Source organism: Petromyzon marinus, chromosome 50, assembly GCF_048934315.1.
Source record: "Petromyzon marinus isolate PM22_M1 ecotype Great Lakes invasive population chromosome 50, UKy_Petmar_22M1.pri1.0, whole genome shotgun sequence".
Classification (NCBI taxonomy): domain Eukaryota; kingdom Metazoa; phylum Chordata; class Hyperoartia; order Petromyzontiformes; family Petromyzontidae; genus Petromyzon; species Petromyzon marinus.
In genome coordinates this window covers 3,485,890-3,544,574 of record NC_133716.1, presented here as the reverse complement: position 1 = coordinate 3,544,574, position 58,685 = coordinate 3,485,890, and the positions used below count along the sequence as shown (strand labels likewise).

Here is a 58,685-nt window from a genome sequence, read left to right as displayed (position 1 = left end):
CGATGACATCACCCACCGATTGCAACGAGAGCAGCCCCACTCGAGCAGCAGCGACTGCTGCTAACCGCATCGACGATGACGCCGCCGGCGAGCGAGAGGGGTGGCGGCTCGAGGAGAAGGGGGTGGGGACGTTAATCGACGTTGCCACCACCTCCCAGCCAAGAACAACAGCCGCAGGGCGATATCGGAGGTTGCTCGCGAGTCGAACGAAAGCCGATGAGCACACGCCTCGTCAAGTCCGCGCGATCACTCTTTGCGAATTTCGCCAGGGTGTTTCTGCGAAGCTCGTGAACTTTACCAGTTCGCAAAAAAAAAAAACGATGGGTTTTTGGAAGGAGTTCTAAACTGCTGTGGAAGAAACGCATGGGTTTAAAAAAAAAATTGGTTGTTACAATATACATAACTTTTCCACGTTGCGAGATAGATATGACATTTTGGGTCGGCTGTAAACCATATGGTGGCAATTACGATTTAAAAATGAGTTTTATTCGATTCAAGGCCTGGAGCGTTGGCGCAGCAGTTAGCGCACTGCCCTACAAACCCAGCAACCCGAGTTCAATCCTTGACCGTAGCTCACAGTCGGTTGATATCCGAACCGTTCCTGGGCCCACCGCTAACCAACCGCCACTGACGAGCGTGGTGAAGAACGGTAAAACAGGGCCCCGACGATCCACAGCAACTTGGCGAGATTCGCACCCAATGTAGAGTACCCGCTGTGTGTGGGGGCCAAGTAGCTGTGACCACCTGTGCAGTGTGGTTCCGTATGTGTCAGTGCGTCTCCGTGTGTGTCTCGTCAGTGTGTGTGTTCACTCGCAAAATCGGTGGTGCAGCGAGTAGCGCACCACGCTACGAATCTGGCAGACGCCCGGGTTCGATTCCCATTCCTAGCGGCCACCAACAGCGGTGACGATTAATCTGAACCGGCCCTGGGCCTCCCCTAGGTCTGCTCAGCCTCAAGTGACTTTGGCTGTACCAGGTGCGGTGTGAAAAAAAAGCGTCCGAAGTTGGTTTGCTCGCCACCCATCCCCCTCGTGTGCCACGCCGGCCTTCATAGGGTGCCTGCCACTCGCTCACAGCACTTGCCCCAGTAGTCTGTGAAGGATACACGGGGGGGGGAGGAGGGGATCTTCGTCTCTCACTGACGAGATGAGTGCAATCTTGATTTGAAGCTTTCGTGACTGCAGGAATCCATACTCTTTGGTTCTTTCGGTAAAGTCACGTGGGTAGAAATAAAACAAGAGATCACGACGTTTCGATTGCAACACAAGTTATCGCATTAATGCAAACCGACACACCTGATGACGACCGTTTGTGTTATGGTCGAAACGTCGTGAGAATTGTTATTGTTTTATATATATTATTTTATTGTTTCCCTTCAACGTGACTTTACCGAAAGAGCTAAGAATATGAATTACTGCAGTCACGAAAGCTTTAAATCAAAATTTACAAGTTATCGCCTTAAGGTGAAAATCGCGATAGCAGCGCGATGTCTGCTGCCGACATCGTGATTTATTTGGTTTTATTTCTACTTACGTGACTTTACCGAGAGATGAGTGCTGCAGAGTAAATGTTTGCGGTGCGTGGAAAGCGTTCATACTAATCCACTGCTGGATGCCTTGCCATGGGGTCTGTTTGGATATACTTCAGCACGCTGGTCAGTGCGGGCTGGTGAAGTCAGAGGAAGCGGGACCGGTTCCACTGTGTCACTCGCCACTGATGCGATCGAACTCGGGCATCCAGAGGCACAGCGGTGTTCTGTTCTGCTCATCGTGTGTCGCCGAACCGCGAGCAAACCGGACGAGCAATCGCGCGGCCCGTCCACGGCGAAGGGTGCTTGGCACGCCGTGACCTTCACGCCGTGACCTTCACGCCGTGCTTATTTTAGCCCGACTCCGATCACTTTCGATCCCCTTCCCCTCTTTCATCTACGACCGCTCTTGCGCTCGGTGTACTCCCCGGGGAAATCCTCACAGCCGATGTTTCGCTGTCGGGGGAGATGTTGCTGCTGATGCTGCTCCTGCTGCTACTGTGCATTGCAATATTGCAGAGGGGCGGTAGTCGTAGCGGTTAGCGCGCTGCGCTACGAACCTGGCGAGCCGAGTTCGATTCCCGCTCGTGGCCAACACCGGTGACGATTATCTGAACCGGTCCTGGGCCTCCCGCGGGTCGACTCAGCACTCAAATGGGTACCTGGCGCGATGTGTGGATTCCAGAAACTAACGTCGAATAATTACCCCCTCCCCCCCCCCCGTGCACGCGTCATAGACAATTTATATTTTGCAATGAACGAGAAGAGTGCCAAGTGTGAGTTGGACACCCGCTCCGACGGTAGGAGCATGGTTCGCTCCCTATTCATTTTGAGAGTCCAAAGTCAACATCGGTGTGAAACCCTCGCCTCGCTACTGCCATTGAATTCCATTCTCCCGCCCCCCCCCCCCGTGCCAGACAAAGCACACACACAATCCGCCCCGCAAGCGTCGCCTGTGCCAGGCTAGGTGCACAAGCGTAACCCCGGCATCTTAAACCTCCGCCAGTCGCTCAAATTCGCGCGCGCGCGCGCAGCGAGACGGTGGCGGATCCAGGGGCCTAACGCCACCACCGCTAGCCATGAGCATGCGGCGCTTTGAGCCATTTGCCAAACACGGAATATCGGTACCAGCCAAGGTGGCAACTGCTACCTATTATTTTTGTAAAGCTGTCTATCTCCAGGTCACAAATTTCTATGATAGCAACAAAGCGGCACCTTGACAGATTTTCTACTGTGATTGTTCCACCTGAAGACGGAAGCTTGTGTTGCCTCCGAAACGGCGTGATTTAATTTTATTTTACCTACGTGACTTTACCGAATAAAACCAAAAAGCGGCGGTAGCTATTTGTTTACAAAACTGTTTTGTTTAAGGAGCGTATTGCGGTGTTTGTGTGTGTGGTAGACTCTCACTTATGGGGAAACGAATTACTTAAAGCATCGAGGCAATTTACAATCGCTTAGATCGCGCGTTCATATGAGACACGCCATGGTGGACACCCTTCCTACCCAAGGTGGACACTGCCCGTGGTGGAGACTGCGCGTGGTGGAGTAGCTTTTGTCACCCCAGGTGGTACCGGTAAAAAAAAACCCGCCTTGGCTCACGGCCTACATTCAACAGCCGCCCCCATTCACCTGCAAAAACAATCATCACGCACGCGCACACAAAGACAAAGATCACCCGTATAGCACTCATACGCTTTTGGGGCAAGTGCTGTTAGCGAGCACCTATGAAGGCCGGAACGGTACACGAGGGGGTGGGTGGCCAGCACCACTCCCGACCGCCTTTGTCTCCCTAGTGGCAATGTTTACACACCGCACCAGGTACTCATTTGAGGCTGAGTCGACCTAGGGGAGGCCCGGTACCGGTTCAGATAATCGTCACTGGTGTTGGCCGTGAGCAGGAATCGAACCCGGGTCGCCAGGTTCATAGCGCAGCGCGCTAACCGCTAAACTATCGCTCCTCACGCACACACACGTAGACACACACACGGGCACACATACATAGGCACACACGCGCACACACACGTATACACACACGCGCACACATACGTAGACACACACGGGCGCGCGCACTCGCCAATGAATAACAGACACAACAGTGATCGTTTATTTTATCCTGAATTTCAGCACGCTTTATGGGAAGTAAAGTTAAGCGGCACAATTTACTGCGTGTATATTTTCCGAATAAAAAACTATTCTTTATATTAATAGCGCTGTGAAATTCCGCGTGCAATTTTGGCGACATCTCTTGCCCCTTCAAGTTCGCGATTTCGTGAAAAAGGTCCCACTGGTCTCATATTCACCACGGGACGAGGAGGTGGAGAGAAAAAGTTCTGGCTCCGTGGGTGTCCCTGGAGTGTGGAGCGTGGAGTATGGTGCGTGGAGTATGGTGCGTGGAGTGTGGTGCGTGGAGTGTGGAGTAGGGAGTGTGGTGCGTGGAGTGTGGAGCGTGGAGTGTGGAGCATGGAGTGTGGAGCATGGAGTAGGGAGTGTGGTGCGTGGAGTGTGGATCGTGGAGTGTGGATCGTGGAGTGTGGAGCATGGAGTAGGGAGTGTGGTGCGTGGAGTGTGGAGCGTGGAGTGTGGAGCATGGAGTAGGGAGTGTGGTGCGTGAAGTGTGGAGCGTGGAGTGTGGATCGTGGAGTGTGGAGCATGGAGTAGGGAGTGTGGTGCGTGGAGTGTGGATGGTGGAGTCTGGAGCATAGAGTAGGGAGTGTGGTGCGTGGAGTGTGGATCGTGGAGTGTGGAGCATGGAGTAGGGAGTGTGGTGCGTGGAGTGTGGATCGTGGAGTGTGGAGCATGGAGTAGGGAGTGTGGTGCGTGGAGTGTGGATCGTGGAGTGTGGAGCATGGAGTAGGGAGTGTGGTGCGTGGAGTGTGGATCGTGGAGTGTGGAGCATGGAGTGTAGAATCGAGAGGGTCACCAAATAACTCGCAGATGCGACAATCACGCCCTCTGCTAAAGGCCTCCACCTACACACCGAGTACTCATTTGAGGCTGAGGTGACCTAGAGGAGGCCAATACGACCGGTTCAGATATACTCGTCACTGGTGTTAGCCGTGAGTGGGAATGGAACGCGGGTCACGGGGTTTGTAGCACAGCGCGCTAACCACTGCCCCACCACTCTCCACAAGAATATGTCTTCATATATACCTCGGATTAGCACAGGTGGTTACGTACGGCGCGAAAGAAGCAACATACAAAGACATGAACACACCAAGACACACAAAGACATGAACACACCAAGACACACAAAGACATGAACACACCAATACCTGGTTGGCCGGGAACCTGATGGCAGGGACTCATTTGAAACGGGGCTTGGAAATTATTTGGGCAGGACTGAGAGCCATGTCATCCACATTTGAAAAGTTACTTTGTTACAACACTTCGGGTTTTACTTTGTTATTGTGCGTATTTTATATTTTCATTCAATTTTTTTTCTCTCTATAATCGAGGAATACCGATTTCTTTTTGCATGGAATAAAAAAACCATTTGAACTTGCTCCTAGAAACCGTAAGAATGTGCACGCAAATATTGCCTCTGGATGGGCTTAAAGGGGGGGGGGGGGAAGCTTTCCCCGTCTCTCAGTGAACATTTCTGAGGGCTCCTCGGAGAGGAGGTGTCAGAATGTCGAGCTCTTTATATTGGGCCGCAGAGTAACAATGAATACACGCGCATATATATCTGGTTTATCTGGTAAACATCAATACAATATCATGTTTGGGGGTGTCAATGGTAAGGGGTGTGTGTGTGTGTGTACTGACCGGCCTTCATGAGGACTACTCACCAACACCACTTTTGCCCCAACAGTCTGTTTCGGCTATTCGGGGAGGTATTTGTCTTTGCACAGCCCTCTACTGCTGGATGAGGGCCCTCTGCCATCTGTGGGAGTCGTTTGACCGTACTGTACCACGCTTCCGTGGCCCCTGGACTGTGGAACCCTCCACCGAAGGTTGTGTGAGGGAGTCCAGCTCTGTCGGGATCTTCAAATCCTTCCGCCCAAAGACTTCCTCCACCTTTTCCAGAAGGCTTTCTCCTATTGTAACTCAGAGCCATTTCTTACCCAACCCTCTCCACCTCCCCCCCCAAATCGCCATTCATGTAAAGCGCCTTGAGAGTTTACGGGAGTACTTTTTGTTTTTTTCGGTAAAGTCACGTAGAAAGAAAATAAATTAAATAATAGAATACGACGTTTCGATTGCGACACAAGCGACCGTCATCAGGTAGAACTAAATTTGAGAGACAAAACACAGACACGGAGACACATAGACAGACACACAAGCAGAGAGAGACAACACAGAGACACACAGAGACCCAATGCCTCTGTGATTCGAGGCCTTACATAGAGAGAGAGGGAGGGCAGAGAGAGAGAGAGGTGGGTCTGCTGGGGCAGCTGCTGGAGCAGAGGAATTCGCAGGTCAATGAAAGACCCAACAAGACTGGTACATTTTAGAGAGAGTGGTGTGGGTTTATGGGAGGCGCTGTAGTTATTATTCATGTTATTGATGTCCCTGGAAGATGTCCCGATTCCCCAGCAGAGGAGCAACCGGCTTGCTAACGGCAAAACAAATTCCGTGCCCCCCCCCTCTCCACCCCCCCTCCCCTCCCCGCCCCGTTTGTGGCTGCTCCGACTCTCAACACGAGGAGCCACGTGGGACAATGCCAAACGTCACCGGGCACCTCCTGGAACAAAAAAATATATATTTAAAAAAATATATCAATATTTTTAAAAAATATTTTTGGGGATTACTGAGGCTTTCCTTGTGCAGGGCAGGTGCTTCCATAAGAAGAAGGAGAATAATTATAATAATAATTAGAATAATTGATGAGACGTGTGATCGGTCAGAAGTGACTTGTGTATTTATTTGTTCAAAGGCCAGCGGCGAAAGCCCCCCGCCCCGCCCCCCGCCCCGCCCCCCGCCCATTAAAAAAAAAACCCATGCTCATTTAAACAAAAACAAAAATATTTTTAAAACCAAAATCTCAGAAGGGGAAAAGAATTATCTGTAATTAAGCGCTGAGTTTAACCATGATTTTCCCCGACAAGTGCCGAGGAAGGAATGCCAGGAAAGTTTTTTTGTTGATAATCTAAATATGAAAAATGTGTTCTTTCCCTCCATAATCTGTACCTTGACGCCCTGGAGCAGAAAGCTTCGCGAAACTATGCACTTAGCAGGGGCCCGGCCACCCTCCCCTGCCCGCCGCCATTCTCGCGAGTATATAATCTGCGCGTCCTTATCTTCCAGAGGGTGCTCACGGTATGCGGCTTATCGGCGACTCTCACGGACTTACACGCACACTCGGCAGAGTTTGGCCTCCTTTCATTACGGAGCGATGCCCGCCGGCTCAAGACCTCACTCCGAGCGTTTACGTCCAGGAAACGGGCTTGGGCAGGTTGAGGGTTATGGCCATAATGGTAAGGGTCATGGCCATGATGGTAAGGGTCATGGCCATAAGGGTAAGGGTCATGGCCATAATGGTAAGGGTCATGGCCATAATGGTAAGGGTCATGGCCATAATGGTAAGGGTCATGGCCATAATGGTAAAGGTCATGGCCACAATGGTAAGGGTCATGGCCATAATGGTAAGGGTCATGGCCATAAGGGTTAGGGTCATGGCCATAATGGTAAGGGTCATGGCCATAATAGTAAGAGTCATGGCCATAATGGTAAGGGTCATGGCCATAATGGTAAGGGTCATGGCCATAATGGTAAGGGTCATGGCCACAATGGTAAGGGTCATGGCCATAATGGTAAGGGTCATGTCCATAATGGTAAGGGTCATGGCCATAATGGTAAGGGTCATGGCCAAGATGGTAAGAGTCATGGCCAGGATGGTAAGGGTTATGGCCATGATGGTAAGGATCATGGCCATAATGGTAAGGGTCATGGCCATAATGGTAAGGGTCATGGCCAGGATGGTAAGAGTCATGGCCACAAATGGTAAGGGTCATGGCCATGAGGGTTAGGGTCATGGCCATAATGGTAAGAGTCATGGCCATAATGGTAAGGGTCATGGCCATAATGGTAAGGGTCATGGCCAGGATGGTAAGAGTCATGGCCACAAATGGTAAGGGTCATGGCCATAATGGTAAGGGTCATGGCCATAATGGTAAGAGTCATGGCCAGGATGGTAAGGGTTATGGCCATGATGGTAAGGGTCATGGCCATAATGGTAAGGGTCATGGCCAGGATGGTAAGAGTCATGGCCACAAATGGTAAGGGTCATGGCCACAATGGTAAGGGTCATGGCCAGGATGGTAAGGGTTATGGCCATGATGGTAAGGGTCATGGCCATAATGGTAAGGGTCATAGCCATAATGGTAAGGGTCATGGCCAGAATGGTAAGGGTCATGGCCATGATGGTAAGGGTCATGGCCATAAGGGTTAGGGTCATGGCCATAAGGATTAGGATCATGGCCATAATGGTAAGGGTCATGGCCATGATGTAAGGGTCATGGCCATAATGGTTGGGGTCATGGCCAGGATGGTAAGGGTCATGGCCATAAGGGTTAGGGTCATGGCCAGGATGGTAAGGGTCATGGCCACAATGGTACGAGTCATGGTCATAATGGTAAGGGTCATGGCCATAATGGTAAGGGTCATGGCCATAATGGTAAGGGTCATGGCCACAATGGTAAGGGTCATGGCCAGGATGGTAAGGGTCATGGCCATAATGGTAAGGGTCATGGCCACAATGGTAAGGGTCATGGCCATAATGGTAAGAGTCATGGCCATAATGGTAAGGGTTATGGCCATGATGATAAGGGTCATGGCCATGATGGTAATGGTTATGGCCATAAGGGTTAGGTTCAGAAGGGATGGTGGTCCGTGGTGGAGAATAATGACGGAGCAGCAGCAGCCAAACTCTGATTACACCCGGCCGAGAGGACGCACATCGAGGAGATGGAACGATGAGAATGTTCGAGAACGGCCCACAGAAGTAGATATTACAGAGCTACCTTTGAGGTCCCTTCAAGTGCCCTGGTTCACACAGCAGGGTTTGAATTTTGTATAGTACAGAACCACATTTTAATGTGGAGAGGGCTTTGCGTGCAGTAATTGATGACTGGGCTGAGACCATCAACTCACTACAATTGAGAACTCGGCTTAATCACAACTCAGTCTACGTGAGTCTATGGGTCTCTGCGAGTCTATGGGTCGCGATGTAAGTAATTGGTGACCGGGCTGAGACCATCAACTCACTGAACTTGAGAACCCTATTTTATCCACAGACAACGGCTGAAACCCGGGTTCGAATCCATGACCTCGGCGCCTGTGACATCTGAGGCACCCAGGCCTCCTCGACACTTTTGAATTGTGCAACTTTTCCTGAACACTGCCCATCCAGCGTGAGCCGTCTCTCGAGTTCCAGACGCCCCGACTGCGCTTAGAGAGGTGTTGGGGGGGGGGGGGGCGTGGAGGTGGGGGTGCAGTCTCTCCCCTCGTCGCTTCTTCTCAAAACACACATCTCACGCCGTCTTTATTTTTCCACTCGTTCCATTTAAAGGTTTTTTTTTCTTCCCCTTCCCACTTTTGTCAAAATCCCTGCCGAAATAAAAGCCACCCGAGCTGTCGTCAGCGAGCGAAACTAATAATAAATCGAATGTTCTAAATTAATAATCATCACGCAAATCAAATTCCAGCATGCAGTCGGTTGAAATGGCTCAAGTGTAGTGTTGCGTGATTAATGCCGCGCTCGAACGAGTAATTAGATGATTTAATAAATACCACGGGGTGAAAGCTGAGAATGTCGGACTGTTTTCTTTTAATAAAAAAATATTTCTTAATTTGGTGTAACGCAGGTTCAGAAGGGCACGTCTGTGGGAGGCACGCGAGGTGAAAGCCTGCGTATGGCAGCTTACTCAGCCAGGATCGGAGGATCACTCGTCGATGGGAGCTGTAGTGAGTGACCTAATGGCATTGAGTTGGACAGTGAGCTGTGTTTTCGCAGGTACTGGTCTACCCATAAACACACATTATGGGATAATAAACTAAACTATATATTTTGATTTTACCAGGTAAGGCCCACTGAGCTATTTGGCTCTCTTTCAGAAGCGACCTGGCCACTTCACTCAACGAAGTGGCTTATCATCACGTGTACATTTATTGCATTGCAGCCAAATACTCTAAACGCATGCTGATTCTAAATGTAGAGAGGGAAAATCGAAGTACTGTATCCGGAGAAAAATCCACGCGACCACCGGGGGAGAGAGAGAGAGAGACACGCAAACTCCAAATATATACCAGGCGTCAGGGTCAGGATCGAACCCATGTCCTCCTGCATACCAGGCGAGGGAGATAGCGTCTCAACACCGCGAGATGCTAATCCACTCGCTCGCTCACCAGCGGCCTTTCACCTCCTTGTCACTCTTCTATAGCTAGCTACAGGCTGGTGATCCGGTTGGTGACCCGGTTGGTGACCCGGTTGGTGATCCGGTTGATGACCCGGTTGGTGAACTGGTTGGTGATCCGGTTGGTGACCCGGTTGGTGACCCGGTTGGTGATCCGGTTGGTGACCAGGTTGGTGACTCGGTTGGTGATCTGGTTGGTGATCCGGTTGGTGACCCGGTTGGTGACTCGGTTGGTGATCCGGTTGGTGACCCGGTTGGTGACCCGGTTGGTGACCCGGTTGGTTATCTGCTCGGGTTTCCTCTTCTGCCCTCGCTGAGTCGCACCCCGGGTATCCCCGTCACAGCTCGCGCGACGAAACGCGATGCATACCCAATGGGTACCCAGTGACTATATGGATGTCACATTTACACCGCGGAATATCATTTTATTTCAGTTTTTTTATGGGTCAAAAATCGGCGACAAATGTTCCCGTTTCTTTGAGTTTGAAACCTGATCTCAAGCGATGTATTGACACGATACAACGTATTGATACGCTCTGTAATCAATAAACATACCGTGATAACGAGATGTTTTTTTACACCACGAAAAACTACGATTCACTTACCTACTGTATGTGGATTTGGTCAAGAATCTGTGAAATCCATGATAGAGGCTTTTTGGGTTAGATAGCGTAAATTTATAAATGTGTCGTTAAAACCTGCCACCACCCGACACAGCCAACTAGTAAGGGTTGTCACGTAAACAGAACGTGCTAATTCGTGACTAGTACAGCACACCGGTGTGTTGGAGAGCCAAGCCACAACATTTACAATCTGAGTACGACGTTTCGCCAGTAATTACAACTAGCTTCATCAGGCGACAGCCATATTTGTGAAGTGCACAAATCTGTCTGTGTCAGGTGGTTGCGGGTTTAACTACAAATTTATATATTTACGCTATTTAACAATAAAAAACTCTATCATGGATGATATTGGTCGCGAAAGCCTACGTGTTAATCTGTGCAATGTTTCAACTTGGTTTTTTTCACGTACATTTATCGATTTTCTTAGGAAGCCTAAACGCCGTGGAGGAACTCACTTTTGATTAACGTCGACCGCGAAGCGGATGGCACGCACGTCATGCTGACAGTGACGCACCCGCAGCGATAACCAGCGCGGACGCTGGGCAAAAATTCGAACCGCGGAAAATCTGCAAGGATCCGAGGACGTCTGCTTAGCTCCGAAGCTCGCGTGATGATAGCGCGCGCGAGCCACCTGTCCCTAGGCGAAACATTTTAAAGAAAGTATCTTTACATTCCGCGCATGGCTACGTACGGTGCGAAAGAAGTTCAACATACATATATAGCTGATTATTATATATATTTTAAGACGCGGAGAGAGAGAGAGAGAGACTAGCTATGAATCGTGGTTGTGTCATAACACGCGGCCCTTAGTCGCCATCAATTTTCCGACATCAAATCGGCTGGCGTTCGTGAGTCTGTACTCGGGCACAGTGGAAAGTTGTAGAATCGCTGGGCCCTCGCTTTGCCAGAGTCTGTCGGTCAGAGTGGAACGTCGTTTATTCCGACGCCTTTCCGCACGTCCAATCGAGGCTCGTAAACATTGTACACATGTGTTCAATGCTGGATTTATTGCTTTAGCAACGGGCCAAATGCAGTCTTCTCCGACGAATTATTTTTAAAAGGAGGTTGGGAACAAAAAATAACAAGACTACTTGGCGAGTGTTACAGTAATTTTACACTTCATCATCATCATCAGCCATGCTCTATCCACCGCTGAATAAAAGCCATAAATAAAAAAAATCGTGTATACACGCGTCATTACGCCTTTGCTATGCTCGTGTCAAGTGACATCCTAGCACAACCCTGCAAACGAGATGTTCCACCCCGAGGGATTTTCAAGGTTTACAAAAAATGTGAAACAATTCTTTAAATAAAACGAGGAACTACGTCTTCCTGCTCTACCCGGGATGCGCGCTTCCCACTGATTATCTGCAGCGTCGGGAGATGCGGTTTGCGCTTTGGATGCCGTCAACATTTTAATCCGCTTTGAGGCTTTCGTGACTGCAGGAATCCATACTCTTTGGGTCTTTCGGTAAAGTCATGTGGGTATAAATAAAATAAAATCACGACGTTTCGATTGCAACACAAGCAATCATCATCAGGTGGGAAAACCACAGCAAGATTTTTTTGCTGTGGTTTTCCCACCTGATGATGATTGCTTGTGCTGCAATCGAAACGTCGTGATTTTTTAAAAATTGTATTTCTAACTACGCGTGACTTGACCGAAAGAACCAACGAGTATTTTAATCCGCTTTGAACATCTCACGGCAAATACAACAGAGCTGTAGCCTGCAGTTTCAGCAGCCTCTCATCCTCATCGGTCATGATTAATCCACTGCTGGATGGAAGTACCCCAAGCCGCCGCTGCCGCCATCTCTCACGGACCTGAGAGATGCCACGATCCGTTCAGCTCCTCCTGCGCACCGGCTGATTCCATTGCTCCATCTCCGCGGTGGGATGCACCCTCGCTGGCTCCCACTGCTGTGAGATTTCCAAATGTTGTGTATGTCTCGCGACGCGACGCCAATTGCGCGATCTGGATACAATTGGGGCAAAATGTAAACACATTAATATTAATACGATAATAATAATAATCAAAAACACACACAACGTGTATATGCTTAAAGAGACATTTGGGTTACCCCGGATTCTCCGGTTTGCTCCCATGTCGATATAAAACCCGCACAATGTAGCTGGTATCGGCCCAACGCATGCCAGTGCATGCAATAAACATCGTCTTCAAATTAACTCAATTGGCATTCACTCAGCAGCAGTAGCAGCAGCAACTTCGCCCCTTACTGCGGAACCAGAAAACCCACCAAACTTGGCAAGGGGACCCCCTTTGAAGAAGAAGAGTCTCGGGACTCAGCTGAGGATCTGGCTGGGTTAAACAACAGCATCGTGACGACGAAAGAGTGGACGAGGTTTGTTGGAATCCGCTCCTTCGCCGGGGGTTCCTCGAACGCGTGGCGTTCCGATGATGCGAGACGACGCCTCTCCTCGTCAGCTCCTCGGCCACGCGGAGTAGCGCTCCGCGTGTTTATTTGACATGGCCAGACTTACCTCCCCCCTCTCTCCCCGCCCCCCCCCCCCGGGACGCGGGTTATTCACCTCTCACGGGAATTTATTGCCAAGAAATTCCACTGGCGCGCCTGGAAAATAAAATGGAAGGAGGGATGGAAATCGTGGGGCGTTTGCGCGGTGCCCCGGGTCGCGGCGGCCCCGCAGGGAGCGATCCGTGGGCCGCTTGGGGCGCAGCGCCGAAGTCCGCAGTGAGAAGCCAGCGGCTCTTCTTCTTCATCAACCGGCACGCATACGCCGAGAAGACGTCCAGCACAGAGATGGAATGAATATGCGATGGAGGCGCACTCCAGTGCCGGTGCTGGGTGGATTGGGGCATCGCGAAGACCGTTGAGAGTTGGCCGGTGGGGGTTTTGGGGGGAGGACTTCATCCAGCGAAGGGCTGCTCATGGTTGACGACGATGACAACGACGATGATCACGACGATGATGACGACGATGATGATGACGATGATGACGACGACGACGATGATGATAATGACGATGATGACGACGATGATGATGACGATGATGGCGACGATGATAGCGATGATGCCGATGATGATAGCGTTGATGGAGACGATGAATATGAGGATGATAGCGATGATGCCGATGATGATGATGATGATGACGATGATGGCGATGACGATGTGCGGAGTAGAGCGTTTCGGAAGCTCGCTGTGGGATTTCGTGCCTTCCGGTGAGGAGCGGATGGCAGCGCCAGGCACCGCAGATGCCGCCCGCTTAACCAACGTTGTGGGCCCGGCGGCATCGCGTTCGCCGCTTGTTGTAGCAGGTCTTCACGGTTCGAATCCGGCAGGGTCGCCCTGGTTAATACCGCGGTGATGCGTATTAACGGTGAACATGCCACCGCGCGCCACGTGCTTCACTCCCAGCGGACGTCGAGGACCCCGTGACGAATAGGCCACCGCGTGCTGACGTCACGGTGCAAATGTAAAATAAAATAAAAGAACCCCCAGCTCAACTGGGATCGTACGTAGCGGCATGGCTGGCCACCGACAGACGTACGCATCTGTCTGTAACACATCACGGAGCCACGTGGCCCAAGTTTAACCAAAGATTGATTATGCAACTCCGCTCCCGACTGGCAGACGATGTCCGCCTCCCGCGGAGCACGCAGCGCCTTGGTGTTGCCGTCGGATGAAGAAGAACACCAACAGTAGCCCGCGCGGTCTGTAGGTCAAAGGGTCAGCTCCGAGTGCGCTGCGCACGCCGATCGCAGCCGCCGCGCGGGGCGCATTTGTGAATTTATTTTCCAGCGCTTCCCCATGGCGAGAGAACCCCCCCCTACTCCCCCAACAAGACAAAGATCCCCCGTATATCCTCAACAGACTGTTGGGGCAAGTGCTGTTAGCGAGTAGCAGCGCCTATGCGTGGACGGGCGGCGGGGTGGCCAGCACTTCGCCCGGCCGCATTTGTCTTCCCAGCGGCGATGTTTACGCCTCGCACCAGGTACTCATTTGATAGCTGAGTCGACTTACCGGAGGCCCATGGACCGGTTTAGGTAATTGTCACCGGCGTGGGCCGTGAGCTGGGATCGAACCCGGGTGGCTGGGTTCGTGTCGCAGCGCGCTCACCTCTTGCCGACAATCGCTCCCCACATTCACACGCGCGAGCGGCCGTTTTTTGTTAACATATGTGTTTACATTAAAAAATAATGTATATGTGTGTGTATGTGTGTAATGTGAGGGGCGGTCGTGTAGCGGTTAGCGCGCTGCGCTATGAACCTGGCGACTCTGGTTCATATTCCAGCTCACGGCCAACACCAGTGACGATTATCTGAACCGGTCGCGGGCCTCCCCTAGGTCGACTCAGCCTCAAATGAGTACCTGGTGCGATGTGTAAATAACGTCAGTAGGGAGACAAAGGCGGCCGGGCGTGGTGTTGGCTACCCACCCCCTCGTGTGCCGTGCCGGCCTTCATAGGTGCTCGCTAACAGCCCTTGCTCCTACAGTCTGTTAAGGCTAAATGGGGGATCTTTGTCTTCGTGTGTATGCGTGTGTGTATGTGTTCAGTGTATGTGTGTGTGTAATGTGTGTATGTACGTGTAATGTTTATTTGCGTAAGGCCCGCCCAGGGTCAGCCTTTGAAGAGTCGTTTTCCTCGCAGTCCTAGGTACACGGAGGTCAGCGAACCACAACAGCAACAACAAAAAACCCCTCTCGCGAGTACATCTCCTGCCCATATATCGTACCGGGTAACTGCTCGCACATGTGGCCCCGAGGGGACAGCGGAAAGTCTGACCGCAGACCCCAGTCAGTGTTCACTGCTGCAGGCAAAGGCGCAGCTCCAGCAAGTGCTCGCTGGAGCCACTGCTGGCGGAAGGGTGCCCACCGCTGTGAGAGCTCCTCTCTGGTGGCTACTTTGGACTTCTTCGAGTCGGGGGCCAGACGTCGTGGGGGATCTTGAGAGCCCACACAATGATATTGACAAATGTGTTTCTAAGTAGAATTGCTCTTGCGAGATTAAGGCGTGATTACGCGTCGTATTTTATTTCACGAAATCATTAGGAGAGTGCTGAAGGCACTCTCGCCCCCCTTCCCTCCCCTCCCCGTCCCCTCTCTCTCTCTCTCTCAATAATATTTGGCTCGAAATCGCGAAGGCTGCAGTAACGTCGCTTTAACAAAACGCAACCACGTGTGGCACACACCGCACCGTCTCGAGCGATGAGGCGAGAGCGCGGCTCTCGCTTCCACGTCGTGGCTCTACGATCACCGAGTCACCGATTCTCGTCGTGCCACGTGCCGAGTCAGCGTCACCGCTCTAACGAGTCGAAAGGAAGATGGCCTCGTCTCCGCTGAGCACTTCCTGAGCCAGTCGTAGGAAATTCCACATTCCTGTGGCGGTGGGTGGGCAGGGCAGAGTTTTGGGCAGGGGGGCGGGGTGCCCATCCGAAGTCGACCCAGGCGCGATCCCGGGGGCGACCCCAGGCACGACCCCGGGCGTCGTCCTCCGCGAGGTGGGACGCGTTCCGGAGTCTCAGCGGGCGGAAGGGAACTCGCCCGTAGGTCCTGGCAACTTGCAGACACGGAATCCAACCGCCTTCTCGAGTGTGTTGAGTTGAAGGTTCTCGCCCGATCACCAAAGACTCACACGCACACACACACACACACGCACAAATAAATATCCCCGACAATTTATTTGGGGGTCTGAATTACATTTTTTAAAATAAATTCCAGATTTGTGAATTCCAACCATCGGTTCGAGTCACGTGACGAGCATTACTCATGGTGGCAGGGCGTGCGGAGAAGTGCTGCCCCCCCCCCCACCCCCCCTATTGCGTGGACCGGAGATACCTTGAGAAGAGGCCTCAGAGGTAGCTCTGCGATATCTCCTTCCGCGGCGGCGCTCTTTCCAACACGACGTTCTCACGACCACCCCCTCCCACCCCATCACCCAGCGAGAGATCCGCACGGATTCTCCGTCTTGTGACGCCGATTGCGCAATCGTGGGGTGGGGGGAGTGGAGGCGGGGGGGGTGAAAGACAAAAGCACTGCCGTGCTGCGGGTGGAGGATGATTCAGACGTGAGCTCACCTCCTCCTCCTCCTCCTCCACCTCCTCCTCACCTCTCTCGCTCCGCTGACATCACCCTCCCATTCATCTTCCCCGTGCAGCCGAGCAAGACGCCGTTTAAAAACGCCCCCGGCACCTGCGGCGAGGCGAGGCGACCGCAGCTCCCGCCGTGCCGGGAGGGCCCACGACGACGTTCCGGGCAGGTGGCGTGAACACACGGGGGGGGGGGGGGGAGGGGGGTGCTTCCCCGCCTGTGCTCTCTTCACCACAGCCGAGCTCAACAACTACTCACCGTGGTCCATCTCAATTATCATCATCACCACCATCATCATCAACATCATCACTTACCATCATCATCATCAACATTATCACCACCATCATCATCACCACCATCATCATCATCAACATCATCACTTACCATCATCATCAACATCATCACTTACCATCATCATCAACATCATCACCACCATCATCATCACCACCATCATCATCATCAACATCATCACTTACCATCATCATCAACATCATCACTTACCATCATCATTAACATCACCACCATCATCATCATCACCACCATCATCATCAACATCATCACTTACCATCATCATCATCAACATCATCACTTACCATCATCATCACCTACCATCACCACCACCATCAACATCATCACCATCATCACCACCATCATCATCATCACCATAATCATCATCACCACCATCATCATGACCACCATCATCATCACCACCATCATCATCACCACCACCATCATCACCATCATCACCACCATCATCACTATCATCACCGCCATCACCACCACCATCATCATCATCATCACCATCATCACCACCATCATCACCACCATCATCATCATCACCATCATCACCATCATCACCACCATGATCATCACCATCATCACCACCATCACCACCATCATCATCACCACCATCATCACTATCATCGTCACCACCATCATCAACATCATCACTTACCATCATCATCACCTACCATCATCATCACCATCATCATCATCAACATCACCACCATCATCATCACCACCATCATCATCACCACCACCATTATCACCATCATCACCACCATCATCACTATCATCACCACCATCACCACCATCATCATCATCATCACCATAATCACCACCATGATCACCACCATGATCACCACCATCATCACCATCATCATCACCACCATCATCATCACAACCATCATCATCACCACCCTCATCATCATCACCACCACCATCATCATCACCATCATCACCACCATCATCATCGCCATCATCACCACCATCATCACCACTGCCACCGCCAGCCATGGGCAATCCACTGCTGGATGAAAGCTTCCCCGACCCGTCGCCTCCCGAACACGTTCCACTCCTTGGCTGCCGCTCCGTTATTACTCTTCACCGGTCGGCCGTTCTCAGACTTCGGTGGAAATGAGCGACAGCTGCTGCTGGCAGTGGTGCACTTGCAGAGACGGCAATACAATCCGAATGTTTCGTGAGACTGCAAGGAGCTATGAAACTCGTTTTGTCCAGCATAGACGGGTCAACAAAAACAAATATTATTAGGCGACGTTTCGTGGCAATGGCCCTTGACGGCAGAGAGATGGAAGGTATGTCTTCCTGTCGCTGCCGTGAAGAAGGGCCGTTTCCTGAAACGTCGCCTATTATATGTATATATATGTTTAGCGCGGCACATTTTAATATGGCTGTTAACCGCTGAAAAAAATTCGACTTATTAAAAAAAAGTCAGTGTTTAAAAAAAAAGAGGCCTCGCGTTTCATGTCCTGAAATTCAACCTTAAAGATGTTTTCTTTTTTCAATAATTTATCCCAGTCAACGGAAACTATTTCTGTAAAATTCCTGCGAATCAAATGTCAAAAAACTACGACTGGTGAATGTGGTTCAGAATTCGTTTAATTTGTATTTATTAACAACGCCTAAACAGCACGACTCCAATTACTTACTCCATTGCACTTTGCATCAATTTGCGTAACCGTACAGTATACAATCATTGACTTGATCTGGGACCTCTCACTTGCACTCTTACACATTGAGAGTGTCTCTGCTGCACCCCTAAAAGTGTTCAAATGTTTACGCTGACGGACAGCCCCGGGAATTGAGATGGCAAGCGAAATGGGAAACCACTTTTGAACAAAAGTGGAACAGCATTGCGGGACAGAGGGCCACGGCTACGTTGAGGTTACGCGAGACATTGGCTACAGCTGCGCGATTGATTTTATTATTAGTAGTAGTATTGTGAATGTCTATCCGTGCGCGAAAGTCTCACTGAGTCTCAAGACTTACATATATATATTTTTTCAGGAGGTTCTTGGCACATTTGTCGCAGTAGCGATTGGCAAAAGCTGCATCAGACCCTGGGCGTTCCAGGGTGCGAGATTTAAGAGGCGGCCGGATGGCTCGGAGCTCAGAGAGCTGAGCCAGCACCCCTGGAACCTGGCTTCGAATCCAGCCCTCAGCTGTAATTCAACTGCACATTTCAATCGCACGTGCTTTATATGTAACGCCCATCAGATAAAATGTCCTGAGGGGCTGACAGCGTGGCCCAGGTGATGTTTACCTTACGTTGGAAATGTAATCCGGTGCGAAGTAAGACGATGTCGCGATCAGATCTGCCCACGGAGAGACACCTGGGACCTCAGCTCGGACCACCTTCTGGCCTCCACCTTGTGACCTCCACCTTCTGACCTCCACCATCTGACCTTCACCATTTGACCTCCACCTTCTGACCTCCACCTTCTGACCTTCACAATCTGACCTCCACCTTCTGAACTCCACTTTTAACCTCCACCAATCTGACCTACACCATCTGATCTCTACCTTCTGATCTTCCACCATCTGACCTCCACCATTTGACCTCCACCTTCTGACATTCCACCATCTGACCTCCACCTTTTGACCTCCACCATTTGACCTCCACCATCTGACCTCCACCATCTCACTTCCACCTTCTGACCTCCACCTTCTGACCTACACCTTCCCGGGGCTACCGGCAGGGCGAGCCCCATCGCGCGCCACGCGCTAGGCCAGATTTGGGGGTCACGGAGAGAACGAGATGTAGGAGGGGGAGGAGGAGGGTGAGTTTGAGGGGTCGACTGAACTTGCTCCGCTATTTGGCGAACACCTCCGGCGAAATATCTGACCTTGGGTTTCGCGCACTTTGGGGGCCCTGTCGAAGTGCAGTACACGAACAAAGATTCCAAGCGCTTCATTTCTCACTAATTATTGTTTTTTTTGGTCGGTAGCAGACGGACGCGTGACTAGCAGTAGCCTCAGGCACGGGCGTAGCGTGCGAAAGGTATACTGGACGTGGCGTGCCGCGCCGCCAAACTCAGGCAGACGCGGCTTCAAATGAATGTCGGTTGGTTCACGAACTCTGAACGTTTGGGCAGAAGCGGAGAGAGGAATGCCTGCGGCGGGGACGCGGGGAGGGACAGCTGACGGCTCGGAAAGGCATGCGTGAGTGAGTGCCGTCTTCCGCGGCAGGGGACAGAGAGACGCGAGATCAGGCGGCAGCGTAAACGCTTAAACGTGTGGGAGGTAGCGGCGTAGCTGGAGGGGGAGGAGGGAGTAGCGGCGGAGGAGGTGGGGGTAGAGGAGGAGGTGGTGGAGGAGGAGGTGGAGGAGGTGGTGGAGGAGGAGGTGGAAGAGGTGGCGGAGGTGGTGGAGGAGGTGGAGGAGGCGGAGGAGGTGGTGGAGGAGGTGGTGGAGGTGGAGGAGGTGGTGGAGGAGGAGGTGGAGGTGGTGGAGGAGGAGGTGGAGGAGGAGGCGGAGGAGGTGGAGGAGGAGGCGGAGGAGGTGGGGGTAGAGGAGGTGGTGGAGGAGGTGGGGGTAGAGGAGGTGGTGGAGGAGGAGTTGGCGGAGGAGGTGGAGGAGGAGGCGGAGGAGGTGGTGGAGGAGGAGGCGGAGGAGTAGGCGGAGGAGGTGGAGGAGGTCGGTACGCTCGGCAAAGATCATTACCACATCGCCACCACGGGCGAAAACGCGGACAAATTCTCGGCAGTGTCAACACCTCGCTCGGATGTCCCTGTATATCGTGATGCTATGACGATATCATCGTCATTATCATCACCATCATCAGCCGTGATCAATCCACTGCTGGATGAAGCACTTCCCATGCTGCTGCCATCCCCCATGGTCCCACAATGCAACTCTAAACCTATCAGCTGCACACGAGCTGAATCCATCGCTCCATCTCCGCGCCGGACGTGTCCCCTAAGATGCGTTCCCTCCCCCAGTGGCTACCACTCGGTTTTCTTCCCCGTACAGACGAAACAGACGGAGTCGACATTTTACTTGCTGCTGCCCCGTCTTCTCCTGGCGAGACGGGTCTACTGTTCCCAATCGACGCCCACGGGAAGGGAGTTTCTCGCCTTCCCATCAGCGCGGTGATCCACCAACGCTCGATGCAGCCTCCGCAGCGCTGGGTGGTGACAGGCGGTGCGCCTCCACGTGAAATTTGATATCGCGATAATCGCCACTGCGTGAAATTTTATATCGTATCTTATCTTTAAAAAAAAAGAAGAAATAAATACATTCTTGATTTGAAGCTTTCGTGACTGCAGGAATCCATACTCTTTGGTTCTTTCGGAAAAGTCACGTAGGTAGAAAATAAAATAAATCACGACGTTTCGGGCGCAACACAAGCGTCCGCCATCAGGTGATGTTGATGACGGACGCTTGTGTTGGGCCCGAAACGTCGTGATTTATTTTATACCTACGTGACTTTACCGAAAGAACCAAAGAGTCTAAATGTATACATAATACACGCAACACGTCCGTCAATAATACCTTGCGGCCTTAAAACGAACAAAATAAAGTTGATAAGAGGCGACGTTTCGGGCAATGGCCCTTTTCCATTGCACCCGTGCAAAGAATGACATCGCGGCAGCCCTACGCTGTGCACTGCCGCGCATTTCTAAACGGATTCTCCAGAGGAGTCGTCACGCCCGCGAGGGTGAATTTTATTTAGTTTTTTTTCACATCCGTGTATATATATTGTTTTTACAAATGAGGTTACATCCGTTACCCGAGCTCACCCCGCGCGCGCCTATAAAACTCGCACTGTGCGCTGCTAGGCAAGGGATCAGAATCTTAATTTATCCTGGAGAAATCCGATGAGCTACGAAGCTCTTGTTCACGGATGTCCAGCAGGGACGGCAGGCGAGAGAGATGCTGAGCGAGGTGCTGGCCGAGAATTACGCCAAGGGACAGAAAGAGGAACACGTGGATTCAACCGCACACGCAGTCACATTGATCTTCGTCCGGCAGTGGATAGGCCGTGATGTCGACACCTGAGAATTGCATGGGGAGAAGCGTGCTGGGAGAGGCGGAAACAGCAACAGAAGTGAGCGGAGATCACGCGCAGAGTTTAGGGACTTTTGATGATGACGACTTAAAATTAAGCAGCAGGGCATGGGACGATGGCTAGCGGCAGCCGAAGGAGGGAACCCGTGGACTCGTGATGGGGAGCATTTCGTACATTCTCCAACAACAACAACGAAGACAACGAAGATCCCCCGTAAAGCCTGTTGGGCCAAGTGCTGTTAGCGAGCAGCGGCTATGAAGGCCGGCACGGCACACGAAGGGATGGATTGCCAGCACCACGCCCGGCCACCTTTGTCTCCCTAGACACTTCACCAGGTACTCAGCACCGGTTCAGAAAACCGTCGCCGGTGTTCGCCGCGAGCGGGAATCGAACTCGTGTGGCCTGGTTCGTGGCGCAGCCCATTAACCGCTACATCACCGCTCCCCACAACCGCACAAAGAAAAAATCAATCACGCACGCACACACACACACGACGACACGCACACACGACGGCACGTACACACACGCACACACACTCGCAAGCTCCACCACACTGAGAAGAACAAAGCGGTGGCCAGGATGACAACGTGCAGGAGGAAATGCACCGGCATTGAGGAGCAATTTTAATAAGGCAAAACGCTCAGCAGAGAGTGGGGTGATGGCTCTGAGCACTCGTCCCAGGCCGTGATTTCACTTCCTTTCTCAACCCTCCCTCTCTCCCCCCTCCCTTGCAGCGGGCGCCTTCAAGTGACCTCACTCCAAGCAGAGGCGCCTTCATTAGATGCGTCCATTAGGGATGTAATTCCCGGCAGATGTGTGCGCTTAATCTTACACAGCCCGTCTTCTCGCGCTCACTCTACACGCGTGCCGGATGAAGCGAGTGCGGGCCCTTATCATATGTTGTTATAAAGGGGCCCTAAATAAAACAAAAAAAACACGCAAATATTAAAACACAAATTTGGAACTTGCATAATAAAGTAATTGTATTTTTTCATTTGCCATACAGCCAGATAATACGACAAATCGCTAACCTTAAACACCCAGTCGTTCATAAACGTTGAAGGCAGTATAGTACTATAGTAATAGAGCAAGTGCAGAATTACTGAACCGGAATTGATAGCTTGAAAGCATTTAGCGCGGGGCCGTTGAAAGTGCGGGGCCTGTAGTTACATATTTAGTGGATTCGAATACTGTGCACACACAACTTCTTGGGAGGCAACACATACACTTTACCCTACATTGCGGGGATCACAAAACAAATCTCCAAAATCTTGAATAAACACAAGATCCAGGTCCGATTCAACACATTACATAACATCCGTGATCTGATTCCGTCTGTAAAATATGTGATTCCTGACATACAGTACCCTGGCGTCTACAAACTAAGTTGCCTCTGTGGTAGTAGTTACATTGGAGAAACCAAACGACATGTCTCGGACCGCATTCGTGAACACAAAGCAGACCTGAAACACGGTAGGATCAACACCTCGGCCGTGGCAGATCACTGTTATAATTCAGTAGGCTCACATGACATTGACTTCTCCAAGACAGAGGTTATTTGCAATCCATCTGGCTACCATGAGAGATTCGTTCATGAGGCTATCCACATATACAAACACAGAGACAATTTTAACCGAGAAGATGGATTCTGGCTTAGCAATCATTGGAAAGATTTGATAAACCATTTCGGGTCTTAATTGATTGATCACGCTTAAGGTGGCTTTCAGACCGCATCCATTATTTTTCGTCTCCCCCCTCCTCTTTTCTGAACATAGATGGACTCGTCCATCTGAACAAACTGTCAAATCTCTCTCCGTGGTGCTAACGTTAAAAATAACCGCCACTTTTTTCAAAATTTCTTGCTGTGGTTTTCACACCTGATGATGATTGCTTATGTTGCAGTCGAAACGTCGCGAGAATTTTATTGTTTTATATATTTTTATTTATTTTATTTTATTGTTTCCCTTCTACGTGACTTTACCGAAAGAAGCAAGAATATTAATCCCTGCAGTCACGAAAGCTTTAAATCAAAATGTAGCTACTTGTGCTACTAGGATCATCCGGCACTGGTGCGGGCACCTTTTGTCAAATCGACTGTTGGGTGACGGCCTCCGCAGCCGCGTCCATGTGGGCCGCGGGGGTCGTTTGACCATACTTCACCGCGCTGGTCGTTTGACCATACTTCACCGCGCTGGTCGGCCGGGGAGCGTAGACGTGGGAACATAGGAGTACGGTACAACGGCGGTGTTCGCCGCACTGCAGCCTGTGGGCCCACACGTGGGTTGAGAACGACGAGCGTGGGGGAGTGGGTTCATTGCTGCCGAAGATAAGGGACGCATTTGTGGAAATGACGCATTCCTCTAACAAGGATGAGTCCAGCCACAATCATAGATTTTAAACTAATTGGACCAGTCTCACTCGGCTTGTTTTACCGAACAAAGTGGGAAGATGACGATGACCACGATGATGACGATCACGATGATGATGATGATGACAACGATGATGACACGATGATGATGACAACGATCATGACACGATAATGATCACGATGATGATGATGACAACGATGATGACACGATGATGATGACAACGTTGATGACACGATGATGATCACGATGATAATGACAACGATGATGACACGATGATGATCACGATGATGGTGATGATGATGATGATGATAACGATGATGATGATGACACGATCATGATGATCACGATGATGATGACAACGATGATGACACAATGATGATGACAACGATGATGACACGATAATGATCACGATGATGATGATGACGAAAACGATGATGACACGATGATGATGACAACGATGATGACACGATGATCACGATATGATGATGATCATGATGATAATGACAACGATGATGACACGATGATGATGATGATGATGACAACGATGATGACACGATGATCATGATGATGATGACAACGATGATGACACGATAATGATCACGATGGTGATGATGACGAAAACGATGATTACACGATGATGATGATAATGATGACAACGATGATGACATGATGATGATCACGATATGATGATGATCATGATGATAATGACAACGATGATGATACGATGATGATGTTGATGATGATGACAACGATGATGATCACGATGATGATCACGATGATGATGATGACAACGATGATGATAACAACGATGATGACACGACGATGATGATGATAATAACAATGGCGATGATGACGATGAAGTGGCCGAGTCAACTCTCATCTCACGCCCTCAGCACTGCGGAGCCCCACAGCCCTGACCTAAAGTCCCAACCAAGCCACAGAGGTCGGGGCAGCGACGGCGTCTCGAGGGCAGCGTGGGGGGCGCGATGGGTGGGGGGGGGGGGGGGGTTACGGGCAGGTGCCGCGGGTCCCTGCCGGAGGCCTCGGTGCGTAACGGGAGAGGGCGACCCCAGCACCTCCCCCCCCGTGGTCCCTCGTGAAACGGGAGACGGCGTCGATTGACGCGGATGGGCAGAGCTGCGGAGTGAACGGGCGGGGCGCGTCCACGGATGATGGATGAGTTGATGCACGGGTGGATGGAAAGTTTGTATTGGTTTGACGGTGGGATGGATGGGTGATGGATGAGTGGGTGTGTCGGTGGGTGGGTGGATGGGCAGATGGGTGGTGGGTGTGGGAGATGAGTTGGTGGATGGGCAGGTGAGAGTATGCGGCGAGGGGGGGGGGATTTGGTAGATGGATAGCGGGTGAATTCATTAAGTAATTAATTAATATAATTAATTCATGCGTGGGTGGATATATGAACGAATCTGTGGTTGGATGCTTGAGTGGGTGAGCCTGTGGATGAATTAATGAGCGGGTGGGTGGGTTGACAGATGGATGCTTGAGTAGGTGGAGGAAAATATACGTTAGTGCATGGGTGGGTGCATAGATGAATGAATGGGTGGATGAATGAATAGATTAATGCCTGGTAGAATGTTGCATAGCTTGGCAGTGGTGCGAATGAATGTAAGGATGGCTCGACTCACAGTAGGATATAAAACCACCACGCAGTCGTCGATGTATATTTATACGCATATAATATAAAAGGCATTGCATGTGGCTATGCACAAGTTTGCAGATAGCCAGCAGCTTGGGCAAGATGCAGTCCAGATGGAGTTGTCTTGGCATCAGCATCTCTCTGGTGGAAAGATTTGGCAGCTGAAAGCGCCAAGGTCTGGCTCCGTCGTAAGTGGCTCTGCATGTGTCAAGACATACACACACACACATGTAAACACACACACATGTAAACACACACACACATGTAAACACACATGTAAACACACACACATGTAAACACACACACATGTAAACACACACACATGTAAACACACACACACACATGTAAACACACACACATGTAAACACACACACATGTAAACACACACACATGTAAACGCACACACATGTAAACACACACATGTAAACACACACACATGTAAACACACACACATGTAAACACACACACATGTAAACACACACACACATGTAAACACACACATGCACACGAGTAAATACACACACGAGTAAATGCAACAAAGACAAAGATCAACCGCATAGCCTTCGCAGACTGTTGGGGCAAGTGCTGTTAGCGAGTACCTATAAGGGCTGGCACGGCACACGAGGGGGTAGATGGCCAGCACCATGTTTAAATACACACACACACGTGTAAACAGACACACATGTGTAAACACACACACACCGGTGTTAATATAGGCGCGTGTGTTGATACATGTGTAACACACACACACGTGTCAATACACACACTCACACCAGTGTTAATACAGACACACAGATGTGTTGATACATACGTGTTAACACACACGCACACGTGTCAACACACACGCACACGTGTCAACACACACGCACACCAATGTTAATACAGACACACAGATGTGTTGATACACACGTGTTAACACACACGCACACGTGTTAACACACACGCACACGTGTCAACACACACGCACACGTGTGTTAACACACACACAAGTGTGCGTGTGCATTGACACTCGTGTACATATAGAGCCACAACCACAGCGATAGGTATACTGGATGCGGTGTGCCGGGTGCGTAAATGTGTTTCCCGTCGCTCGTAAAACAGGAGTAGGTGGCACGCGACCAGCAGTCACCGCAGCCACGGCGAGGCGAGGCATACTGGACGTGGTGTGCCGCTCGCCCGAGCCGAACGCTCGTGAAGTTCAACCCACCCCTCCCCCCCCCCGTGTCGCCACCACCCCACCCCCCCCCCACCCCCACCACCACCACCTCGGGTCACCTGGACGTCTGTGACGAAAGAGCTTGGCAGCTCATCGGATTCCTCCTGCGTGAATGAATATTCTCACTCTGGGCCACTCCGCTACTGGATGAGGCGCCTCTTCCCCGCGGCCGTGGCCTCGTGCCAGACGCGTGCGTCTGCAGAGGGCACCGGCCTCCTCCATGCGAGTCAAGTCACGCCAGTACGTCCATCCACGTGTGTGTGTCTAATAATAATAATAGCGCATTCATTTACAGTGAGGGAAAAAAGTATTTGATCCCCTGCTGATTATGTACGTTTGCCCACTGACAAAGAAATGATCAGTCTATATTTTTAATGGTAGGTATATTTGAACAGTAAGAGACAGAATAACAACAAAAAAATCCAGAAAAACGCATGTCAAAAATTGTATAAATTGATTTGCATTTTAATGAGGTAAATAAGTATTTGACCCCCTCTCAATCAGAAAGATTTCTGTCTCCCAGGTGTCTTTTATACAGGTAATGAGCTAAGATTAGGAGCACACTCTTAAAGGGAGTGCTCCTAATCTCAGCTTGTTACCTGTATAAAAGACACCTGTCCACAGAAGCAATCAATCAGATTCCAAACTCTCCACCGTGGCCAAGACCAAAGAGCTCTCCAAGGATGTCAGGGACAAGATTGTAGACCTACACAAGGCTGGAATGGGCTACAAGACCATTGCCAAGCAGCTTGGTGAGAAGGTGACAACAGTTGGTGCGATTATTCGCAAATGGAAGAAACACAAATGAACTGTCAATCTCCCTCGGCCTGGGGCTCCATGCAAGATCTCACCTCGTGGAGTTGCAATGATCATGAGAACGGTGAGGAATCAGCCCAGAACTACACGGGAGGATCTTGTCAATGATCTCAAGGCAGCTGGGACCATAGTCACCAAGAAAACAATTGGTAACACACTATGCCGTGAAGGACTGAAATCCTGCAGCGCCCGCAAGGTCCCCCTGCTCAAGAAAGCACATATTCATGCCCGTCTGAAGTTTGGCAATGAACATCTGAATGATTCAGAGGACAACTGGGTGAAAGTGTTGTGGTCAGATGAGACCACAATGGAGCTCTTTGGCATCAACTCAACTCGCCGTATTTTGAGGAGGAGGAATGCTGCCTATGACCTCAAGAACAACATCCCCACCGTCAAACATGGAGGTGGAAACATTATGCTTTGTGGGTGTTTTTCTGCTCAGGGGACAGGACAACTTCACCGCATCAAAGGGACGATGAACGGGACCATGTACCGTCAAGTCTTGGGTGAGAACCTCCTTACCTCAGCCAGGGCATTGAAAATGGGTCGTGGATGGGTATTCCAGCATGACAATGACCCAAAACACACGGCCAAGGCAACAAAGGAGTGGCTCAAGAAGAAGCACATTAAGGTCCTGGAGTGGCCTAGCCAGTCTCCAGACCTTAATCCCATAGAAAATCTGTGGAGGGAGCTGAAGGTTCGAGTTGCCAAACATCAGCATCGAAACCTTAATGACTTGGAGAAGATCTGCAAAGAGGAGTGGGACAAAATCCCTCCTGAGATGTGTGCAAACCTGGTGGCCAACTACAAGAAACGTCTGACCTCTGTGATTGCCAACAAGGGTTTTGCCACCAAGTACTAAGTCATGTTTTGCAGAGGGGTCAAATACTTATTTCCCTCATTAAAATGCAAATCAATTTATAACATTTTTGACATGCGTTTTTCTGGATTTTGTTGTTGTTATTCTGTCTCTCACTGTTCAAATAAACCTACCATTAAAATTATAGACTGATCATTTCTTTGTCAGTGGGCAAACGTACAAAATCAGCAGGGGATCAAATACGTTTTTCCCTCACTGTACTCATTACGATTGACTTATTTATCGAGGAAAGACAGGGGTTCCTGCCGCCTTAGATTTTCTTATAGTTGCCAACGTTATCACACAAACGAACGACGGAGTCGCGTTTGTTGTTCGCGTGGGGAGGACGAGACCGCAGCAACCCCCCAACCCCCAACGCGTGCCGGCACGCTCCGCGATGGGGCAACGCTCGATCCCCGTAATTTGTAGCAGACTGATGGCGATTGGTCCACTCGCTGTAGCGCCTTCTCCCGGGGAGCACAGGGCATGGCTCCTCCTCGACGCCTCCTCCCCCCCCCCCCCCCCCACACGGGAAGGGGAGTTTCGGAACATTCGTGCGGTGATTCACCAACCCTCCGCATCGCTGGATGATGGGCAGCCACGTGCAGTGTAATACCCACCACCACCACGTGTGTGTGGTGTGTATAGGGGGGGGGGGGGGGGGGGCAGTGCGTGGTGTTATGTGGCTTGTGAGTGCATTCACCGAAGTGTGAATGCATGGCTGTGTGGGTGGGTTCCAAGCAGGGCGAGGAGGAGGAGGAAGAGGAGGGAGACGTGAGGTTGTGAACCAGCAGGACGGCGTTGTAAGTTAGAGGAGGAGAGGCTGGTAGCGCGTGGGTGGGGGAGTTGAGTTTGAAGGCTGCTTGATGGTGGTGGAGGGAGGGATCTGAGGGAGAGAGATGGTGGGTGGGGGGAGCAGAAATGACCACTGCTTCGGATTAATGTTGAGTCGGAGGCGGCACCCGGCAGGAAGACATCACTCCCACACACGTGCTGGTTTACTCACCACCACCACCAGCAGCAGCAGCAGCAGCTCACCACCAGCTCACCACCAGCTCACCACCAGCTCACCTCTCCCCACAATCTGGCCGGTCGCGCCCGATCTCTTTCTGTGCCCGCGGCTGCTGCTTCCTGCTGCTTCCTGCTGCTTCCTGCTGCTTGCTGCTGCTCCCTGCTGCTCCCTGCTGCTTCCTGCTGCTTCCTGCTGCTGGCTGCTGCTCCCTGCTGCTCCCTGCTGCTTCCTGCTGCTTCCTGCTGCTGGCTGCTGCTCCCTGCTGCTCCCTGCTGCTTCCTGCTGCTCGCTGCTGCTTCCTGCTGCTTCCTGCTGCTTCCTGCTGCTCCCTGCTGCTCCCTGCTGCTCGCTGCTGCTTCCTGCTGCTTGCTGCTGCTGAGTCGCGCTCTGCAAATCGGTGACATCTCCACCCCTTTGGCAGACTACAAACAAACGCCTCCCACGTGCTGGCGGTGTCGTTGTTAAGCTCACTTTCTCTGTCCCTCTCCAACATTTATCTCGTCGTCGTTGTCGAAATTGAACATTTAACTTTGAGAATTTTTTTAAAAAAACCTCCCGAGGTTTTTAATTCTATTTTTTTCGTGTGTTGGGCCATCAATTAGCTTTTTTGTTAAACGGCGGATACAGCTCTGAATAACAATAATACTGGCAGCAGATCTCGGCTCGTACGAGAGAGAGCGAGAGAGAGAGATATATCTCTCTGTCTCTTATAGCACGCGCCAAAGACTGCACGCTGCTCAATACAAACGCGGACAGCATCACAAAGACAGCAGCAGCCTATGCGGAGGTTTCATCTTTCAGCCGCGGAGCGAGGATTAAAGCGGACAGGACATCTGATGCAGCCACTCCAGTGAGCAGCTCGAGACGCCGAGGTATCCGCATCCACGTTCCTTCCACACGTTCCACCATCGCTCGCCCGCTCGCTCGCTCTCTCCCCCTTCGTCAATGTCGTCTCACGCGATTTGAGCGGTGGCGCAGTGGTGAGCGCGCTGCGTTACGGACGCCGGCGACCCTTATGGAGTTTTAACTCCCGGCCACGGCTAGCATCAGTGGCGAGTCGTGTCTGATGCGGTTCGTTCCAGGTCGCCACTGTCGTTGAGCCTCACCGACCTGCGTGGTGAAGTATGGTCAAACGACCCCAATGGACCGAGTCACAAAGGGTTGTACTTTGCGATTTTTTTCGGTATTGTAAGATTATCTCGTTCGAGTTGGGCAATGTTCTGTAAAATCTAAAAAAAATGTATTTATAAGTCGGTTGCAATTGCGAGGGAAGCCAACGCGAGTCTCGAGACGCTCTGTGATGCACCGGCGATGTTTGGCCAATTACATTTAAAATTAACGTTAAAGACCCAGTGACATCATTATTCAGCCCTTTCTCGACCCACTGCTTGATGAACGCCTCCCCACGTCGTGTCAGTAACTGGAGTTGGTTGACCATAAATAATCCATGTATCGCCTGCAGAGAGGCAGTTAGTCGTGGGTCTCTATGCGGGTCTGTGGGTCTCTATGTGAGTCTATCGGTCTCTGTGTGAGGATGTTGGTCTCTGTGTGAGTCTGTGGGTCTCTGTGTAATTCTGTGGGGCTCTATGTCAGTCTGTGGATCTCTGTGTGGGTCTGTAGGTATCAGTGTAAGTCTATGGATGTCTGTGTGAATCTATGGGTATGTGTGCGTTTATGGGTCTCGATGTGAGTATGCAATGTGGATTCACATCTCACTGTGATTGCATCTCAAGACGCTGCACAGGAACAGTGGTCATGTTCGTTGCACGGAGAGAGAGAGAGAGGGAAATGGACGGGTAGTCACTCATAGAGTCATTCAGACATTACAGGAATTCTCCCAGACCACACAACCAATATCGTCCTCGTGTGAACGTGGCCACTGTTGACGAGCCACACGCAGTGGTGGCTACACGTAACAGATGGACGTCTTGTACTACACAATCAGTGGTGTTATTGTTAACGGTGCAAGGTCACGGAATAGCGAATGCACGGCGTAATTTAGCTGCGGATAGTTTCCGGCTTGCTGGTAGACTGGAGCGGATGGCTGGTTAACTCGTATTGGGCCACATGCCATGACGAATCCGATACTCGATGTGGTGTGCCGGGTGCGATTTTTTTGTTATTAATTGCTGCCCATGACCAGGGCCACGTGAACCGGACAGACGCTTAGCAGCCAGCTTGCAAACTGCACGATTGCAGTTATAGCCTCCGAGCGTTAATTCCTTTTATTGAACTGACAAGTTATGTGAACTTGGAAAACGAGGCGATGATGGGAGGAGGGGATACCAGAGTGGAGCAGTGCGAGCGAAGAAGCTGAGAAAGAGACCCTGTGTTGTGTGACCTGCGGTGTGGTGAGTGGGTGACTGAGTGGGTGAGTGAGTGTGTTGTGTGACCTGCGGTGTGGTGAGTGGGTGACTGAGTGGGTGAGTGAGTGTGTTGTGTGACCTGCGGTGTGGTGAGTGGGTGACTGAGTGGGTGAGTGAGTGTGTTGTGTGACCTGCGGTGTGGTGAGTGGGTGACTGAGTGGGTGAGTGAGTGTGTTGTGTGACCTGCGGTGTGGTGAGTGGGTGACTGAGTGGGTGAGTGAGTGTGTTGTGTGACCTGCGGTGTGGTGAGTGGGTGACGAAGTGGGTGAGTGAGTGTGTTGTGTGACCTGCGGTGTGGTGAGTGGGTGACTGAGTGGGTGAGTGAGTGTGTTGTGTGACCTGCGGTGTGGTGAGTGGGTGACGAAGTGGGTGAGTGAGTGTGTTGTGTGACCTGCGGTGTGGTGAGTGGGTGACTGAGTGGGTGAGTGAGTGTGTTGTGTGACCTGCGGTGTGGTGAGTGGGTGAGTGAGTGGGTTATTGTGACGTGCAGTGTGGTGAGTGTGTTATTGTGACGTGCAGTGTGGTGAGTGGGTGAGTGAGTGGGTTATTGTGACGTGCAGTGTGGTGAGTGAGTGTGTTATTGTGACGTGCAGTGGGGTGAGTGAGTGTGTTATTAGTATTTGTGACATGCAGGGTGGTGAGTCGTGGAGTGGGTGAGTGAGTGGGTGGGTGAGTGAATTTTGACCTGGAGGGTGGTGAGTGAGCGAGTGGGTGAGTGAGCGAGTGGGTGAGTGTGCTTACAACCAGCTCCGGCTTGACAGCAGAGGTCTCACTCCAAATCAGTCGGGCGGCATTATCTTTTCATCGGCTGCGCAATGCTGCGTGGAAGCTTCGGATCTTCTCATCCACAGTCATACCCTCCCTTCTCTACGCTTGTGAAACGTGGACCCCTCTCATGGAACGTCTGCGCCGGTTGGAAACATTCAGGCTGGCATGCCTCCGATCCATCCTGGGTTTATCCAGGCTGGATTGTGTTAGGAGTTCACAAATCCTTGAAAGATCTGGACACATTCCCATCAGTTAGTTCTTCCGGCAGGCAAGGCTGCGTTGGTTGTAGCCCGCATGCCCAGCTACCGCATTCCCAAGCAGCTTTTGCTTGGCTGCATAGATTGAGCTACATAAATGGGCACGACATAGGCTGGAGAAGAGATGAACTGATGCCGTATGGGGGGATGTGGAGCTGAGTGGACTTGCCAATGACTGGTACCAGCGGTGTCAGGATCTGCCTTTATGGAGGAGGCTCGTGAAGGACGCTGCTACTGGGCAATTGGAGGCAGTCGCCCTCCAGAAACAACGGAGCGCAGAGGAGCGACGCTCACAACAACGCTCGGAGCGCCGGGCGGATAAAATGCAGCAGGTTGGCACAGTAGTGGGTATAGCTGGTGCATCTTCCAGTCATCTCAGTCAGCCAACCCATGGCACCTGCAGGGTCGGTCCCGAGACCTCCTGTCAACGAGCCTTCGACGCTTCACGTAGTCTCAAAGTGCACTTGGCCTGGCACGGGCGCCGTGGTGACGTAACCATCACTTATTGACGAATGGCGGCTGCATTGGGACGAGTGAGTGAGTGAGTGAATGGGCGAGTGAGTGTTTTTTTTTTGTGTGACCTGCAGGGTGGTGGGTTGAACAAAGTGCGGTGGATGAGACGACTCATTGAGTGTCTGGTAGACTCGATGTGGGTTGGAGGAATCAACGAGCGGAGCTCACGGGGACAGCCACCGCATTGTAGCAGCGATATAAGAGCGATGAGCAAGCAACTGGGCCGCCGGCGAGCGAGGAAAGGTACTGACTCGAGCAGTAGCGAGGGAAGCAGCAGAAATGGAAAGCGCTTTCATCTTTTTAAAAAAAAATGAGAAGAAAACAACACGGACGGAACGTCCGACTTTCTGGACTTGTTCGAATTATATTCTGAGCTCCACCTTGCGACCAGCCCGAGCGGATACGGTCTGGGCCGAGCGGCCGTGAGACGCGGCTCCCGTGAGACGCGGCTCCCGTGAGACGCGGCTCCCGTGAGACGCGGCTCCCGTGAGACGCGGCTCCCGTGGGAAGCGGCTCCCGTGAGACGCGGCTCACGTGGGAAGCTGGCGGTGTAATCCGTCGACCTCCGCAAGAGCTCTGCCTGGCTCTGAGACGACCGCAGTTGCGGAACCGCCGGGCAAGCTGCACGAATCCAGCCCCCCCCCCCCGCTCCTCCATCCCCCTCCTGCTCTCCCCCCTCCTCCATCCTCCCCCCTCCTCTATCCTCCCCCCCCTCCTGTTCTCCCCCCTCCTCTATCCTCCCCCCCCCTCCTCCATCCTCCCCCCCTCCTGTTCTCCCCCCTCCTCTATCCTCCCCCACTCCTCCTGTTCTCCCCCCTCCTCTATCCTCCCCCCCCCCCTCCTCCATCCTCCCCCCCTCCTGTTCTCCCCCCTCCTCTATCCTCCCCCACTCCTCCTGTTCTCCCCCCTCCTCTATCCTCCCGCCCCTCCTCTATCCTCCCCCCCCTCCTCCATCCTCCCCCCCTCCTGTTCTCCCCCCTCCTCTATCCTCCCCCCTCCTGTTCTCCCCCCCTCCTCTATCCCCCCCCACTCCTCCTGTTCTCCCCCCTCCTCTAAGTCCCACGCCACGAAGCCTGTCCAGGTTTTGACTCAGATCGGAGGGCAGGGATGGACTTTGTGCCGAGACCTGGTGCCGCTATTGCCGTGTTGAACTGTGTCGCAGCAGTGCGCTGCTCAGCGTTGATGAAGCGAGGCTGACTGAGATCGATGGCTGTTTGTGAAGATAAGGACACCTGGTGCACGCGTGGGAAATTGGACACTGCGGTGTGCAAGTGCGGTCATGAACACTAAACCATGGAGCGTAGAACTTCGCTCCGCTACAAATATAACAGCGAAGGCAGTGGATGCGCGGGGTGTGGGTGCGTGTGTGAGTATGTGGGTGGGTGACTGGGTGTGTGGGTGCGTGTGTGAGTATGTGGGTGACTGGGTGTGTGGGTGCGTGTGTGAGTGGATAGGTGGGTGACTGGGTGAGTGCGTGTGTGAGTGGATAGGTGGGTGACTGGGTGGGTGCGTGTGTGAGTAGGTGGGTGACTGGGTGTGTGGGTGCGTGTGTGAGTAGGTGGGTGGGTGACTGGGTGGGTGGGTGCGTGTGTGAGTAGGTGGGTGGGTGACTGAGTCGGTGCGTGTGTGAGTAGGTGGGTGGATGGGTAACTGGGTGGGTGCGTGCGTGAGTGAATAGGTGAGTGACTGAGTGAGTGGCTGAGTGAATAAGCGAGTCGGTGTGTGGTGTGAGCGGGACCGGGGGTTCGTGGGCGAGTTGGTGTATCTGCAACCCGCCAACTCCCAGACGAAGCCACCCAATGGCAACCGCCGCACGTGACGGCGAATCTCCCGTCCACGTGGCTCTCCGCAGGCCGCGGGACATCGTCGCCGTGCGGGCGGTCAACTAAAGACGCGCATACCGTCAACCACCGCTGTGTGTCCCTGTCTCGTGAACCACGGGGAATCCGGACGATGGCGGAGCCGGCGCTGGTGCTCCTCGTGACACTGCTGCTGCTTCTCGCCGCTTCGCCCCGCGCCGAGACTCAAGGCGAGAGACGCAAACCGCGCGGCAGGTGAGGTTCACGCGCGCGTCCGTTCGAACGTCGTGCGGGTGCGAACTCTGGAGGAATGGGTGGGACCGAGTCTCGTTCCGCCAAACAGTGACCTGGCGCCGCGGTGGCTATGAGATGTTGACCACCTCGCCTGGTATACAGGAGGTCGTGGGTTCGATCCAGACCCTGACGCCTGCTGTATATTTGGGCTTTGCGTGTCTCTCTCTCATCAGCACGGTGGTTATGAGATGTTAACTACCTCGCCTGGTATACAGGAGGTCGTGGGTTCGATCCCGACCCTGACGCCTGTTGTATATTTGGGATTTGCGTGTCTCTCTCTCATCAGCCCGGTGGTTATGAGATGTTAACTACCTCGCCTGGTATACAGGAGGTCGTGAGTTCGATCCCGACCCTGACGCCTGCTGTATATTTGGAGTTAGCGGTGCCTCTCTCTCTCATCATCATCACGGTGGCTTTGAGATGTTAACTACCTCGCCTGGTATACAGGAGGTCGTGGGTTCGATCCCGACCCTGACGCCTGCTGAATATTTGGACTTTGCGTTTCTCTCTCCCCGTGTTCGCGAAGATTTTTCTCCGGATCCTCCGGTTTTTCTCTCCACATTTAGAATCAACAAAACGCGTTTAGGGTATTTGGCTGCGATACATTTCCACATGATAAGACATTTTGCTGGGCTATTATTTGTGGCCAGGTCGCTTCTGAAAATAGCTACGTTGTTTAGTGGGCCTTACCTGGTAGTTTAAGTGCTCATTTTAGACTGAGTCGACCTAGGAGAGGCCCAGGACCGTGTTTCAAAATAACTGGTCACTGATATTGGTAGTGGTCAGAAAGCAAACTCAGCTTGTCAAGTTTATAGCGCAGTGAGCTAAACGCGTCACCACCACTCCATCCACTTTAACTTAACAAAGATCCCCCATATAGCCTTGACAGACTGTTGAGGCGAGTGTTGTTAGCGAACAGTACGGCACGCGAGGGGGGGGGGGGGTGACCAGCACCACGCCCGGCCGCCTTTGATTATTACACAACGCACCGGGAGGGCCCAGAACCGGTTCAAAAATATTCGCCATCACCACCGCTATTGATCGTGAGCGTGAATCGGACTCGGATCGTGGCCGGGTTCGTAGCGCAGTGCAGCGCCAACCAGTGCGCCACCGCTCCCCCAGAACTTCACGCGCATAACTAAACTATAACAAGATCGTTTATAAAACTCACCCGCAGGGGACCCTATTTCTGCTATGCACATGTCACTTTATCATCTGCACAGCGATGTTACTTCGTCTTTAATATATTAACAAAATATATTTTAAAATATTGTTGCTGCTGTTCACATTGTTGGTGTTAATTTGCGCAAGCTGAGAGAGAGAGAGACAAAGAATCTCACTGCCATGCAGCGCATGTGTGCATGGGTATGTGATTAATAAAGCTGACTTGACTTGTTGACACGCACACCCGACACACCCGACAAGCGGCACTCTCGCCAACAGGTCGGCGCGTGCGGTCGACATCCCCGTGATGTTGGCTGCTGCTGCTGCTGGCGGTGGCGGTGAGGCCGTGGGCCGCTGCTCCTACACCTTCGTGGTGCCGTCCAGCGCCCCGCCGGGGCCCGTGTGCGTGCACGAGAGCGGCACCTCCTCATCATCCTCATCCTCCTCGTCGGTGAGCGCGCAGAGATTCAAATCCCAAACGGCAACGCACAGCCGCGCCTCGCGCTCCATTCGTTCGAGAAGCGATCCTCCTGCCCTGGACTCGCGCCTTCCCTCTTCCCTCCGTCTCCTCTCGTCGTCGCCGTTTCTCGTTTGTTATCGGCTGCTGGAGGAGCCTTGGCACAGCTGACGGGCGGCGCTACCGACCGCGCGAGGGGCCCGCGTGACCCGCGTGACCCGCGTGGCCCGCGTGGCCCGCGTGGCCCACGTGGCCCGCGTGGCCATGACGCGGTCGGCGTTGACCAAAGTGGCTCCGGCGGCGGGGACGAAACGACGCGATTTTTTTTCCCGCGGTGCGACTGCTTCGTTCGCGATTCCAACTCGCGCCACCCGAGACTCGTCACGCCAAGCGCGACCCCGTTTCCGCGACGGCTTGCGGACGCATCGCTAAACGTTGACAAAAAACAATCTACGCACGATTCGCTGAATTGTTGCTTTTTTGTTGCTGGCTTTAACGTCTCCCCAAAACGCCCCACGACGGTAACCCTCGACCGCCGCGTGCGCCCGGGCAGCCGCCGTCATCGCCGCCCGGGAATTGGAGCGCCGGCGGCGCCTGTCGCTCGGAGCTCGGAAATCTGCGAGACGAGCTGCGTCGCCACGGGCGGCAGATCACGGCGCTGCAGCAGCTGGTGGAGGTTGACGGCGGCCTGGTGGGCGAGGTGAAGCTGCTGCGCAAGGAGAGCCACAACACGAACGCGCGCGTCACGGCGCTCTACGCGCAGCTGCTCCACGAGATGATCCGCAAGCGCGACGGCGCCCTGGACGCCGCGCAGCTCGAGACGCGAATCCTCAACCAGACGGCCGACACCCTGCGCCTGCTCGCCAGCTACCACGAGCTGCAGCGCCGGTGCGTTGCTGGTGCTGTGCTGGTGGCGCTGCTGGTGGTGGTGGGTTTTTGGTGGTGCTGTGCTGGTGTTGTACTGCTGGCGCTCGTGCTGGTGTTGGTGGCGCTGGTGGTAGTGATAGGTTTTTGGTGGTGCTGTGCTGGTGTTGTACTGGTGGTGCTGGTAGTGGTGGTGGTGGGTTTTTGGTGGTGCTGTGCTGGTGGTGCTGTGCTGGTGGTGGTGGTGGTGAGGAGCTGCTGTAGTGACGCGCCGCGGTTGGGCTGGTGCCGAGTCCTCACCGCGCCGCGGTTACGCGTGGTGCCCTCACCACCCTCACCGCCACCACTGCTACCATCGCCACCACCGCCACCACCGCCGCAGGTTCGCCGCGCTCACCGCCGTGGTGACCAACCAGACGGCCACCATCTCCCGCCTGGAGGAGCTGTGCCGACCACGCCACACTCCTCCGTGCGTCGACGGAGGGACCCCCCTCGCTCCGCCGTGCCCCCCGGCTCATCCCGGGGGGGCATTGCCCCCCCTCCAACCCGAGGTACAAGCGCCCGAACCCCCCCCACCCCCAGTGAAGTAGCGTCGCACCCCCATCCCAATATCTCACACGAGCGGTGGCCACGAGCGGTGGCCACGAACGGTGGCCACGAATGGTGGCCACGAATGGTGGCCATGAATGGTGGCCACAAACGGTGATGATGATGGTGATGATGGTAATGATGATGCCGGTGTTTGTGATGATAGTGATGATTATGGTGATGATAGTGATGATGGTAATGATGATGCCGGTGTTTCAGATGATGGTGATGATGATGACGGTGATGCTGATGATCATGATGATGTGCGAACCGTGGCCACGGCCGTGCCCTTTAACGAGCCTCGACAACCCCCCCCCCCCTGCCACCCGCCCCGGCCGCCGCCCCCTCTCCCGGACGCCTTTCAGCCGCCGTCCTTCGCCTACAAACATTCGGCGCACAAAATCTCGACCAACGAGATCCTGGGCGAGGGGGGCGCATCGCGCCGGGCGGCCGAGAGGGGAGCCCCGCGCGTTCCCCCGGCCCAGCCGCAGCCTCGTGCCGCCGCTCCTCCCGCGCCGCCGCGTGCGGCGCCAACCCCGGGGCGAGCCGCCGCCGCCGCCGCCGCTGCCACCGCCGCTGCCATCGCCACCGCTGTGCCAGCAGCTGGCACCGGCTCCACCACCCCAAAGCCATCAGGTGACTTTTTTTTTTTATCCGCTCCCCTCGCCTTGAGCTGAACGTCGAACATCGTCGCTTTTCGCCGCCGCGTGTTAAATGTGCCAGGTTCGGGGGGGGGGGGGGTGGGGGGGGGGCGGGGACAGCACTGCGCAACGCGTGTGTGTGTGTGTGTGCATGCACGCGTGTGTGTGTGTGCATGCACGCGTGTGTGTGTGTGTGCATGCACGCGTGTGTGTGTGTGCATGCACGCGTGTGTGTGTGTGTGCATGCACGCGTGTGTGTGTGCATGCACGCGTGTGTGTGTGCACGCGTGTGTGTGTGCATGCACGGGTGTGTGTGTGCATGCACACGTGTGTGTGCATGCACGCGTGTGTGTGCATGCATGCGTGTGTGTGTGTGCATGCACGCGTGTGTGTGTGCATGCACGCGTGTGTGTGTGCACGCGTGTGTGTGTGTGAATGCACGCGTGTGTGTGTGCATGCACGCGTGTGTGTGTGCATGCACACGTGTGTGTGCATGCACGCGTGTGTGTGCATGCACGCGTGTGTGTGTGTGCATGCACGCGTGTGTGTGTGCGTGCACGCGTGTGTGTGTGCGTGCACGTGTGTGTGTGTGCATGCACGCGTGTGTGGGTGTGCATGCACGCGTGTGTGTGTGTGCATGCACGCGTGTGTGTGCATGCACGCGTGTGTGTGCACGCGTGTGTGTGTGCATGCACGCGTGTGTGTGTGTGCATGCACGCGTGTGTGTGTGCGTGCACGCGTGTGTGTGTGTGCACGCGTGTGTGTGTGCATGCCTGCGTGTGTGTGTGTGCGCACGCGTGTGTGTGTGTGCACGCGTGTGTTGAACTTCTTTCGCACCGCACGTAGCCAATCGCGCTCATCGCAGGCGCCGTTTCAATACCCCGGCGTGATGTTAAGACGGTGCCCAGGGTGCCGACTGACCGTCACCCCGCCAACCCACCGCGGCAGCCCCCAACACAAATAGAGCCCCGAGCGCGTCTTGCGGGGCACGTGGGCACACCGGCACCGCTGAACCTGCGGGGAAGGGCGGCTTTCCCGATCCACAACGCCGCCTACATCCATCCCTCGCCAGGCTCTCTCGGCCCCCTCGCTCGCTCGCTCGCTCTTCCCGTGGCTTCTCACGCTTGCGTTGTTGGCACGGCCAACGCATGGAAGGAGGAGGGAGGAACACGAGGAGGAGGAGGATGATGATGAGGATGACGAGGAGACATCTGCTTCATCGCAAAATCCATCCCAGGCACTCGCTCCCGTCCCGAGGGGGCAAGCAGCGGAGGCAGATTTTGATGGAAAACATCGCTCCCCCCCACCCCATCCCGGCGTGATCAGGGCCCCTGCCAACTCCTCTGTCTGCAGCCCGTGCATTCTGCGTCTCTCCCGCAATGTGGGGATGCTGCCGTGACGTAGCCGTTGCCACACCGGAATCGCCATCCAGAGGTGACTGCTTTGAATTCCATCTTCCGGTGCAGCAGTTGAAACGAGGCGACCAAGTTACCGAACCGACCCCCGCCTGGGGTCACGACACAGTTAGTCGACGGTGGGCATGTCGCGCGTGGTAGGGTAAAGTGTGGGTAACTACCACCGCCTCCTCCTCGCCGTCCGGCCAGTGAATCAGAATCTTTGCTTAGACGGGAGGAGTCCGACGAGCGATTAACCTCTTTTTCACGGACGTCCACCAGGGGGGCGGGTTAGAGAGATGCTGAGCGAGATGCTGGCCGAGAATTACGCAAAGGAGTGGAAGAGTAGGCCAACGACACCCCCTAGAGGGGCTCTCTTGGGCTCACTCGAATGGATGCCCTTCCGAAAGCCTTGACGCGAGTGAGCGACCATGGTAGAGCAGTGGTCAGCGCGCTGCCCTGCGAACTCGGCCACCTGAGTTCGATTCCGAACCACGGCGAACATCGTCGGCGAGTGACATCGCAAAGCGGTCCCCGCCTTCACCCACCCCCCGAACTGACCAACGTGGTGAGGTATGGTGAGGACAACCTCCCACGACCGCCACGGAGAGTGATGGAGGCGGGGGGTAGGGGATGGAGGCCCTGGTCCTAGCGGTGGATCCACAAAAGTGCCCCGCGTGTCACGATCCCCGTGTTCTGCCGCTGGACGTCCCCTGGGGGCGCTGAGCTCTCTGGGGCGTGCATCCGTCGCGCGGCCGAGGCGTCGTCGGCCCGTCGCTAGCGTGGCTCCCCCCCCCCCCCGTCCTGCACAAAGGGGTCTCGCTCCCTCCGTCCCTTCGTGCGCGATGCGTCAAACGATGGGGCAAACAGACGGTGTCCATTAGCGTGACGGCACAAACGCCTGCTCGCTGCGCGCGTTACGATGTTTTGTTAAATACAGCCGTGGCCACACACACACTCTATAAAGACAACGATCCCCCGTATAGCCTTAACAGACTGTAGGGGCAAGTGCTGTTAGCGAGCACCTATGAAGGCCGGCAGGGCACACGAGAGGGGTGGGCGGCCAAAACCAAGCCCGGCCGCCTTTGTCTCCCCAGTGGCGATGTTTACACATCGCACCAGGTACACATTTGAGGCTGAGTCGATCTAGGAGAGGTCCAGGACCGGTTCAGATAATCGCCACTGATGTTGGCCATGTTCGGGAATCGAACCCGGGTCACCAGGTTCGTAGCGCAGCGCCCTAACCGCTACCCCCCCCCCCCCACACACACCCACACACACCCACACACACCCACACCCACACATACCCACACACACACCCACACACACACCCACACACACCCACACACACACACCAGACGCGGCGCGAGCAGCGAGGGAATTAGCTTCGCGCGTGCGGAGGAGCAACTCCCCCCCCCACCCCCCCGCGTCAAGGCGCAGAGTTGCCTCGCCCGGCGCGGCTCCACGAACGCGCTCCCACAGAGCGCGCTGGCGGGGTCCGGCAGCGCGCGGAGCACGCGGTGCCAGAGGGCTGACGGTTCGACTCCGTCTCAATGGCGAGGCAGCTGAAAGAGTGGAGCAAGTTTCTGAAATCCTCCACCACCACCACCACCCCCACGACTGACTCTGTCCACCCCAGCAGTGTAAATGGGTACACAGCAAGTTAGTCGATCGCGTATGGTGTGGTAAAGTGTGGGTACTTCTACCCCTTCCATGCCATCTGGCCAGTCTATGTGTGTCTGTAGGTCCCTGTGTGAGTCTGTGGGTCTCTGTGTGAGTCTATGGGTCTCTGTGTGAGTCTATGGGTCTCTCTGTGAGTCAAAGGGTCTCTGTGTGAGTCTATGGGTCTCCGTGTGAGTCTATGGGTCTCTCTGTGAGTCAAAGGGTCTCTGTGTGAGTCTATGGGTCTCTGTGTGAGTCTGTGGGTCTCTATATGAGTCTATGAGTCTCTATGTGAGTCTATGGATATCTGTGTGAGTCTATGAGTTTCTGTGTGAGTTTAGGGCTCTAAAGGAGGGGTAAGGAGTGTGTAACCCCGCCCCCCCCCCCCCACGTCTTCCAATATGTTTGGCCAGCGTACAGAAAAGTAGGCTAAGCACATGCTCCTCAGTAGGGCTCCCCTCTCTCCCACTCTCTCTACAGCTCTTCCTGGCAGTCCCTTCCACCAGCGATGTGGCGCGAGCGATTGAGCAATGGCCGTCATCTGAAACGCTGGCCACAGGCATTTTGCACCAACGGCTGCGTCATACACGTGTTTGTATTCGTGCTGTTAATATAAACAACAACAACAACACCCGCCATTCGCCACTAAGTGGCGGTGACGCCACCACGGCGCGCCTGTGCCAGGCCAGGTGCACTTTGAGGCCACGTGGTTGTTAGCGTCACACCTCGCGCACCTGCAGCCTCGGATGCGTGCGCGTTCTTTGCCTGACGCGGTAAAATAGAGAGCGGAGAAGTTTCCTGAACACCAGGCGCATTCATCACCGGCACGCATGCAGCCCCGCGCACGTGGCTCGGGGAGAGTCGGGGGGTGGGGGCAAGAGGAAGGGGGGTTGGTGGTGGTAGTGGTGGTGGTGGCGGTGGTGGCGGTGGTGGTGGTGGTGGGAGGCTGCGTGGTGGTGGTGGCGGTGGTGGGAGGCTGCGTGGTGATCGTGGTGGCGGTGGTGGTGGTGGGAGGCTGCGTGGTGGTCGTGGTGGCGGTGGTGGCGGTGGGAGGCTGCGTGGTGGGAGGCTGCGTGGTGGTGGTGGCTGTGGTGGTGGTGGTGGGAGGCTGCGTGGTGGTGGGAGGCTACGTGGTGGTGGTGGCTGTGGTGGTGGTGGCTGTGGTGGTGGTGGTGGGAGGCTGCGTGGTGGTGGTGGGAGGCTGCGTGGTGGTCGTGGTAGTGGCGGTGGTGGTGGGAGGCTGCGTGGTGGTGGTGGCTGTGGTAGTGGTGGTGGGAGGCTGCGTGGTGGTGGTGGCTGTGGTGGTGGTGGGAGGCTGCGTGGCTTGGCTGCCCCCCCCCTACTCGGCGTGAGCTCATAGCCCTTGCACGCGCAGCACAGCCCCCTACCTCCCCCCCAAACCTCCCCACAGCCCCCCCCGCCCCCCAGCTCTCGGATTGGCCCCAAGTCTCAAGCGAGTTGTATATTTAAAAGAAAATACCAACTCTTTAAGAAATGTGTTTTTTTTGTTATTGTACCAGATAAGGCCCCCTTGAGCTGCGTGGCCCTCTCTTGAGAAGCGATCTGGGCGATCACAAGTGGTCGCTTTTCGCGTGGCCGTGTCCAGCAGCGCGCACACGCGCAAAGGCCCGAACGCAAAGCGGCCAGCAACAAACGGCAACCAACGAAGGTGTTAATAGAAAATAGAACATAAACGCGTTAGCTGGGATTGAGCGAGGTTGCGTTGGTAACTTGGGGGTGGGGAGAAAGAGACCACGATGATGATGCCGGGAGAGAGGATTCCAGAGATGAGTCGTCCGCGGGAAGAAACAGAGGGAGACTGTTGTTGTGACGTGCAGCGTGGTGAGTGGGTGAGTGAGTGTATTACTGTGACGTGCAGTGTGGTGAGTGGGTGAGTGAGTGTGTTACTGTGACGTGTGGTGTGGTGAGTGGGTGAGTGAGTTTTTATTGTGACGTGCAGTGTGGTGAGTGAGTGAGTGTGTTATTGTGACGTGCAGTGTGGTGAGTGGGTGAGTGAGTGTGTTACTGTGACGTGCAGTGTGGTGAGTGGGTGAGTGAGTGTGTTATTGTGACGTGCAGTGTGGTGAGTGGGTGAGTGAGTGTGTTACTGAGACGTGTGGTGTGGTGAGTGGGTGAGTGAGTGTGTTATTGTGACGAGCGGTGTGGTGAATGGGTGAGTGAGTGTGTTATTGTGACGTGCAGTGTGGTGAGTGGGTGAGTGTGTTACTGTGACGTGCGGTGCGGTGAGTGGGTGAGTGTGTTATTGTGACGTGTGGTGTGGTGAGTGGGTGAGTGAGTGTGTTGTTGTGACGAGCAGTGTGGTGAGTGGGTGAGTGAGTGTGTTATTGTGACGTGCAGTGTGGTGAGTGGGTGAGTGTGTTACTGTGACGTGCGGTGCGGTGAGTGGGTGAGTGAGTGTGTTATTGTGACGAGCAGTGTGGTGAGTGGGTGAGTGAGTGTTTTATTGTGACGTGCAGTGTGGTGAGTGGGTGAGTGAGTGTTTTATTGTGACGTGCAGTGTGGTGAGTGGGTGAGTGAGTGTGTTATTGCGACGTGCAGTGTGGTGAGTGGGTGAGTGAGTGTGTTATGTGACGTGCGGTGTGGTGAGTGGGTGAGTGAGTGTTTTATTGTGACGAGCAGTGTGGTGAGTGGGTGAGTGAGTGTGTTATTGTGACGTGCAGTGTGGTGAAGGGGTGAGTGTGTTACTGTGACGTGCGGTGCGGTGAGTGGGTGAGTGTGTTATTGTGACGTGTGGTGTGGTGAGTGGGTGAGTGTTTTATTGTGACGTGCAGTGTGGTGAGTGGGTGAGTGAGTGTGTTATTGTGACGTGCAGTGTGGTGAGTGGGTGAGTGTGTTACTGTGACGTGCGGTGCGGTGAGTGGGTGAGTGAGTGTGTTATTGTGACGAGCAGTGTGGTGAGTGGGTGAGTGAGTGTTTTATTGTGACGTGCAGTGTGGTGAGTGGGTGAGTGAGTGTTTTATTGTGACGTGCAGTGTGGTGAGTGGGTGAGTGAGTGTGTTATTGCGACGTGCAGTGTGGTGAGTGGGTGAGTGAGTGTGTTATGTGACGTGCGGTGTGGTAAGTGGGTGAGTGAGTGTTTTATTGTGACGAGCAGTGTGGTGAGTGGGTGAGTGAGTGTGTTATTGTGACGTGCAGTGTGGTGAGTGGGTGAGTGTGTTACTGTGACGTGCGGTGCGGTGAGTGGGTGAGTGTGTTATTGTGACGTGTGGTGTGGTGAGTGGGTGAGTGTTTTATTGTGACGTGCAGTGTGGTGAGTGGGTGAGTGAGTGTGTTATTGTGACGTGCAGTGTGGTGAGTGGGTGAGTGAGTGTGTTATTGTGACGTGCAGTGTGGTGAGTGAGTGTGTTATTGTGACGTGTGGTGTGGTGAGTGGGTGAGTGTTTTATTGTGACGTGCAGTGTGGTGAGTGGGTGAGTGAGTGTGTTACGTGACGTGCGGTGTGGTGAGTAGGTGAGTGAGTGTGTTATTGTGACGTGCAGTGTGGTGAGTGGGTGAGTGAGTGTGTTATTGTGACGTGTGGTGTGGTGAGTGGGTGAGTGTTTTATTGTGACGTGCAGTGTGGTGAGTGGGTGAGTGAGTGTTATTGTGACGTGCAGTGTGGTGAGTGGGTGAGTGTGTTATTGTGACGAGCGGTGTGGTGAGTGGGTGAGTGAGTTTGTTATTGTGACGTGCAGTGTGGTGAGTGGGTGAGTGAGTGTGTTATTGTGACGTGCAGTGTGGTGAGTGGGTGAGTGAGTGTGTTATTGTGACGAGCGGTGTGGTGAGTGGGTGAGTGAGTTTGTTATTGTGACGTGCAGTGTGGTGAGTGGGTGAGTGAGTGTTTTATTGTGACGTGCAGTGTGGTGAGTGGGTGAGTGAGTGTGTTATTGTGACGTGCAGTGTGGTGAGTGGGTGAGTGAGTGTGTTATTGTGACGAGCGGTGTGGTGAGTGGGTGAGTGAGTTTGTTATTGTGACGTGCAGTGTGGTGAGTGGGTGAGTGAGTGTGTTGTTGTGACGCGCAGTGTGGTGAGTGGGTGAGTGAGTGTGTTACTATGACGTATGGTGTGGTGAGTGGGTGAGTGAGTGTGTTATTTTGACGTGCAGTGTGGTGAGTGGGTGAGTGAGTGTTTTATTGTGACGTGCAGTGTGGTGAGTGGGTGAGTGTGTTACTGTGACGTGTGGTGAGTGAGTGTGTTATTGTGACCTGTGGTGAGTGGGTTAGTGAGTGTGTTATTGTGACGTGCAGTGTGGTGAGTGGGTGAGTGAGTGTGTTATTGCGACGTGCAGTGTGGTGAGTGAGTGAGTGTGTTATGTGACGTGCGGTGTGGTGAGTGGGTGAGTGAGTGTGTTATTGTGACGTGCAGTGTGGTGAGTGGGTGAGTGTGTTACTGTGACGTGCGGTGCGGTGAGTGGGTGAGTGTGTTATTGTGACGTGTGGTGTGGTGAGTGGGTGAGTGTTTTATTGTGACGTGCAGTGTGGTGAGTGGGTGAGTGAGTGTGTTATTGTGACGTGCAGTGTGGTGAGTGGGTGAGTGAGTGTGTTATTGTGACGTGCAGTGTGGTGAGTGAGTGTGTTATTGTGACGTGTGGTGTGGTGAGTGGGTGAGTGTTTTATTGTGACGTGCAGTGTGGTGAGTTGGTGAGTGAGTGTGTTACGTGACGTGCGGTGTGGTGAGTGGGTGAGTGTGTTATTGTGACGTGCAGTGTGGTGAGTGGGTGAGTGAGTGTGTTATTGTGACGTGTGGTGAGTGGGTGAGTGTTTTATTGTGACGTGCAGTGTGGTGAGTGGGTGAGTGAGTGTTATTGTGACGTGCAGTGTGGCGAGTGGGTGAGTGTGTTATTGTGACGAGCGGTGTGGTGAGTGGGTGAGTGAGTTTGTTATTGTGACGTGCAGTGTGGTGAGTGGGTGAGTGAGTGTGTTATTGTGACGTGCAGTGTGGTGAGTGGGTGAGTGAGTGTGTTATTGTGACGAGCGGTGTGGTGAGTGGGTGAGTGAGTTTGTTATTGTGACGTGCCGTGTGGTGAGTGGGTGAGTGAGTGTTTTATTGTGACGTGCAGTGTGGTGAGTGGGTGAGTGAGTGTGTTATTGTGACGTGCAGTGTGGTGAGTGGGTGAGTGAGTGTGTTATTGTGACGAGCGGTGTGGTGAGTGGGTGAGTGAGTTTGTTAATGTGACGTGCAGTGTGGTGAGTGGGTGAGTGAGTGTGTTGTTGTGACGCGCAGTGTGGTGAGTGGGTGAGTGAGTGTGTTACTATGACGTATGGTGTGGTGAGTGGGTGAGTGAGTGTGTTATTTTGACGTGCAGTGTGGTGAGTGGGTGAGTGAGTGTTTTATTGTGACGTGCAGTGTGGTGAGTGGGTGAGTGTGTTACTGTGACGTGTGGTGAGTGAGTGTGTTATTGTGACCTGTGGTGAGTGGGTGAGTGAGTGTGTTATTGTGACGTGTGGTGTGGTGAGTGGGTGAGTGAGTGTGTTATTGTGACGAGCGGTGTGGTGAGTGGGTGAGTGAGTATGTTATTGTGAGGTGCAGTGTGGTGAGTGGGTGTGTTATTGTGGCGGATGAGATTTAAATAGCCTGGTAGGGCGACTCCTCCACACGGGTAGAGGACTCAACGAGTGAAGCCCAAAGAACCACCACCCCTCCCCCCATGGTAGCAGCGATAGAATAGCTACGAGGAGGCGACGGACTGCCAGCGAGATCAAAAGAGGCCGTGACGACTATCATGACGGTGCTGAGTCGACCCTAGCCAGGATGTGAACGCCACGCGTGGTGCGCGATCCCGAGCGCCGCTACTTAAGCGAGTCGAGCGGGGGAGGCTGGCCGCACGTGGGGGACTTCAAACGCAGGGGGACATCCAATGACGCCATCGGCTCCGCTGAGCCCAAGTCGAACGCCGGATACGCGCGGGGGGATAGGGGTGGGTGGTAGGGGGGTGTTATGGGTGGGTGGTAGGGTGGGTGGTAGGGGTGGGTGGTAGTGGGGTGTTATGGGTGGGTGGTAGGGTGGGTGGTAGGGGTGGGTGGTAGTGGGGTGTTATGGGTGGGTGGTAGGGGGGGTGGTAGGGTGGGTGGTAGGGGTGGGTGGTAGGGGGGGTGGTAGGGGGGATGGTAGGGAGGGTGGTAGGAGGGGTGTTAGGGGTGGGTGCTAGGGGGGGGTGGTAGGGGGGGGTGGTAGGGGGGGGTGGTAGGGGGGGGTGTTAGGGGTGGGTGGTAGAGGCGGGTAGGAGGGGTGGGTGGTAGGGGGGGGTGTTAGGGGTGGGTGTTAGGGGTGGGTGAACTTGACCAGAAATGTTCTTCCATGGGGGCGATGCAGACAAAAACAGCGAGCCGCCCGCTCCGTGCATGGTCCCCTGGCGCTCCCACGTACCGAGTCGGACGGCCCAGGGACGTCAAATTCAAACCTTCCCCCACCCCCATCTCCCACGCTGCCGCTCCCACACGCAGCTCCACCGAGCAAGTGGGTCCGTTGCAAATCGATCGTAACATCTGTATTTAATTGATACTTAGCGGAGATATTACGTTGAAGGTTTGTTTGTTTTATGCTTAAGGACGGGTCCTTAGACTTACAGAGAAACGTACAGACGAACAGAGACCCCCATAGAGACTCACGTTAAGATACACTCACAGAGACCTGTATAGTCTGTTAGAGACTCACATAGACGCACAGAAATCTATATGGAGTAACGCAAACTTGCATGCATTCTCTCTCCACATCTGGTTGGGGTGATGTTTCATTGCCAGTGATGTTTGAGAACCAGCGGTGGGAGTTCCACATTCCCATGGCCTGGTCGAGTCTATCCGTGGAGCAGCCACCGCTGTTTACTTCCGACAAAGTGGACTTGGGGCCGAGTGAAGTCAAATCGAGGGCCACAACCGGAGCCCACATCCCAACCCCCCCCCAAAAATGACAAAAAATCCGAAAAACAAAAAAACCCCAAAAACCACTAAAAACCGAAAAAATCCAAACTCCCCCCCTCCCAAAAAAAACTCTTAAAAAACACAACTCGCGCGCCAATAAAGCTGTGGCCGCGCAGGGGAAGAAATTATACTCCGACAGACGACGTTTCGGGCAATGTTCCTTCTTCATGGCGGAGCTGATGGAGGCGGTCGAGGTGGGGGGGCAGTGGACCAGCCGATGATGGGAGTACAATGGAGGGTTGTTGTCCGACAGCCCATAGCACACAGGCAGGCGGGGAACTGTTCGGGAAGAGCTGTTGGGCATCGGGCGATCGCCCGTCGGTCCGAACGCGAAAACTAAACGAAGCCTTCGATACATGCGACAGGAACGTCGTGAAATCGGGGTCGGAGGAGACGTTAACACCGCTGAGCCGTGCGGCCTTGTGGAGCGGTGGCGCAGCGGTTAGCGCTACTCCACGCTACGAACCCGGATTCGGTTTCCGCTCACGGCCAACGCCGGTGACGATTATCTGAACCGGTCCTGAGCCTCCCCTAGGTCGACTCAGCCTCAAATGATTACCTGGTGCGGTGTGTAAACATCGCCACTAGGGAGACAAAGACGGTCGGGCGTAGTGCTGGCCACCCACCACCTTGTGTGTGCGTGCCAGCCTTTATAGGTGCTCGCTAACAGCACTTGCCCCAACAGGCTGTTCAAGGCTATACGGGTGGGAGGGGGGGCGTCTTTATCATTGTGAGGGGGGTGGAGTTGTCGAGGGTGTTTTTAGCAGCATGACACTGCTGGAAGCTGGGCCCCCCCCCCAGCCGGCTGGAGCACATGGAAGTGATTTACACGGGGGGGGGGGGGGGAGGCAATCAGCGGCGAGCAAACATCGCGGGCTGCGGGGAGGAAGAGAAAGCTTAGCTGCAGGGACGCGTGTCACACCCGGCACGCACAGAGACTCGCGCGGAGACTCACACAGAGACACCCATAGACTCACACAGAGACACACATAGACTTACACAGAGACACCAATAAACTCACACACCAATAGACTCACACATCCATAAACTCACACAGAGAGACCCATAGACTCACACACCCATAGACTCACACACCCATAGACTCACACAGATATACAAATAGACTCACACAGAGACACACATAGACTTACACAGAAACACCAATAAACTCACACACCAATAGACTCACACAGAGATACCCATAGACTCACACACCCATTGACTCATACAGAGACACCCATAGACTCACACACCCATAGACCCACACAGAGATACCAAAAAGACTCACACACCCATTGACTCACACAGAGACACCAAAAGACTCACACAGAGACACCCATAGACTCACACAGAGACACGGTTACTCAAACAGAGAGCCAAAGACTCACCTAGACTCAGACTCAGCCATAAATCTTCTTCACATATAAGTATGCCCTCGACATCCCATCAGCAGCACGTGCTTCCTCTCCAAGTTCACGATTTCAGCCAAGCAAACTCTGGACTGGGTTCGACATTCAGAGTCTTATCAGCAGTCAGGCTGACTTGAACAAACGCTGGCGAACTTCCGATCTTACAATATCGGGCCTAGTAAAGAGATGGCCCTGCTTGTTTATTTATATTGTCTGCTTATTTATGTGCGATCATACTGAGTGGTGCACTTAAGACCCTATGTTTATTCACACGCTATTGCAATGGGCGTGCGCGTGTCTGTATGTATGTGTGTGCATGTGTAAGCCTGTTCCTCTATGCGTGCTTGTATGTGCACAGCAGGGGACACAGCTGGTGGTGCATCTGTCGGTCATCTCAGTCAGTCAAACCACGGCACCTGGGTCTGTCCCGTGACCTCCTGCACCTAGGCTAGCAGTCAAACCACGGCACCTGGGTCTGTCCCGTGACCTCCTGCACCTAGCCTGGCATAACAGTCAACCCACGGCACCTGGGTCCGTCCCGTGACCTCCTGCACCTAGCCTGGCACAGCAGTCAAACCACGGCACCTGGGTCTGTCCCGTGACCTCCTGCACCTAGCCTGGCATAGCAGTCAACCCACGGCACCTGGGTCTGTCCCGTGACCTCCTGCACCTAGCCTGGCATAGCAGTCAACCCACGGCACTTGGGTCTGTCCCGTGACCTCCTGCACCTAGCCTGGCATAGCAGTCAACCCACGGCACCTGGGTCTGTCCCGTGACCTCCTGCACCTAGCCTGGCATAGCAGTCAACCCACGGCACCTGGGTCTGTCCCGTGACCTCCTGCACCTAGCCTGGCATAGCAGTCAACCCACGGCACCTGGGTCTGTCCCGTGACCTCTTGCACCTAGCCTAGCAGTCAAACCACGGCACCTGGGTCTGTCCCATGACCTCCTGTACCTAGCCTGGCATAGCAGTAACCCACGGCACCTGGGTCTGTCCCGTGACCTCCTGCACCTAGACTGGCATAGCAGTCAACCCACGGCACCTGGGTCTGTCCCGTGACCTCCTGCACCTAGGCTAGCAGTCAACCCACGCCACCTGGGTCTGTCCCGTGACCTCCTGCACCTAGCCTGGCACAGCAGTCAATCCACGGCACCTGGGTCTGTCCCGTGACCTCCCGCACCTAGCCTGGCACAGCAGTCAATCCGGGCAACCTTGCGTGTGTCCCGTGCCCTCCTGTATGCGCGTGCCCGTATAGGCCCGTGGCGGGACTGCCTGCACGCCCTGGAGGAGGGCCAGCAGGCGAGCGGGATGTATCTCCTGCGTCCGCGCGGCGCCACGCGCCTGGCGCAGGCGTGGTGCGACCAGCAGCAGGACCCCGGTGGCTGGACCGTCATCCAGCGGCGCCACGATGGCTCCGTAAACTTCTTCCGCAACTGGGACGCGTACAAGGTGACCGACCGCCTTTTGGTGGCTTTCCAATTGAATGGTGATGATTATTAAGCTGGTGATTGTGATGATGACGGTGAAGTTAATTTGTAAAGCTACGTCGCACAGTTTTCGCTCACTCTCTGGGGGGGGAGGGGGGGAGAGAGGGCTACTCAGAGGCGCCAGGAAGAACCGCAGACGAGTGGGAAGGCAGCAGCCACGCGATCAGCCGGCGCCAAAAATGTCCCGAATCTGCCGTCTTCTATATACGAGGATGTTATCAGCCAATTAATGAGTGTGTACATATGCGAGGAAACCGGAGCACCCAAAGAACACGCACGCGTGCGAGGGGGGAACACTCTATCCTATGCGAAGTCCACGTGGGACAGCCAGAGCAAGGCTCCTCCTCAACACCCACCCACGGGTAGAAGCGAGTTTCACACAACATCTGTGCGCGGTGATCCATCAACTCACAGTCCTAGATCACAGGCAGCCAGGTGCAGCAGCAGCAGCATCACGGCCACCACCGCCACCACCGAGGAGTTGGCAACACTGCCGCGTACCTCTCTCCGTCTGCCTCTCTGTGTGCGCGCGGTGAAACACCAACACTCGCATCTGCTACCTCCACTATTCTAGATCACAGGCAGCCACGTGCAGCAGCAGTAGCAGTATCACCACCGCCACCGATGAGTTGACAACACTGCAGTCTACCTCCCTCCGTGTCGCGCGTGCGTGCGCGCGCACAGCAAGGGTTCGGCAACATTGACGGCGAGCACTGGCTGGGGCTGGACAGCGTTCACGCGCTCACCAGCGCCGGCGACTACAAGCTGCTCGTGGTGCTGGAGGATTGGCAGGGCCGTCGAGTGTTCGCCGAGTACGGCAGCGTGCGCGTCGCGGGCGAGGCCGAGGGGTACCGCCTGCGTCTCGGGCACTTCCGCGGCACGGCGGGCGACTCGCTGGGCTGGCACAACGGGCGTCAGTTCACCACGCTCGACCGGGATCGCGACAACTTCTCCGGTGAGAGAGAGAGCGCGCGCAGAGGAGTAGGAGGAGGAGGAGCAGGAGGATGAGGAGGAGCAGGAGGAGGAGTTGTCGGAGATGAGAGATCGGCGCGGTTCTCTGGTCACCCACGCTGCCCCCTTCGTGCGTGTCATGCCGGCCTTCGCAGGTGGTGCCGCTGCTCGCTACTAACAGCACTTGCCCCAACAGTCTAAAGGCGATACTGGGAAGGGGTGTGTCTTTACGCGCGCGTACGCACGCTTGGGGGAGGCCTTCATCCAGCAGCGGATTGATCAAGGCTGTTGGTGACGTCGCACCTGACCCCGTGCCGCCCGTGTCTCCCCCACACCCCAACGTGCCCCCCCCACCTACCGCCCTCCACCACCCGCCGCCGCTGCCCCTAGGGAACTGCGCCCACTTCCAGAAGGGCGGCTGGTGGTACAACGCCTGCTCGCACTCCAACCTGAACGGCGTGTGGTACCGGGGCGGGAACTACCGCAGCAAGTACCAGGACGGCGTCTACTGGGCAGAGTTCCACGGGACGTCCTACTCGCTCCGCAAGGTCACCATGATGATCCGCCCCAACCCCTCCATGTTCCACTGAGGCCGAAGCGCAGCTCCCCTCCTCCCCCCGTGGCCTCTCACCCCCCTCCCTCTCCTCTCACCTCCCTCAAGGCCCCTCTCTACTCACCTCTCTCACCCTGGCACTTGCTTCAGCTGCTCACCGTCTCTCTCGTCCGATCACCTCCCTCTCTTTCGCTCACCTCTACTCCTGCCCCCTCTCTCTCAACCCCTCGTCGGCGCAGACGTCGAGTCGTGCGCAGGCGCTGCAACTGCACCGGGGCCCCACGGGCCGGAGGGAGTGGGTGGGGGTGGGGGGGGCACGGGCCGCTACGAGGCGAGGGTCCCATTCCATTCCTGTGGACTTCTTCTTAGGCGCCTCCTAACAGTTGCACGCAAGCTCAAGTCCGCTCGGTGGAAGGGACGATGCGATTGAAGGCCCCCCCCCCACTCCCCTCCCACGTTCACTGTTGACGCTCATCGCTCAATGTCGCTGGGGGGGGGGGGGGGCGGGTGTGGGGGGGGGTCGCAATGCGGTGGCGCTGCGTTGTGGGGCACCCGGCGGAGTGACCCGCGCTGCGTTGTGGCTGCCTCTCTGTCGGTCGCACCCCCCGCCCCCAACGCCGTCCCCACCCCGTACGTTCATCGTGAGCGTAAAGAGCTGCAGAGCTGTGCGAGTGTGGCTGAGAGGGTGGGGGAGAGGAGGGGTGGGGGAGAGGGTGGGGGAGAGGGTGGGAGTGAGGAGGGGGTGGGAGTGAGGAGGGGGTGGGAGTGAGGAGGGGGTGGGAGTGAGGAGGGGGTGGGAGTGAGGAGGGGGTGGGGGAGAGGGTGGGAGTGAGGGTGGGAGTGAGGAGGGGGTGGGAGTGAGGAGGGGGTGGGGGAGAGGGTGGGAGTGAGGGTGGGAGTGAGGAGGGGGTGGGAGTGAGGAGGGGTGCGAGACAGACAGACAGTGAGTGGCACAGGAAGGTTGCGTGGACCTGGTCCCTACCACGGTGGTCAAGGTTAAACTCCCACTTGGCGCGCGTCTCGCTGGCAAAACCATTCCGTGGGGCAACTCTCCGGACACTTCTCAGGCGACGGCCGTGCGAGAGAGTGAAGCATGCGGCAGTTGAATCGACCCACAGCCCCTACCACCCCTCCCTCCCTCCCTCCACCCGACCCCCCCCCCCCCAAACTTATTCCCAGACACCCTTCCCCTCCGTCCCCCCCGGGATGAGGCGCTCATGCAGCAGCGGAGAGCGCGGGTGGAGAGGTTCCGCTGCCACCTCCGCCTCACCTACCCCTACGCCGCTCCCCCCCCCCCACCGCTCCCCCCCCCCGCTCCCCCCCCCACTCCCCCCCCGCTCCCCCCCCCGCGCAACTTCTCCGGCTCCACGGCTAAGGGCCGCGAGGCTGTCCCACCCCCACCCCCACCCCCCACCCCCCCCCCGTGTTGGGGTGTTGGCGCGCGTTGTCTGCCAACCGCGTCCGACGTTTCGGGAGACCACGCGCGCCGGCAGCTTCTCCGGGAACCGAGCCGATTCGTAACCCTCGGAGCTAAAACGTCGGACGACGCTCCCGGATCACGCGCGCCGCGAACCCGAAGGCGCATCGGGGATCTACGAACACTTTGCGGGCGACGCGGTGAACGCGAGTCAACGGGGTGCCCTCGGAACAGCACAAGCCACGCAGGCAGCGTGCGGTGGGGCGGGAGGTGAGGGTACTCCCCTCCTATTCCAAGACGCCTGGTACCAGCGTGGAGGAGGAGGAGGAGTAGGTCCCAACGAGATCATCTCAAGCGGCTCTCTGGGGCTCCCTCGAGTGAAGGAAACTTCCGTGAGCAGTGGCTGGAGCACGCGATCGCAGGGCCGCGCCTTTATCTTGCTGATGCAATGCCTGTGCTTTTCATCGGCAACTTTCAATTAAACAAAAGTGATTATACGGTTTTGTTGTGAACAATGGAACCTTTAAAACGCGTTCCTTATCCTGTAGCCTTCTGGAACGTACGGCGTTAGTCTTAAGACTCTCGGGACAGGGGGAGATAAGGTGTCACAACGACAAGACACGGGGTTGTGTGTTTTTCATTTGTTTTTGATTAAAACGACCATTGCACCTTGTGAGTGAGCACAGTACTCAACGGATATTAAAGAAAACATTTGTATCGTCTTGTCTTGAGACCTATCATTTTAAATGGTATTCTTTGGTTCGTTCGGTAAAGTCACGTAGATAGGAAATGTAAAAATGAAATAGAAAAAATATAAAAACGACGACGTTTCGATCATAACACAAGCGATCGTCGTGTGTTGTGATCGAAACATCGTGGTTTCTATGTTATTTTTTTCTATCGACGTGACTTTACCGAAAGAACCAAAGAATATGAATTCCTGCAGTCACGAAAGTTTGAAGTCAATTTTTTTAAAATATTCTTTACAAAGCACCAATACAACCTGCGCATTCAGCCTCTTCGATACGAGAGCGTTCACGTGGTGTTGGCAGCCATGCTGCACGTGGCCACGTGTGATCCAGCGTTGTGGAGTGCAGCGGCGAGGGTTGATGGATCACGCGCAGATGGGCTGCGAAATTCCCTTCCCGTGGGCGTCGTGGGGGAGCCGTAACCCTGGCAACGCCAGGAGATGGCGGTTACGGAAAAAAGAAAAACGTGGACTCCGTCTGGTTCCGTGTGTAGGGGATCGAGTGTTTCCCCCTCGCACGCGTGGGTTTTCTGCGGGTGCTTCGATTCCCCCCTCCCCCCCACATGTACTCACATTTCATTGGCTGATAATTGAATATATCGAGCACCTGAGTGCTCGGGCAATCGGTCCTCATCCAGCAGTGTATTGATCACGGTACCGTGCACGTGTTTAGTAGTTTCGTCTGCGACGCGGTATCCACTGCCGACGTGGGAGGCCCTTCAGTTGTCAATTCAGACCCCCCCCACCCCCCCCCCCCCGGTTCACGTTACCTTTAAATGTTCCCATTCTCAACTCCACACCACGGCGTAGCCCCTGCAAGCTGGTAGCCCACCGTTTACCATGCGTGATGGTCACCCATCCACAAAGCGCAAAGTCCAGGCTCACCCCTTTGCTTGGCTCCGCGAATCTGACGAGATACCTCGTGATACGATCATAGGCCCGTTACACGCAGGCCACCCTCACACGCAAAGACAAAGATCCCCCGTGTAGCACTATCGGACTGTTGGGGCAAGTGCCGTTAGCGAGCAGCACCAATGAAGGCCGGTTACGGCACGCGAGGGGGTGGGTGGCCAGCACCACGCACGCCTTTGTCTCTCCTCCTGGCGATGTTTACACACCGCAACCAGGTACTCATTTGAGGCTGAGTCGACCTAGGGGAGGTCCAGAATCGATTCAGATCATCGTCACCGGTGTTGGCCGTGAGCGGGAATCGAACTCGGGTGGCAGGGTTCACACAGACACACGCAGTCTTACTGCCCCATCCCCACCCCCCGCTTTATACGGTGGTAGTAGATGCGTTAGATAAAGCCCACGAAGTGAAACCACACGGGGAGACAGCTGCCTGCCGAGTAGCGCACGAGGTAACACGCACAGTCTACACACAGTACGCACACTGTTACACGCAGTGTACACGCAGTACACACACAGTACACGCAGTACACACGCAGTACACGCAGTACACACGCAGTACACGCAGTACACACACAGTACACGCAGTACACACACAGTACACGCAGTACATACACAGTACACGCAGTACCCGTAGTACACGCACAGTACACGCAGTACACACAGTACACACACAGTACACGCAGTACACACACACAGTACGCGCAGTACATACGCAGTACACGCAGTACACACAGTACACGCAGTACACACAGTACACGCAGTACACACACAGTACGCGTAGTACACGCACAGTACACGCAGTACGCGTAGTACACGCACAGTACACGCAGTACACACAGTACACACACAGTACACGCAGTACACACACAGTACACGCAGTACACACACAGTACACACACCGTACACACACAGTACACGCAGTACACACACAGTACGCGTAGTACACGCACAGTACACGCAGTACGCGTAGTACACGCACAGTACACGCAGTACACACAGTACACACACAGTACACGCAGTACACACACAGTACACGCAGTACACACACAGTACACACACCGTACACACACCGCACACGCAGTACACACACACAGTACACGCAGTACACACACAGTCACGTAGTACACACACAGTACACGCAGTACACAGCACACACACAGTACACGCAGTACACACACCGTGTTGTTGCACGTCCAACCGTATAGCCCAGGGTCGGCAACCTGCGGCTCTTTAAGGAACTGTCTCGTATTCACCACTTAATGCATTGCGACTCTTAAAATACAGAGTTGTGTTTTTTTATATATACCGAATTCGAATAAAATTCCTCTTCTTGTTACTTGGGTTGCCGATCCCCTGGCGAAGCCGCATCTGAGAGAATTAAAACTGCACAATACAGCGAATAGTTGGGTAGGAATACAGTGAGGGAAAAAGTATTTGATCCCCTGCTGATTTTGTACATTTGCCCACTGACAAAGAAATGATCAGTCTACAATTTTAATGGTAGGTTTATTTGAACAGTGAGAGACAGAATGACAACAAAAAAATCCAGAAAAACGCATGTCAAAAATGTTATAAATTGATTTGCATTTTAATGAGGGAAATAATTATTTGACCCCTCTGCAAAACATGACTTAGTACTTGGTGGCAAAACCATTGTTGGCAATCACAGAGGTTAGACGTTTCTTGTAGTTGGCCACCAGGTTTGCAC

At 54.2% G+C, this 58,685-nt stretch overlaps 1 protein-coding gene and 1 long non-coding RNA gene across 2 annotated transcripts; one reads left to right on the top strand and one right to left on the bottom strand.

Moving 5' to 3' along the window:
* Window positions 1-22,474: 22,474 nt before the first annotated feature.
* On the bottom strand, window positions 22,475-27,119 carry LOC116953186 (uncharacterized). Its single transcript, XR_004404551.2, has 2 exons — window positions 23,966-27,119; window positions 22,475-22,802 (listed from the first exon to the last, which is right to left on the bottom strand). It is a non-coding gene; the product is annotated as an uncharacterized LOC116953186 (long non-coding RNA).
* Window positions 27,120-29,799: 2,680 nt separating this feature from the next.
* LOC116953165 (angiopoietin-related protein 2-like) lies at window positions 29,800-54,626 on the top strand. The gene is made up of 10 exons (XM_076074759.1): window positions 29,800-29,894; window positions 30,529-30,687; window positions 35,572-35,773; window positions 37,256-37,427; window positions 37,987-38,321; window positions 38,680-38,848; window positions 39,251-39,521; window positions 52,165-52,358; window positions 53,081-53,351; window positions 53,738-54,626. The coding sequence occupies exons 3-10, from the start codon at window positions 35,673-35,675 to the stop codon at window positions 53,935-53,937; spliced, it is 1,713 nt and encodes a 570-aa protein (XP_075930874.1). The 5' UTR covers window positions 29,800-29,894; window positions 30,529-30,687; window positions 35,572-35,672; the 3' UTR covers window positions 53,938-54,626.
* Window positions 54,627-58,685: the final 4,059 nt, after the last annotated feature.

Excerpts from the sequence above, each read along its gene's own strand:
- LOC116953165 (XM_076074759.1), top strand. The coding sequence starts at position 35,673 with ATGGCGGAGCCGGCGCTGGTGCTCCTCGTGACACTGCTGCTGCTTCTC. Across the intron at positions 35,774-37,255 it reads AGACGCAAACCGCGCGGCAG|GTCGGCGCGTGCGGTCGACA; the intron begins GTGAGGTTCACG and ends TCTCGCCAACAG. Across the intron at positions 38,322-38,679 it reads TACCACGAGCTGCAGCGCCG|GTTCGCCGCGCTCACCGCCG; the intron begins GTGCGTTGCTGG and ends CCACCGCCGCAG.